General features: G+C 37.5%; 7 protein-coding genes across 7 annotated transcripts; 5 read left to right on the forward strand and 2 right to left on the reverse strand.

The window, feature by feature from the left end:
* Positions 1-2266: 2266 nt before the first annotated feature.
* LOC147860736 (uncharacterized) lies at positions 2267-10888 on the forward strand. The gene is made up of 9 exons (XM_087323568.1): positions 2267-2515; positions 6622-6865; positions 6945-7094; positions 7933-7990; positions 8106-8198; positions 8306-8338; positions 8470-8561; positions 8991-9050; positions 10448-10888. Exons 1-9 carry the CDS (start codon positions 2319-2321, stop codon positions 10589-10591), a joined length of 1071 nt encoding a protein of 356 aa, XP_087179694.1. The 5' UTR covers positions 2267-2318; the 3' UTR covers positions 10592-10888.
* Positions 10889-15138: 4250 nt separating this feature from the next.
* LOC147860737 (pentatricopeptide repeat-containing protein At4g35130, chloroplastic-like) lies at positions 15139-17676 on the forward strand. Its single transcript, XM_087323917.1, has one exon. The coding sequence runs from the start codon at positions 15572-15574 to the stop codon at positions 17396-17398; it is 1827 nt and encodes a 608-aa protein (XP_087180043.1). The 5' UTR covers positions 15139-15571; the 3' UTR covers positions 17399-17676.
* Positions 17677-26455: 8779 nt separating this feature from the next.
* On the forward strand, positions 26456-28677 carry LOC147860738 (uncharacterized). The gene is made up of 4 exons (XM_087323976.1): positions 26456-27162; positions 27595-27717; positions 28008-28227; positions 28320-28677. Coding segments are annotated over exons 1-4 (987 nt in total). The 5' UTR covers positions 26456-26520; the 3' UTR covers positions 28322-28677.
* Positions 28678-29471: 794 nt separating this feature from the next.
* On the reverse strand, positions 29472-36094 carry LOC147860739 (uncharacterized). Its single transcript, XM_087324015.1, has 10 exons — positions 35977-36094; positions 34470-34647; positions 33417-33537; positions 33261-33321; positions 33077-33177; positions 31811-31881; positions 31580-31678; positions 31290-31470; positions 30263-31198; positions 29472-29959 (listed from the first exon to the last, which is right to left on the reverse strand). Exons 2-10 carry the CDS (start codon positions 34566-34568, stop codon positions 29883-29885), a joined length of 1746 nt encoding a protein of 581 aa, XP_087180141.1. The 5' UTR covers positions 34569-34647; positions 35977-36094; the 3' UTR covers positions 29472-29882.
* A 9244-nt stretch (positions 36095-45338) lies between these two features.
* LOC147860740 (putative serine/threonine-protein kinase At1g01540) lies at positions 45339-50835 on the forward strand. The gene is made up of 7 exons (XM_087324032.1): positions 45339-46879; positions 47306-47410; positions 47641-47763; positions 48882-49052; positions 49146-49275; positions 49490-49699; positions 50144-50835. Exons 1-7 carry the CDS (start codon positions 46098-46100, stop codon positions 50381-50383), a joined length of 1761 nt encoding a protein of 586 aa, XP_087180158.1. The 5' UTR covers positions 45339-46097; the 3' UTR covers positions 50384-50835.
* Positions 50836-52520: 1685 nt separating this feature from the next.
* LOC147860741 (tRNA (guanine-N-7) methyltransferase) lies at positions 52521-56100 on the forward strand. Its single transcript, XM_087323201.1, has 8 exons — positions 52521-52852; positions 53001-53054; positions 54366-54441; positions 54531-54610; positions 54708-54757; positions 55356-55440; positions 55527-55625; positions 55731-56100. The coding sequence occupies exons 1-8, from the start codon at positions 52541-52543 to the stop codon at positions 55950-55952; spliced, it is 978 nt and encodes a 325-aa protein (XP_087179327.1). The 5' UTR covers positions 52521-52540; the 3' UTR covers positions 55953-56100.
* Positions 56101-63298: 7198 nt separating this feature from the next.
* E12A11 (PEBP (phosphatidylethanolamine-binding protein) family protein) lies at positions 63299-65761 on the reverse strand. The gene is made up of 4 exons (XM_087323151.1): positions 64909-65761; positions 64365-64426; positions 64227-64267; positions 63299-64024 (listed from the first exon to the last, which is right to left on the reverse strand). The coding sequence occupies exons 1-4, from the start codon at positions 65110-65112 to the stop codon at positions 63807-63809; spliced, it is 525 nt and encodes a 174-aa protein (XP_087179277.1). The 5' UTR covers positions 65113-65761; the 3' UTR covers positions 63299-63806.
* Between the last annotated feature and the right edge of the window lie 5446 nt (positions 65762-71207).

Genomic DNA, 71207 nt, shown 5'->3' on the forward strand with positions numbered 1-71207 from the left:
ATGATGATGTGGACTTGTGTGCACATGGGCACGTAGGAAAGGGGAGTACGTGGGGTTACAAATATGATGGGCAATGACATTGAAAGTATGAGGGGAGAGAGTTAAAGGCCCACCGTTAAGATCATGGGAGATATTCCCCATTAAAGGAAAGGGGATTTGACTCCTCTTTATGTAATGTGCCTCACCCCTTACTACTATAAAAGGGAGTGCGGGGTCACTTTTGGGGTTTTCTTTGGGGAGTTGCCATTTTGTTGTTTCGGGGTTGACCATTAGGGCTTCGGGTTTTAGGGTTTTACTATTCTTCTTCTTCTATCTAATTAGGGTTTCTTATAGTGGGTTGGTTCGGCCTACGCAACCATGGTTGTAATCGTTTTGTGGATTCTTAATATAGCTTCTTGATGTAACTTGTCTCTATTTTTCTCGTTCCTTGTTAATCTCCTATTCTTTCTCATTTCCTCTTGAGCTTGAAGGTCGTAAGGGTTTAGCTCCCATTTCTCCTCTACTCCCTAGTCCAAGACCCTCGCGGTCCCGCCTAAGATCCGACACGTACTCACGGATTTCCGCGACAACGTATGAGTATGACACAAATGGGAAGTATGGCTTGAACTATGTATAATACACACACATTCATTAAATCATACTCATACCCATACACATATACACTATTTCATATATTTATGCACATTCTCACAATCATATACATAATGAATTTTGTGTATGAATGCAAATCTTGTGTATAAATATTTTTGTATGGATGTGTGTGTTTATGAATGACTATCAACCATCCCCACATTCCTAATTTATCCGCGTATTATTTAATGAAGGTGTTGGGACATACATACAAAGGAGGACAATATAGCTGCAAACATGGCATTCGACCTACATATGCTCAAGTATGATCACCTTTGTAAATGCGTCAACCAATTACAACTAAGTGTACATCATTTTCCATGCCTGATACCAAGAACACATGTAGGTGCGATCACAGTTATTGTGTAGCACCCTGTCATTGTTGAACATGACATCTTGCTCGGCCTTGAATTGCACTGGTTTGCAAATTCTAGAAATAGGTGATTTGTTTATTGCATTATTCCCTTAACCTTGCCCATTTGTAGGATCTTGTTTGCAAATTCTAGGATCGTAACACTTGTAGGTGCGAAGGATCCTGACACTTTTGAACGTGACATCTTGCACAACCATGAATGACACTGATTTCTAAAATCTAGGTAGGTACATTGTTTATTGCGTTATTTGCTTAACCTTGTCCCTTAATATTAATTGCAAACAATATTTACATTTTTATAAATGCAATAGGGCTTGAGTTAATGAATCCATTAGGCCGACTTAAGAGAAAAAGGGTGGTGAAAGGTTTCTATTTCCCTACTTATAGTCATATTTTAGATAACTAGAAATTCTTTATTCTTTTGTTTTCTTTGGATAGGACATATTAGAGGTGTCCTAGAAGTAGTGATGAACAAGTTTTTGGGACAACCTCAAACCTACAAATTAGTGGTTCAACTTTTGCATGATAATATGTTTGTTCTCTCATAATCGAAGGTATTCTTGGTGTGATTGGTCTAGGAGGTGTGGTTGTGTTTAAAAAGAGGTTAGGTGACCTTTGAAGTCATACCTCTTAGCTTGAATGGAAACCATTAGAAGTAAGTGTACATGCTATAAAACATGAAACTTTACAATGACAGATATTTACCAATTAGAAATATGGAACTAGGGCATAAAAAATATATTTTTGCCAAGAGGCCAACCCTCGAGTTGAGTGGGGAGGACTCGGGAGTTCCAAGTGGGGGTTGAGGCATCCATGGTTCATGCACGATAGAATAGATCTTCAATGATATCGGCCAGGGGACGGAACGAGAAAGTGGTTTGGCAGGCCATTTGGTATTAGTGGGGTAAAAATCTTGATCTTGCAGGACTAGGACTTGGGCTGCTTGAACACTGTGTACAAGGACACGTTGAAGCCCGAGGTACTCTAGGGAGGGGTTGTGCTAGAGCCTAGAACTAATAGTTGGTTTTTTCGGCCCGTATAATTGAACGTGGCCTTGTTAGACACGATGGGAAAAAAGTGCAGCATTCGGAGCGGTGTGTGTTAGTACCCACGGCCACAACAACGATGAAGACTTGTTGAAGAGGGGTATTTGGGGAAATAATGGAAACCTCGGTAGAGAGGGGCATTTGGGGAATTAATGAAAACTCGTTAAATCCCACAAACGAGAAGAAGCTTTACAGAACTGCAGTCTGCACAGAGAGAGAGAGAGAGAGAGAGAGAGAGAGAGAGAGAGAGAGAGAGAGAGAGAAGGGATATGGCGAGCTCGAGGTTATTTCGATTCAACTCATCTTCACGCCTTCTGGCTGCTGTCCGATCTTCTTCTTCTTCTTCTTCGCCTTTCTCTGAGCTGAGATCTCACGCCATTCCTCCTCTATTAAACGGAAGCTCACATTGCAACTTCTCTGCTACAAGAGGCTTCAGAAGTGCTCGCCATGACGATTATAACAGAAGGTTTCTATCTGTTCCCCCCCCCCTATCACCTTCATTTGTCTATGTTTAGCTCATTTGATCTGAAAATTCTATACGTTTGATGATTTGCCATCTGTAAACCAAATTATGTAGAAAAAATCTTTCCAGATGTATTTAAGCTAGAAACATAGACAATTTTGTTTGCACTTTCATGGAACATCCAAGTTTGTGTGCACAGTTATGCAGCCAAATGTTTTGACAACTTATGATGAAGTGACACATTTTGCAAGAGTACGTAGGCAAAATACCTGGAAGATTATGTAATCATAATATTTTCGATTTCCTTTTTGCAAAAATTGCAATTGAACATGTATGAAGGATGCTGAAACTTGTAGATGTAAACACACTCACTTTGAGATGAATGAGTTACACAAAACGACCTTGTTTATAGCTAAAACTCATGTACGTCCTGACCATTGCAAGATACGGAAACTTGTAGACATTCTATGTTATGAAATGCATTACATAAGATGCAATATGTCATCAGTTGATTTTCCAAGCACATATTATGTAGTCAAAATCTTTGTCTCTTCAGAATTCAACTACTTTTTGACAACGATCCAAGCAAAACATGAAAGATGATGAAACACACCATTACACATCCAACACATGATATGTATGACATTTGTTGAAACTTGTAGATGCCCAAACAACCTTTGAGATGAAATGCATTATATGGTATTGTTGGCATCTGTCAACATGATGCGCATTCATGATGTAGCCAAATTCTTTCATTTTGCAGACCTAGTCTTCATTTTGAAAACAGCTGTGCTTAAAAACATGTGAAATGAAGAGCATCAGGAAGGAGCAATTGATCAGTTGTATAACATTGGTTTTGGAGTTTGCATCTTCTGTGGAAATCATGTTGAATATTGCCCTATTAGCTGTTCGTTGATGATTGAGGAGTATGATCTTTCAAGTTACTATAGTCATCTATTGAACTATGAACAAACAGCTTTGGGCGGTTACCTCTCTCTATTTAGCAGGAATTTAAGCTAATCCCTGTGTTGAAGATTTAAAGAGGAGTGAAACTACTTGATACACCATAGAAGTTTATCTTGTGATTCATCGAACTAATTTTATACTGGGTTGGCCTCCCCTGGATAGATAGGTGGGCCAAAAGAAGGATGCCTAAGGGAGACACTGTTTGCCAGTTTCAAATGTTGCATAAGCGAGAGCAAGTTGGTTATTCTGTGATTTAATATTTCGGTCAGTAAAATGTGGAGTTTGTGCATGTAGAAACTATCGATCCATCAATAATGAGGAGTCTTCCAATTTTTGTAAGCATTGGGGGGTTAAATTCACCAAATATTGGGTTCAAAGATGCTGAATGGGATATATCAAATTAGCATGCCTGGTAACTGACACATGGTTCCCATAATGAGCCCTTGTTACATAATGAATCTACTTACTAAGCTTCTTAAGAAATCAGAAAGGCCAATGTATTGCAATGTGTGACTCAATTGTATATTTTGATCACCACAGAATAAACTGAATCTGTCCTCTAGTATGCTGATGGGATACCTCCCCTTTTTAGATATATCTCACAATCGAGGAATATATTGCAACTCAGGACAAAAAGTAGTACTTTTTACTGAGGGTTCTCTTCAAGTGATTAGTCGGAATCAATTATTCCATCAATTTGGCTTGTGAAGACAAGTCTTATTTGAAAATCTCGATTTTATAAAGTTGAAACCTTGAATAAAAATCAGTGCTTTACACGCATGGAGGTCATGTAATATAGTCTAATTTGGTAGCATGACATCTGGGGTGGTGGAGGTCACAGGTTTGAATCCTGTTACTCTGATTCAGGAGAAAGAAGGCAAAAGGATACAAAGTAGTGTCAATTATATTTGTTGAAGTAATATATAAGTGTGATATCTCTTATGTACAGAGAAGATGAGAACCTTTGGCTATGTCCAAGCTATGAATGTTTGGATTTTGCATTTGAACCCCCTCTATTCCATGTTTCTAGTATTTCACTTCAAAATATCTGGTAGTAATTGAGTGCGAGGCCTGGCAATGTTTATTACTTAAACTTAGATAGGTTTAATTTAGGTCCAAGATACACAGTGGATATCCATATTGAAAACATTCCTTATAATCACACTGTGATGTTGGACAATGAAGTTTCGGCGGGTGTAAATGCGTGCGATTTTTAATCATGGTATTATATACCAGAGTGATAATTTAAATCAATTATTTATAAGATGTGTTTTTCCTGGCTAGAGGAAATTCTTATTTCAGGAAACACTGTTCCTATAGGAATGGCGGTTGAAGAGATGCTTGTTTATCTGAAGTTGGAAGAAAAGGAGGTTCATTTGACTAGAAGTGATTATAAAAATATCACGAAATAGGATATCTGGTTATTGGAGGAATATTGAAACTTCATTCATAATTTAGCTTTTCATAAAAAAAATCTAGGAAAGGTTCGATTGAATAAAAGCAAATAATAGTTGACAAAATACATTAACTAATAGATGACTTCATCTATCCAATCAACAAACTGGACCCATGGATTGTAATGATTCATTAGATATGAATAGAATAAATGAATTCACAGTTTACAGTTTTTTTCATACTTCAGGGGAAGTCACAATAGAGAAATTATTATATTAATTCAGAAGCAATGATTGGGGCAGTGGCTCATTTTGGTCATCAGACCCAGGATTAGAAACCCAGGATGTCATCCTACCTATTTACAGAGCAGAAGGGTGTTGATATCCTCAATCTGACTGAGACCACGCCTGTCTTGTGTCTGAAGTCTCTGCAATTCATCATTTTATGCTGCAGCAGAAGGTAAATAAATCTTGCTGGTTGGTACAAAATATGAGGTAGCTGATCCAGTAACATCAGCTGCAATATAATCTTGCTGTCACTACGTGAATGAAAAATAGTTTGGTTGTATAACAAATCGGTTCAGTATAGAAACATGTCTTCATAAGTTCCAACATCTGTAAGATGGAGACGATATAGGAGTATTCAATTGACTTCCCTTGAAAGAGGCAGCAATTTTGAAGAGATAATCACTTTGTCTCAAAATATATCTGGGTGGAATTCAGTATATGTCTAATTTATCTGATGTTGTGACAATAACTGATCAACATGAATAATCTATTGCCCTCTATGAATGAATCACTCTTAATATTCCCACAAATTGTGTTATCGATTTGGATCATATATGTCATGGATATTCAGAAATTTTCCATATTCAAAAAGTTTTGAGATGAAATGCAACATATACATTGTTTCATATGGAATTCATCACCAAAATCTTTGCATTTTCGGAATTTGATGCCCAAATGACTGTGATTGAAGTTAAAAATGCAGGAAAGATGCTGAATCTTGGAAGTTTTGAGAGATGAGAATTGGATGCATAATACACAATTTAAACTTAGTGTAGGACATTCATGTTGAGTTCTTTTTCTCCACATCTTCATTTAACTCAGTTAGCACATAAATTTACTCTCTACATACTGAATATACATGATGAAGTGTGCCATGGTTGATGTCAAAATCTTTGCATTTTGCAAGCTTTGTCCTTTTGGCAACAATTGGACTGAAAACCTATGCAAATTCTGTCACTAGTAGCTATTTAATGATATTTCAGGTAAATGTGCCATACATGATAAGACTGTAGTTTAAGGGAGGGATGTCTTTTGAATTCTTCTCCTCTAAATCTCTGTATGGCTTATTTAAAACAAAACCCAACTAGTATTAACATGAAACCCAAGATTGGGAAACCCTTCAATCTAGAGCCCTTGTTAAAACTTCAATAAGTAATTGATGAAGGGTATGTACAATCAAAATTGGCAAAAAGCAACTGTGCTTCAAAAATTCATGAACAACTGAAAAACCAATGGAAAAGTAGTTCACAAAACCTCATGGGCAGCTGGTGTTATTTAGTTGATCTGAGTCTGATATTTCTGATGGGTAGATTCATCATTTCAAGTTATTGATTTGTCAAAATTATGACATTCATTTGTATGATGGATGGACTTGTAAATTGTTCTCGAAATTACAAATTTGTTGCTTTCGAATATTTTTTCCCTCTATGTTTCATTAACTAGGGCTTTCCATTATTGAAGGTTTGTGCTGTCCACTCCAACAAATTGGGGTATTCGAATTGTTCCAGAGAAAACTGCATATGTTATTGAGCGTTTTGGAAAATACTCTAAGACATTGGATCCAGGTATTCATTTATTGATACCTTTAGTAGACCGGATTGCGTATGTGCACTCCTTGAAAGAGGAAGCAATCACAATACCTGATCAGAGTGCTATTACGAAGGATAATGTTAGCATTTCAATAGATGGTGTTCTCTATGTCAAGGTGATGTAGTCTGGTAGACTGTGCTCATTGTCTGTGAAGGATAGATTGTGGATCTGAACATTTTAACCCGTTATTGTAGATAGTGGATGCTCTCAAGGCATCTTATGGTGTTGAAAATCCATTGCATGCTGTTATACAACTTGCTCAGACTACAATGCGTAGTGAGTTGGGTAAAATTACATTGGACAAGACTTTTGAAGAAAGGGATACACTTAATGAGAAGATAGTGGTAAGTGTCCTTTGTAAATATTCAACATAAGTTTTTTAAATTGCAGGATTGTTTTTTTTATTTACTCGGAATGCTGTTTAGAATGATATACATTACTGAATAAATGCCATTATATGAATTAGATATTTCCTTCAATCTTTATATGGGAACTATGTATCTGAAACAGCAGAAAGTGAATGGATTAAGTAGGCATGTCAAGGATATTAGAGAGAGGGTTTTGGTTTTCCTTAATTGCACAACTCCTGTACCCAATCCATATACGAAAACCGGTTTCTCAACATGACAGTGTATGCATACCTTATAATGTCATGATGTTGCAAATTCATAATATGCTGAGAACTTCAGAGACAAACTTAATATGTGTATGAATATTATTGCCACAGCGTATGGATCTCAGATCTGGTACTTTTTAGGCTTCCTACTTGTACTCATATCTTCTGGACATTACTTGGTAATGGTCGTCTTTTACTATTATTCCATATCTACAATCTCTACCTATATAACCATCAACCCATAGATCCTCTTATCTTGACAATTCCTCACCGGCTAAGTGGCTGAAATATCTCTGCTTTAGGTGATGGTACCTTTCTCTGGGGTCCCAGTACAGGCATGGAGAAATTTGTAATTCCTTATTGCAAAGGTTGTTACTGGCAGCATATAAAGATTTGAGCCTGTAGGCCCTCTTCTTCTTACCAGTAATAATAGTCATTTCTTGCATGTCTGCAAGAAAACAATGTAAAAAGCATAGTCATTTTATTAGTGCAGATATTCACTTCATGTTAATGCCTCTTTAGAATAATAAGACGTACAACTGTAAACTGCTATCATCTTCTCCCAGGAAGCCATCAATTTGGCAGCACAGGCATGGGGTCTCCAATGTCTACGTTATGAGATAAGTAAGTTTGCTGTTAACCTCATCTCTTGAATAACTTTATTGTTTTCTTAGATAATCTGATGTGAGTAAAACATACTGAATGTTTTGTAAGGAAGTTTATTTACTCATTGTTCCAGAGGATATAACTCCACCTGCTGGTGTTCAGCAAGCTATGGAGATGCAAGCAGAAGCTGAGAGGAGAAAGCGAGCCCAAATCCTTGAATCTGAAGGTAAAATGCTATCTCTGTTCAGTTTTCTGTTTCAGAACTTGAAACATTTAACTTTTCCTATGTCTGTTTGCAAGCTTGAGATTACTAATCTCTAATCAAATGTGCAGGAGAAAGGCAATCTAATATTAATATTGCAGAAGGTAATTATTTTGTCTCAAGACAGGTTTAAGTTGGTAATATGTCCTGTTCTGAAATGTTTACGTGTGCATGCTGGTTTAAAATGAAGATTATCCAATTATTTTTTGAGTAACTTTCTTTTGCATATTCTTAGGAGAGGGTAGGTCCATTGTTATCAAAGCTGAGTCTGCTGCAAACGGATTACGTCAGATAGCAGATGCCATTAAAGAGACTGGAGGGCAGGAGGTGATCACTTTTTTATTTATATTCTAATGGTTAATGGCATCATTGTGTATATGCCCTGTTGATTTCTGGTATTGACATCACCTTTAGTACATATAATTGCATGTTAAAATCGATAAATCGATAGCTAGAAATCCCTTATGTCAACATGGGTTCATCTCCCCCCACCCTGGACAATTAATTTTTGCAAATTAATAAAATCTGATAACTGAGAAATTGTCTTTTGAAAAGAATGCATCTGCTTAACCATTCCATGTGGGATCATGAATGCCCATATGTGGCCCTGAGCATCAGTTTCCTGGCATATACAGTAGAATTATCTTTCATAAAATTTGGTGGATTCTATGCTTGTTGTGTTCCCGACAGATTAATGTGTGCCAAATTGTTTCTTGACAGATTTTGTGTGCTAAAGTTATTGTTTCTTTTGTACAGGCAGTGGCATTGAAGATAGCTGAGCAATATTTAGATGCATTCAGCAATATTGCAAAGGAGGTCTGTTCCTGAATTCATAATTTCGATATTTCTGCAGTACATATATGTATTCTCAGTAGCTAAGTCGTCCGTTTAAGAAATATAAATTGCACATAAGGTTAGGTAAATGAAAAAGAGAAATTGTGGTCCTGTTTTGGTTTATGTGGAACAGAACAGTCCAATTGTCCTAACCAAGACATATATACTTACGAGGTCCTAACAATCGGCAATGGTACGGTTCGGTTTGAGTGTCAAAACCGAACCGTTTAAAATTTTTGAAACTTGAACTGAACCGAACCATGAAACCGTTAAACTGAACCTTTTAAAATAAAATTCAAACAGTTAAACCATTAAAGCGTTAAAACTGTGGTTTCATGGTTCGGTTTTTGTTTTCAACTTAGGTCAAAATTCAAGTTTTAAAATTTAAAGATTTTTCTAAAATGTGAAAATAAGGCTTGAAAATGAAAAAATTGTTTAAAAATAATAATTTAATTTTTAAAAAAATTTAAAACCATTAAACCGTTTGAACCACAGTTTCTAACAGTTGAAACCGAACCAAACTGTTTCAAAAAACCTGAACTTGAACTGAACCGAACCAAAAAATTTAAACCGTAAAGCCGTGGTTTTGCAGTTTGGTTCAGTTCAAACCGAACTGTTGCCGACTGTTACAAGGTCCTGTGCAAATAGAATCTGTTAGATCCTCCTTGTTTGATATACAGTGTTTTCATCCTTCGCAAATTATGTTTTGTGGTTTAATAGATGAACATAGAGCATGTCTAGTATTGTCTGTTATGGTTCGTTCTTCATTAGAGTTCTCTTGAGAATTTGTATAACACTTTAGGAACTCCTGAAATAATGCCTAATGTTCTCATACGCGAGATATTCTAGAAGGACAAGTCCTTTTGTTTCTGGCACAATGAGGCAGCAGAAGTCACACATCATCTTTCTCTGCTCAATATTCATTCAACTGCCAGTTCCTATGCACGTCTTGTCCTCTAGAGAATGGATGTCTGGATATGAGCTTGTGTCTCGGCCAGTTACCCTAGGTAATGTTTCCCAATATTGAGTATTAATGCAGCTGCAATAGTACTCGAACATAGATCTATCTTGGGAAGTTAACCATTTTGTGGAGGTTTGCAATGTCGGTGAATACACACACACACACACACACACACACACACACACACACACACACATTTTATCATCCACATAAACTATGCACACATTTTATTGTCCATATAAACTATGGGGCCAAAAAGTGAATCATTTTTACATAGTGTATATGCGGAATTGAGTAGTGACTCTTGATGTTCTAGAATTTTATTAATGGATGTTGCAATTGAGAAAGTACATTTGTAATTGTGAGAGGAATGTGTGTTAGAGAGGTCGAGGTTGAGTGTGTGTGTTTGTGTATACAGGGAACAACCATGCTTCTCCCAACCAATGCGGGTGATCCTTCAAGTATGGTAACTCAAGCTCTGACAATCTTCAAGAATATTGTTAACCCCAATGCAACACAAAGTCCATCTGTGGAACAGAAAAGAGATGGTTCTAAAGACTGACACTTTCAATCGATGAATGTCTACATGATCTTTTGCCTCCCTTGTGATAACAACATGAATACTTTCTTATCTTCAGAAGAAATACACATCTGAACACACATTGTCGGTGATCATAAATATTCCCTTCAAGTCGGGAGTCGAGTATCAAATTTCTGCATTTTTTTGTAAAGAAAGAAGGCCCCGCGCATTAATTTTTTGGTGAGGGCAATTAGCAGTTTAATTACACCAAGCAGGATATGGAGGTGTAAGCCTTCATGTAAAAGTTTTTTGTGCTGTTTAAATACACTGTATAACATCCTCTACATTAATATTTTGTGGTTTAAAGATTAGTAGAATTTTTTTGTTTGTCAAAGCCCTTTCCTACCATTTTGAGATTTAACAGTGGATTTTGCATGCTATTCTTAGCTGCTGCACTTTCTCTACATTAATATTTTGTGGTTTAAAGATTAGTAGAATTTTTTTGTTTGTCAAAGCCCTTTCCTACCATTTTGAGATTGCATATTTAATCTCTTAACCTGTAGTTTACTTTGCGATGCCCTTGTTCATTAACTCATAGACCTAAAAGCTCTATGACTTGTTTTGTTTTCTGGTATTTCAAGACTATCTTTTCAAGATTTAATTTCCAATGACTTAAAGAAAATAAAATGCTCGCATATTCTAGCAACTATGATGAAGCATTGATTTTTGAGAATGATTCGATAATTCGTGAATGCAATAGAATCATTAGTTTGTAAGTCATAAATTTGTTTCATATGTTGCAATATATCTAATATGTAGATTAAAAAAAAAAAGAGGCAGGTACTAAATAAACATCTTGATGTCAAGAAAACATATATATGATTAGTGGTGAGATTAATTTGATGATGATGATGATGATGACGATCAATGATGTCCATTTATTAATGGATGTATATCTATATATTTAGCGGATTGATGGGTTAATTGAGTAATCAGTGGCTGATGATTGATTAGCACTCGAATATTGGAGTCATTGATGATTTTAAGGAAGTGGCTAGCTACTAAATGAGGTGGTCAAGGATGGAAAAACAATGATTAGTGATGGAAGTGGAGTGATCGACTCCATTCACTCATGTGTATATAAGATATGTAAGGTGTATATGTGAAAGAAATGTTAATTCTTGCCTTTGTTAGTATGCACTTGAGTATGGGATTATCTAAGTGAATTAGTGCACGTGGTGTATATGTATATACATAGGAATGTTTGTTAGAAGGGCAAATATGAGTATAGGTGTGTAAGGACAGGTGTACCCACACAACTCAAATGTTGATATGTAAATGTGTATTTTAGTGTGGACATAAGCGCAAGCTTAACTTTAAATGTAAGCATTACAGTATAATTGTACGTATAACGTAGGTATGCATATGTTTCTTACGTGTGTGCTCTTTATATGTGTTATGTTATAATGTGTGTATGTGTTTGAGTGTGTATGGGATATGTGCAAGTATAAGTGTATGATATTTTGCTTGAAGGGTAGATTTAGTGTGCATATGTGTAGTGTATTGGTAAGGAGGGATATTTGGGAAAAGTAAGTGAGAATTAAAGAAGAGGGGAAAAAACAAAAATACAAGGTCACGTGGGAAAAAAGGTACAAAGAAGTGAGAGAGAGAGAGAGAAATCAAGCTCGGGTGACGTCAAGTGACGTATTTGTTTGCATGGCAAGGACACTTGTTGTTGCAACAATGGTGACTAGCAGCAAGTGGCCAAGGAGCAGACAAGTGACGATGGTAGCATACAAACGAGGCAACTCGTCATAACCAGCAAAGTCAAAGGCTACCTTCGAAGGTAGCCTTCCTTTGACTAAAGGCTAGAGTCGAAGGTAACTTGGGCCCTAGGATCAAAGGCTCCTCCTTTAAACAAATTACAAATATACCCTTGGGGGTTCCCTCTTTGGACGTGGAGTTCGGTCGATGTAGTGGGTTTGAGTCTTGTCATCCAAAATTTACACGCTCCCTTGTAACTTTTTGCTTAGAGGTCAAATTTGAGATTGGAAATTCCATCAAAACCCTCAAGGCAAAATGTTTGTGTTGGCATGGTGAATTTTTCGATATGGAAATTTGAGTTTCGTCTTTAAATTTGTCAATTAAGCTCCAAAATCATGTAACTTTGAACCTGAGCTCGAAATTTTGAGATGAAAAGTCTAGAGGGTTCCTCATTGGATCTTGATTAATGTAAATACAAGATTCACAAGAAATAATTGAATATAGATACCAAAATCACAAATATACTAGTTCTTGAGTAGATAGATGTAAACAAGATTATCTCGACTCCGTTATATGGAGTGGCTTCAAATATAAATAGATAAAGACGATAGAAATATAAGCTTTTGGGTAGAGCTTTGAATGAAGAGCCTTGAGTTTCGGTGCAAGATCCCAATAAACGATGGCTTCATTGCCTCTTGATGTTGTCGGTCTTAAACACCCTCTTGATTAGCAACCTCGAGTCCATTTGAAATTATGGCAGCACATCTGCTTTGATCTAAAATTTGACCCCCTTATAATGAGTTTTCGTCTCCCTTTTTAGGGCTCTAGAGCTCCTCAAGTAAATAAAAATAATAACTGTCTTTTTTAACATGCACCTGATTGTTTTCACCTTACATTGACTCCTTTTGCTTGTAATCCAATCATGATTCATGACTCAAACCCTCGACCTTATTTATAATGTAAGCTCTTGGCAATTAAGCCAACTCTTTTTGCTATTTTTTAATTTCATCGCCTTTTATGTCCTTATTATACTTGCCCTATCCTCTAGTCCAACTCATTATTTCCGTGTGTGATCCCCATATCACGACAATGTTGTCAAGGACCCTTATCAAAATGGTGAAAAGCACAACATCATGTAAACTGTCTATGTCTATATTGTGGTGGGTTAGGAGACATAGCGATAAATTGTCTGATTGATAAATATTCAACTAGAAAAAGATTCACCGTGGGAACAATTTATAATTTAGCACCAACGCAACTCAAGGTTCTTTTATCTACTATATCAATGAAAACTTAGCAAGTGGATTCATTCGACATTCCGAATATCTTTGGGTTGCTTCATTTGGTTGTAGATTATCGAGGATTAAACAAAAACACAATTCGAAACATGTATGCCTTGCCATTAGATTGAACTCTTTTGGAGCGCTTCAATGGAGACTTCGATCACACCAAGGGAGACTCGTCCCACAATGATGGCCTACTATGCAAAGAACATTTTCATGAACTTCTCATGATATGGATTCATAAAGGTACACTCAAGTCTATGTGGCTCGATAGTGCTCACAAAATCCATGTGTCTTATGGAAATTTTGTCATAAACCCTAGAGCCCAACACAAGTTTGTCGAATTGAGCATGCACTATTGAAGGGGATTCTAATCAACCAATATCTAAGAAAGATGGATATGCCAAATATTGGCCAGATGGACGCCTTTTCAAAGCAAGCCTAATGAATAGTACCCAAATGGACACCTTCTCATAGCAAACCAAATAAGTATTGCCCAAATGGACATATTTTCGTAGCAAGCCAAAGTAGTGCCCAAATGGACACCTTTCCAAAGCAAGCCAAAGTAGTGCCCAAATGGACACCTTTCCAAAGCAAGCCAAATAAGTAGTGCCCAAATAGACAACTTTTCATAACAAGCATAATAAGTACGTTGTGCCCAAATGGACACCTTTTCATAGTAAGCCAAATAAGTAATGTCCAAATGGACACCTTTTCATAGCAAGCCAAATAAAGAGTGTCCAAATGGACACCTTTTCACATCAAGCATAATAAGTACATTGTGCCTAGCAATCAACAACAGTTTGGTTTGGTTTGGTTCAGTTTGAGAGTGTCAAACTCAAACTGTTTAAAAATTTTGAAACTTAAACTGAACCAAACCGAACTACTAAGTCGTTTAAACCGGACCGTTACAAAAAAATTCAAGCTCAAACCAAACGGTTTTAGAGACTTTCAAACCTTTAAACTGTTAAAATTGCGGTTTTCAAGTTATGTCAAAATTCAAAATTTCACATTTTAATTTTAAAAAATTTTAAAAATTTCAAATTTTAATTTCTCAAAATTTAAAGTTTTTTCTTAAAATATCAAAATTAGGCTTAAAATGCTCAAAATAATAGGGTTTAGGGTTTTCAATATTTCAAATTTTAATTTTTAAAACTTTAAAGATTTTTCTTAAAATATCAAAACTAGGCTTAAAATGCTCAAAAAAATATTTAAGAAAATTATTGAGTGTCAATCCTAGACCGCCGAACCATTTGAATTGTGGTTTCAAATTCGTTCTAAACCAATAAAGGCTCGAACCGAACAGATATACCCCTGAACCAAACCGTTTACAAAAACCTAATACCGAATCGAACCGTTTACAAAAACTTGATCCTAAACCGAACCGAACCGAACCGATTAAACCGTTAAGCCGTGGTTTCGCGGTTCGGTTTAGGTCAAACCGGACCATTGCGGATTGTTAATTGTTTTCATAGTAAGCCAAATAGATTAGTGCCCAAAACGAAGATCTAGTTCAGAAAAGAGTACCGAATCACATTTCCCTCCCTCTGTTTTCTAGGGTTTAGGGTTTAGGGTTTAGGGTTTGGCTTCCACAGTCATAAATTCCTTTGTCCACTCATGTTTTCATCAGAGAAAGGCTGAATTTCACACATGTTTCTGGCCCTCTGTTCCCGTGGCAAAGCGTGAGTGAGTGAGCTGTATCCATGCATTTTTGTTCACTCGGAATTTGGTTCCTTGTTGAAATCAGAAGCTGAATTCTTGCGAGAAGCCTAAGTAGCCGCTTTCGTCCATCGAATCAATCGATCAAGTGAAGGAGGGTGGGAGGCTGGGCAGCCATAGCTTGATCCATGTCTGTGCTTCCTTGCTTCGATCTTGCACCAAGAAGAAGGACCTTCTGGCAGGAAGAAGAGCCCACTCCTTCATCATCTCTTCATGTGTTGACCACAATTTGCTGCTCTGCAATCTCCTCCTTCACATGTATGGAATATGCCGGTCACTTCAAGAAGTACTCTCTGTCTTTTCTAATATGCTTGAGCATGACAACTTTTCATGGAATTTTGCCATCAAGGCTTATTCGTCACATGGGGAATGTGTCATGGCTCTCCAACTTGCGAAGACTATGGAAATTCAAGGATTTTTAATGGATAAGTATATATTTGCTAGCATTTTGAGTGCTGTTAAGCATCGATCGGATGTTGGAATTGGCTTGTTTTTGCATTCTTGTTTCTATAGAACAGAATGTTGTGAAGATAGTGCTGTTTGCACTGCTCTTATCACTATGTATGGTAACTGTGATCTGTTAGAACGTGCGAGGGATGTTTTTGACAGTATGAGAAACCATGATATCATCACTTGGACGGCTATGATTGCAGCGCTTTCGCAATGTGGTTATGGAAATTTTGTTTTTTGCGTTTTTAATTGTATGATGCATCGAGGTTTGATCCCAGATGTGGTTTCTTTCATTAGCATTCTAGATGCTTTTGCAGGGGGTAGCTCGTCACATCTTCAATGCAAAATTGTGCATTTTTATGTACTGAGTTGTGGTTTTGACATGAATGTGGTGATTGGAACTGCACTTGTGAATATGTATGGTAAATCAAGCTGTTTATTGAACGCACAAAGAGTGTTTCATGGCATGAATGAGCGGAATGTAGTGACATGGAATGCGATGATTGGATTGATTTCACGGAATGGAGGAAGTCAAGATGCTTTACAAATATTGGAGCAAATGGCACAAGAAGGCGTTTTGCCAAATAACGTCACATTTGTCAATGGGCTTGATGCTTGTAATTGTTCCTTAGCCATAGGTGCAGGTAAGAGGATCCATGCTTCTATAGAAAGAGAGAGGGCTTTTGGTGGAAGTATTGTTGTTGAAACTGCTCTGGTTAACATGTATGGACAATGCGGTGAGCTTGCTTGTGCTTGTGAAATTTTTGAGAAAATGCTTGATCATGATGAGATTGCACTTATCAGCATTCTGTCTGCCTGTGCTTCTTGTAAAGCTCTGGCTGAAGGAAAACACTTGCATAGCTATGCTATTTACGTTGGTTTTGAATGCCATGTTGTCTTAGTTACTGCACTCATAAACATGTATAGTAAATGTGGAAGCCTCAATGATGCCCAACGGGTGTTTGATAGGATGCCAGAGAGAAATCTAATCTCATGGAATGCAATCATTGCAGCATATTGTCAGAATGGAATGGGAAAACAATCACTTCTCCTTTATGAGCAAATGCATTTGGATAACACAAGGCCTGACGATGTGACTTTCCTTTCTATACTCTCTGCATGTAGCCATGCTGGGTTGCTAGAAGAGGGGTTACAAATCTTTAATTCTATGAAATGCGATTACCATATTACCCCAAATGTTGATCAATACAATTGTATGATTGATTTGTTTGGGAGGACAGGTAGGTTAAAAGAGGCAGAAGATTTGATATTAAATATGCCAATTGAACCTAGCGTGGCCTCGTGGACCACATTACTCGGTGCATGTAGGAAAGAGGTAGATGTGGATCGGGGGGAGAGAGCTGCATTTCGGCTTTTTGCTATTAGTCCAGAAGATATTGTGCCATACGTTATGTTAGCAAACCTATATGCTGTAGCAGGAAGAGGTGATGATGCTGAGCATGTCATGGCAATGATGAGGGAGAAGGGTTTGAAAATGCAATTAGGAAAGTCTTTAATACAGGTCAATGATAATAATACTAAGTTTTCTGTGAATGTTCAAACACGTATACAAATGGAGGAAACCTATGCACAGAAAAATAGTATTATCACGTTGCTTGAAGGTACAACATAACATACTCTTGAAGTATCATTTAGACTGCATGGCTCCAGGTGAAAATGTTGACCATTTGTTTTGGGACGTGTGACACCTCTTTTTGTCCAAAAAATATGCCAATATGGCCTGTATGTCATTCCATCCTGACATCGATATCGGTGATTTAGGATCAGGGAGTAACAATTAAAGATCCTGATGATTTTCATCATTTCAGATATGGGAATTGTCCTTGTAGATCTAACATGTAAATATCTCGAGAAGTTTGTGACATTCTAAAGTGACTTATTCTTGATTCTTGGTGTGGGTTATTAGAATATTTGTTTGTGGCAATAAATTGGAAATGTGAGCCTAAATGTAAATGTGTTTCTGAGAAACCCCAAATGGAGATGTTTCCAGACTACAATGTGGGTAGCTAATTTGTTAAATTCGTGTCAGCTATCATACATTTGTATTCACAGCCATTTGGAAGTTTGATTTCTTTAGAAAATCTCGAAAAGAAAAAGTTCAGTCAACAAATGTGGCTAAGTGTTTCTGATGGCCTATAGTGAGTGTTGAATTCCTTAACACTTATCCACATCTTGATTGAAAAAGTTCTTGAGAGATTCGATGATACTAAGTGTAAGGCATTCAACACTCAACTCGTAAGTCATTTTAAACTCAATTTTGAACAATGCCCCATACGTGAGAAAGAGCAAGAAGAAATGAAATAGATACCATATGTTTCTACATTTGGCACTTTAATGTAAGTTGCAGTATGCACGAGGCGTGCATTGCTCATGCAATTGGTGTAGTAAATTGTTTTCTCTTGAATCCTAGCAAAGATCATTGGGTGGAGTAGCTACTGAGATCAACGCCATCAGGAAGCAGTGAAATGAATTTTCCGATATTTGAGAAGCACTTCTAGAGTGTCTAAAATTTGGTGATAACTAAACTGCATTAGATGGATACAAAGATGCATACATGGTTGGTGACTTTGACTCTAGGAAATCCACATTACGGTATTTAATTATTTTGTAGGGGGAACATTCTCTTGGCAATCGAGACTTCAAAAATGCATGGCATTATCCACAACAAAGGCCAAGTACATTGTTGCCACAGAAGCTTGTAAATCAATGTTACAGTTGAATAAAAACCTACGTGAGTTGGGCTTAGTGTAGAAAGGTATAATCTACATTGTGATAGTCAAAGTGTCGTACATTTATGTAAGCACTCTTCTTTCCATTCCAAGTCTAAACATATTCATGCCCAATATTATTGGATCTAAGATGTCATTGAAGAAAAGCAAATGCACATTGAGAAGCTTCATATCGATGAGAATGGTTGTGATATGATGACAAAGTGTTTGCCAAGGGAGAAGCTAGAAGCTGGCAAAATAGAAATCAGGCTTGGTTGTGCCTCCCCACTTTGAGATGGAGGGGGAGAATTGTGGCAAAATAGAAATCAGGCTTGGTTTTTCTACTCAAATGGAACCCACAGGCCACAACTATAAAGATAATAAGTAAAAATATGGCTATTTGTGTAATTTCAGCACTACTTTTTACTTATTCTTTATATGCCACTACCGAGGGTAACACAAAAAGAAAATGTTGAAAATAAAAAAGCAAAGACCAGAAAACTAGAGTGTGCGACAAAAGAGATAGATAGATAGATAGATTATATTATTGTCTTCAAAGGTCAAATATGACCTATGAAACTAACAATATTATATTTCACATGATATGTGTGAAAGTGAGTAGTGGCTCTCGATGTTCAAGAACTTTGCCAATGAATGTTGCAATCGAGAATGCACATTGTGGTTGTGAGAGAAATTCGTGCAAGGATTGGGCTTGGTTGAAGATGTGTGGAAAGCATGGTCGAATATGATCAAAAGCAGAACATTGTATCAAAGTGTGATAATCAAACTCTCGAACTTGTTTAGGGCAAAGTGTGCATAGTCGACCACCCTCATCACTTGTGCCCCAACGCCCCATCTCATATCACAATGCATATGAGCTAAGCCGCATGGAAACAATGGTTCGAATAGAAGCCAATGGAATGGGCTCTATCATGTATTGATGTGTACAGTTTCCCTATTCCGCGAAGAATATGGTTTTGCAGTTAGGTGTGTGACAAAATTTTGCTTTTATGGATCTTTTTGCTTGCTTCCCATGTGATTCTAGGAAGTCGATGTGAGGGGCATTTTTGAACCTTAAGCATGTATTCAACAACCCTTTCCATGGCCAAGATCTCAATGGGAAGTGATCATGTCTCAAGGAGGAGGAGGATGTATGGTGTTTGCTTCTTAACTTGTAGAAACTTTGTAAGAAAATGTTTTTGGACATTTTCAAACTCTTTCCAAGTAGATTTAGGGATGCTACCACCCCATACTTCCACCCCATAGAGGAGCACCGGTGTCACCAAAGTGTCGAAAAGGTATTTCTTGAGGACCCAACATTTAATATCTCGACGATTGCATGTGTTCTCAAATGCATAATATGCACGCTTTCCCACCTCTAAGCAGTATGTAGCACATTCATTCCATCTATGATTTGAAGGAACTTCAAGGCCAAGATATTTGAAGCTTTCCACACATTTAAGTGGCTCATTATTGTACATAATGCATGGCTTATCTCTTTCTTGGCTCAAGATTCACAAACATAATCTTTGTTTTAGAGCTATTAACACTTAATTTCGTATGTATGCAATTTTTTTCCAATGCCTTCATAAGCTTTTGCACATCTCCTAAAGTATTTGCAAAAAGCACTCAATCATCCATATATAGTAAAAGCATAATGACAACATTCCCAATTGGCAACCATTTCTTCAACACCTTCCTTTACAAACTTGGCAACCATTTCATCCAATTCATCAATGCATAGACCAAATAGAGTTGGTGAGAGTGGGCATCCTTACTTCACACCAATAGTGCTATCGAAAAAATCTAAAATTTTATCGCTCATACGCACACAACATATAACCTTCTCATATATTCGGGAGATTGCAAGCATATATTCACTTGGCACCTTGAGTTCTTCCATTCACCTTTCTTAAATTCTATGAAGCAACAATATAAACCTTTACCTCCAAGGCAACTTTCCTCCATTAATACTCGAAGGGTGACAAGGTGATCAATGGTGCTATGGTGTTTTCAAAAGCCAACTTGTCCATAAGCTCTCTTACCATTTTTTTCAGCCCATGCACTTATCTTTGATTCCACTATACATCCAAATAGCTTTGCCATTAATGAGCCAACCATGATGGTTCGATAGTTGTTTACGTTATTTACATCTCCACCTTTATGTAAAGGTTTGATCCAATTTGTAGTCTAATCATATGGCATACCATGTTGCAATGCATGATTAAACATATCTCTTATCTATGCATGTGCTTCCTTTCCCGTCTATTTGAGCATTTCAGCCTTTATACATTGAAAATTGCTTGTCTTTCGAGAAGCCAATTTCTTAAGTCCTATGCTTATATTTTCGATTGTAAAGGAGACATATGTGAAAGAGAGTCATAACACATCATCTTTCCGGCAAGAGATAGCTCATATAGATTCTTACAATGCATAGACAAGTCAAGAAGAGTAAGTCATCATAACTCTCAACACGTTTCCCCTTTAGATTTCCCCAAAATTTAGCACATGCATGCGATTTCTCTTGTGTTTGGAGAAATTGTTGAGTAACTTCCCATATTCTTCTCTTTCTTTGAATAAACCTTTTGTACTCATGCAAATGCTTTTGATAATTTTCCTTATCCTTAACTACATCCAAAATCATAAGGCGCTTTTGAGCTTCATGACATTCTTTATCAAACCATTTTTTCTTTGAACCATATTTCTTGATGCATTTCCAAGATGTGTGCTTGGTCGAAAAACATTTGTTTGTACATGAGAGAATGACTTTCTTAAAAGCTTCCCATTTGCATTTTAGTGTGGCACCATATTGTATCTTTGTCATTTGTAACATATCCTCAACCATCTTGGAGTACGTGGGCACTTGCTTAAGGTTCATCCTCAAGTGGGTTTGTTTATTATCTTCAATGACCTTCTGACAATCAAACCTATGCATACATTTGAGGTCAATACATAAAACCCTATCATTGGATTCTGGTGTCCATTCACCAAGTGAGAACTTATGTATACGATCCAAAATACCTTCAGAAAGTAGAACATAGCCAATTGCACTATTTCCATTGTGTTTTCTACATGTAAAACCATTAGTGTTGGGCCACAAGGAGACACCATTTGCAATAAGCAATTCGGTATTATTGCACATTTGTAGGAGTAACTTCCCAAATTGGTCTGGATCTTTTTAATCGTTAGAAGAGTAGTTATACATTTGTATGCCCGAGTCTTGCATCCTTGAGATATGTGGCATGAAAGATTGTTGTGCATCAATTTTGAAACTTCTTGTAAGGGCATTTATGTCATGAAAGACAATAACTTCCTCTTTGGATTTAAAATAAGAAATATCATGTTCTAGATTGGCAAAACATAAATGATTTCTATATTCTTCTCTTGATTCATCACATGCATAATAGATGAGTTTGATACCATGACTTCGTTGTGCATACATTTTTCATCTCACTTACATCTCACCGCAACGCATCCATTTTTTCTTCTTTTAGTGCTTCCTTTAACTCAATCTTGTTGAGGCTCTCATCTATTTCAACGGAAGCTCTTCTACATTCTTGAATCTCTTCTTCAAGTTTTGCAACCATTTTCTTAAGGCCTTCATTCTCAATGACAACTATTTGGAGCTTAACATTCTTTTTCATTAGTATCCTAATCTCTTCACCTTGTTTGTTTATGGTTTCTTGAGACAATATTGATTTCAACTAACATCAAACCGCTACATCTGTCATCTATGAAAGACTCCTCTTCTCCATCGTTCTACTTCGATCTTGCACACTACCCACATATACAAGGGGCTTCCTACCTTCTTCTTAGTGCTACGTCAGAGTAGGTGTGAGTGTAAGTAGGACATCAAATGGTGATATCGAGGGTGGTTTGATTCTAATGTAATCTCAAGGAGACATGTTCCAAACATCCACTGATTCCAATTTCTTTTTGCTTTCATGTGTATGGTGATAACGTATTTTCACTTGGTACCAAATTCCAAGTTTCTTGTAAATTGATGGTTTAGTGATTCCACTGTGATGGTGATGAAATTTTGAATACTGACATTGTCATTCAATTTTTAAGACTAGTATGCCCTAAATGCAATAGGGAGTTTTTGTATTTGCTTTCACATATTTATAATCAACTGAAATTAAAGGAAAAAGAAAACAATTTCATTTCATTAGGTTATCCTTTCGATTGGAATTTGGACGCCACTTTTTCCCATCAATATGCTACTGTACCTTTTGACACTGACAAAGTATCTCTGATGCAACACATCAACTCTCAAGAATGCATTAAAATGCATCTCCAAGAGTTTCCATCCATTGAACCTCTTAATCACAATCAATATTGGCCAATCATATCCTCAATAGAGCCCATCAATATTCTTTCATATAATACCCATTGAAGCTTTTTTATAGCCCATGATAGTGTCAACCATATTTTTGGCAATGGATGTAGGTTGTTTTGTATCTTTGTTGTGAGATGCATAAAAAAATTAAATAACGGCCATGGGAGTAAGTGACTTGTCATTGACTCAGTAATATTATGTTGATGAAGTGCTTTACTATATCCTCAATTCATCAGGCCTATGACATAATTACCCTATATAATGACCTTTCAATTATCTCTAATCACTATTGTTTTTGAGAGGCTATTATTACAGAGAATGCAAAGCATACTTGACACAATGAGGAAAATATACTAATATGCTCTATTGTTTTTGAGGGGGTTAAAATACAACTAAACATGAACAAGCAGCCCATAAATGGTATCGTGGCATGTTTGACCCAACATTTTGTAGTCATCATGTGTTGCTAAAGTTTCCTCCATTCTTTGATATCATGTATATTTCAATTATCAAATTTAATCGTGTGATCAAATTCTAGTCACGATTTATTGTTAGATCTATCTCTCTAATTGTAAATTTTGGATAACTTATTCTTTTCCTAATTCAATATGTATATGGCAATGACAATGATCTAGTACATACTATTTTTTCTCGTATTTTCGCGCCAACTAAACTCAAAAGATAACAATTTGAGAATTGTTATCAGTGTATTGAACATAGATCTACTTTTTGTTCTTATGAATTGGAAGTTACGAGGGATCATATTGTGCCTAGAAGAATACAAAGAGATCATATTCCCTTTCAAATGTCTAATTACCATAGAGTCAATCCATTAAGGTGTTTTACAATATTGTACTAGATGAATACAAATAGACGATTACAATCAAACAAATTCCTAAGACAAGAAGATTCATCTTGGTAATAGGCCCAATGTTTGTTTATAAAACTCGGCCATATGATATTTTTAGATGTAGACAAATGTTTCTTAGCCTAAATTATTTTTCTCAAGTTTTGGTTCCCTATTTTAGGTAAGTGGAATTTTAATAAGCAGACAATGAAAAAGAAGAAAAAGAATCAACATAAGTTGCATTCCCTCAACACAAAATAGAGACCAATTTTCGTGTGTGTTTTTTCGTGGGGGGGGGGGGGGGGTCCATGACATAACTATGTATTAGATCCCATGAATATGCTATAGATATGTATGAATGCATGCATTAGATCCATGAATATGCCATGGATACATATACATGATATGTATCTATGTATCTATCTATAGATATGTATGTATGCATGCATTAGAGCCATGAATATGTCATGGATACATATGCATGATACAATGTATGTATGTATGTATGTATTAGATCCATGAATATGCCATGGATACACATGCACACATACATATATTCATGTATGTATGTATGTATGTATGAGATTCTTGAATATGCCATACATATTCTCTCTATCTTTTGCACACAACGAGGATTTGTAATGAATCTAGAAAAAGCTAAGGTCCTTATCTTTTATACATTGTCCCGAGATAGGAGTAAATGTCACCTAATCCTCTCTCATAAACCAGTCGAGGTAGTTGGATTATATGTATATCTAGGAGTCACTTTTAGTGCTCGCTCGGGTAAATTCTCAATGACCCAGGCAGCCAAAGATAGGCTAATGAGAGGGTATGCATCCCTCTTGCTCTTAGAGAGATAATGCCACCAGGTATACTTTCAAGAGCCACGAACTAAGGGATGGCTCTTCGACTCATTAGTGACCCCTTCCCTCATGTATGCATCAGTAGTTTGGGCTCCAAGTCTACCATCTTTAATGTGGACGCAATTAGAGAGACCTTTGGTGACACTGTTATCATGTCAACTCCGAAGCAAATCGACAGTACCACATGCCATTATTAGAGCAAAGTTCACTTTGCCCCCGATGTTAGTAGAAGCACTTTTCCAACTTGTAGTTTTTATTTATAGGATACATAGCCAACCACAAGAGAGGATATCTCGTCAAGCTTTTGAGGCATCCCGATCCCTATATGCATTCGGAGATACTAGCTCTTGGTATAACATTGTAGTGAGTTGGTTACTTGCAAATGGCATATACATTAATAACCTACCTCCCCTTAAATACAACCATGGGATTGATAAAACTTTAATCTCTCATGAGGACCGTAATAAAGTAATACGCCAAGAAATGTGGCAAATTTACACTCAATATAAATGGATCACCCCACGAGAGCCACTCCCATCTAAAATGTTGTACTATAGGAACACTTCATGCTCTTCTCTAAGTTAGGTTTTATTACACGACCAAAATATCTAGATACATTCTTATCAAATGCATTACGGGTTGCCATTGGACAACTTAGGATACCATCTCACCAACTTGAGATTGAGAATGGTCGTACTAATAGAGTCCCTAGAGAGGAAAGGCTATGTAGATTATGTCACATAGAGATGGAGGATGAGTATCATTTTACATGCAAGTGTCCAACTTACGCCGAGATAAGGACGAAATACCAAGACATACTAGGACCCTCTCCCACCCTCTTCAAACTATTAGATACCCCGGATATAAAGAGACTCGGTAGGTATGTCTTAGAGCTAAAACAATATAGTGAGAATAAGGTACAAAACGTTAACCATAACCATTCTAATATTCACTATCATGTAACTAATGAAACTTTTCAGGAACAAGGGGAGATGGTGAATGTGGGCACACCTACACCACTCGGCCTCTCCCTTTCTGAAGCAAAAAAACAAAGAACAACCAAACGCCCTCGGATGTCGGGCTTCAAAGCAACTCGGCGTGGAGTAGAAACAATTAAGAAGATACGGGAATGTGAGTTGCGCCCGCCTATAAGCTATGGTTGGGCTACCTTTTACATTGGGACCACGGGCCACATCCACATCGAAACCCTTCGATGTCCCGCTTCTTTTGAGAGACTTGGATGGAAATGAAACTAGGCCTAGTATAAAGCCATTTCCTTTCTAGAACATGTTTTTTACTAGAACTCTTTAGTGTAAGTTTTTATTTTTTTATTTTTTATTTACTTTCGATAAATGGGTAAACACCCCAATTTTGTTGTAAACCAATTGTTTCATGGACCAATTTTGGTCTTATAAGATGTTAATATTTCTTTCTTTCTCAGACACAAATGTATGTATGTAATAATGTATGTATGCATTAGATCCATTAATATGCCATGGATACACATACATATTCATGTATGTATGTATGTATGTATGTATGTATACATTAACACACACAAATGTATGTATGTATGTATGTATGTATGTATACATTAACACACACAAATGTATGTATGTATGTATGTATGTATGTATGTATGTATGTATACATTAACACACACAAATGTATGTATGTATGTATGTATGTATGTATGTATACATTAGACCCATGAATATGCCATGGATACATATATGTACATACATATTCATGTATGTACATATGTATGTATGTATACATTAGATCCATGAATATGCCATACATATTCTCTCTCTCTCTCTCTCTCTCTCTCTCTCTCTCTCTCTCTCTCTCTCTCTCTCAGAACAGAGTAACACAAAGGTAATTCTCACCTCTCTGTCACAAACACCCTGGTCTTGGTCCCTTTGTTGCCTTCTGTTTTTCTGGGGGGGGTTAAATCTTTTGAAGTGCAGTGTCACCATGGATCCTGGCTATGGTGAACAATTTGGAAGATCTGAAGACCACCACCATAACCATCCTCCTCCTCACTCCCACCTCGGCCATGGCTCTGAACTCGGATTTGAACATAACCACCCTCCTCCTCCTCCTCCTCCGAGGCCCCGCGAGTTTGAAGGAGAATATAGACATGAATTAAGCTTTGAAAGAGAACATAGACATGGAGAAGATGGAAGTGGAGGAAGAAGATATGAAGGAAAAGATGAAGAAGAGAGAGATGGGTTTAGGCCTTTCCATCATAGGCCTCCCCATGAATTCCAAGCTTCTGAGAAGATTCCGCCGAATGCGCAGCATGGCTATGAAGCCTCGGGGAATATTCCCCCCTATGCTCACGGGGAAGCCGAGTATGCGCATGGAGAATCCGAGAATGTTCCATCTTATGCACATGATGTATCGGAGAAGATTCCTTCTTATCGACCTGATAATACCAACGAATCCAAACTGAATGAGCCTTCTGATCAACTTTCCGAATCTGTTACACCATCAGATCCTCTTCCTCAAGGAAGACTGGTCAGAATCTTTTGCAAGGAAAATCCCGATTTTAGCCTTGCTGTGGAGCGGAACATTGTTGCAATGCGAGAATCTAACACGGAGGATGAAGCTCAAGTAGGAGTATACCGATTCGTTTACTTTATCACAACCCTAATGCATTAATGACTAGCGAAATCAATCAGCAAATATCCTAACCAATTAGCATAATCAATTGACTCATTTAATTAGCATAATCCATCAAAAATGAATTCAACTGCAAGGAGAAGCTATAAATGGTACACTCTGCACATTTAATTTGCTATAAGTTCAGTGTACAAGAGAAAAAGAAGCTTTGAATTCTAACATTATAGTTTATCTATGCTATTCAATTGACTCATTTAAATAGCATAATCAATAAAAAAAATTAAATCAACTGCAAGGAGAAGCTATATAAATGGTACTCTCTGCACATGTAATTAGCTCTAAGTGCAGTATACAAGAGAAAAAAAAGCTTTGGATTCCAACATTGCAGTTTATCTATGCTATTTTTCTCGTCTTTGTCTGCAGCAATGGATCAAAGATGCATCATATGGCCTACGTATAAAAGATAGACATGGTTATCCAGCATTCAGCTTGGTAAACAAAAAGACTAAGGCAGTTCTCAAGCATGCCAACGAGAAGGGACAACAGGTTTTTTTTTTATTTCCCATAAAATTTGGAAAAATATAACTATGATTGCTCATTCTTTATCTTTGAGTAGATGTTGAATGTATAAAATGATTTTGGAGAAGAACAGCAGAATACATACACCTTGAGTTGAATGTATATTACAGAACAATCCTTTTGTAACAGTAAAATGTGTTGAAAAGGGGGTATTCTGGTAAACATCCAAAAGTCAGGGGTATCCTGATAAATATCCAAAAGCATGGTTCCTGTATTTTGATACTTGTCTCGACCATTTACACATGATCTTTTTGTAGGTGCTTTTGATGGATTATCAGGCAGATATAAAAGATGAGAGTATTTTGTGGTCGGAGAGTCAAGATTTTGGAGATGGTTTTAAGACCATCCGATCAGCAAGCGACACTCTTCTAAATTTAACTGTTTTTGAAGGCCATAAAAAGATAAGAAATGGGTCTGCCCTAGTGCTTGATACTTGGCATAAAAAGGATCATCAATTATGGAAGCTCTCCCCCTTGTGTAAGTCATATAATGCATTGATAGTTACTGATGAATATTGAAACTTGATGTTGTCTTAAACTGATGGAGTGTTTTCCTTTTGTTTTCTTCAGAAATGTGTTGATGAGAATGGTATGGCTGGCACGTGCCTTCACAATAAGAGGATGTGGTTTTTGCATTTCAATTCTTTCCTTTTACTTGAATATGTATTCCTAATATATGATGTTGTTTGCCTAATGGTAGAGTTTGTGTTTTGTTTGAAAACTTGGGTGTTAAGACTATATATATATATATATATATATATATAGTTTCAATATGCAGTTAAACCCACATTAAGCTCAATGTGGGATGAGACAGATCAAGTAAATGCCCCAATTAATTTCAACGTGTATGTGAACCTACATATATAGGATGGCTTTTTGTGAAAAATACACCTTATAATTTTAAAGATGAGCATAACTTTTTGTACAACTATTAGTATTTTATGCAACCAATGTCTATACATCAAAATGGACTTCACTAAGTTGAATGTGATAAGTAGAGTTGTGTTCCCAAGGGCGCTCAAAAACCACTTTAAGAGAGTACCTCATATATTGTCCGAAGAGCATTATAATCGGCATTACGCCTACATTTGGAAGTAACTGTTTGAAAATTTTGGACATGTAGAAGTTTGTCAGTGTGAAGGTGGTTGTACGACAAATATGAATATGGCTTGCTTATCCTCAAACAGCATATATTTTTATCCTTTTAGCTGTGACGTGAACTTTGCAAATACTGGTTCACCCAAAGCATAATGGTTCTGAAGTATGTGCACTGTCTCATGAAAGAAAAATGGGGGAACTCATTGTTGGCACACACAAATGCAAGAAGGATCTTAAGGCGCATGCCAAGAGTATAGAGTTGGGCAGCTATTTCAATACAGCAAAAGTTGCCCAGACCTAGATAGGACAAGTAGAGAAGAACATTGTGATCTGCTTTAGGTGCCACCACAATAAGTCACCACCCAATTCAAGAAGTTAAAAAGAATAGATCGGAGGCAAACCAAAGTTTATTTATTTAACTTAAGATATGCAGTAACTCTCAGCACAAAATATCATAAGCAAGATGAGTGTAGGGAGAGGCAATATTTGCTGACGCTAAAAGTATGGAGTGACATTGTAATTCAACACATGAGCATAAAGATAAGACTATATTTTTCAAGTGCGTCAGCGATCTCTGCCTTCAGAAGTGAGACAAAGAGGCCAAAGCCACATGAGATAGGGGAGAGAAGAAATGAAATACTTATAATAATCTGGCGTACATAAAAAATTGTACCAGAACAGTCGTGCTTAACAAAGATGCACATCTAATGGGTACTCTTGAAAAGTATTATCCATTCTTACATTGGAGCTTTTATAATTACATATCTATATATCAGATTACGCTGACAGTTTTGTCTTCTTCACATGGTAGTAAAGCCTATAGACAAATTGGGGCTCGGTCTTGGTACATTTTGAAGTACAAATATACTCGTCAGTCTCGGTAGTAGTTGAACTTCGTGTTCCAATTTTTTTCCTTTTCATGAGGAAGGAAATGTGACTTCATTTTATAGCAAAGAACATCTGCACATTTGGAGGACATTAAAATGATCACCTTTTAGCTACAAATGTTCAATATAGATGTTTTTCGTGTTGACTTCAACCTCGACAATGCACTTGGACTTGTGGCATCGCTTGTTCGGGATCAGCATGTCCAATCAGTTCATCAAGACGCTCTGAACAAAATCAAAGAAACAGATTGCATTACAATATGTTCAGCATCCATTCTGAAAACTCCTCTGTTTTGCAAATATTTGTCATTGTATGCTTCAAAATACAGAATGTTTTCAAAATCTTGCAGATGCTTTTAATATTATTTATACACAGAAAATTCCAAAACTATGACTGAGTTTGAAAATCACTGGAAGATTCATGTGCTACAAGATTTATTATTCGGGTTATTTTTTAGACTTAGGGGGTATTCTACTAAGACACAGCAAGTTAGACCAAAACTAATTAGGGTATGCTTTCTATCGTACCTTTAAGGTGCAGAATAGCTTGTGTGATTTCCTTCAGAAACAATGTTGTCTGATTTCCCACTATTGATGATGTGAACTTTTTGGAAGGAAGAGCTTGCATTCTGGGTTTATGAGCATCTTTTCGCTGGAATTCTTCATAAACGCCACCTTTTTCATCATAATTTCTGCATGAGTCCACCTCAAGGTGCTTCAAGTTCCTTGATCCACTTTTTGATCTTTCTCTTGGCCTGAACCTAGGCTCAAAGTTTTCACAAAACCTATCTAACTCTTCTTTGTCTTGCACTCGATTAAAATTTGAATTTTTGTGTGGTTTTCTTTGCATAGCTTGCTTCCAACCAAACTCCTCAGAAGCACATCCATCATTCATATCTGAAGTCTGGTCGGCACCATACATCTCAAATGGCAACATGTTTTCTTTGCTATTTGAATCATTATCATCCCAAGCAGCGAATTCATCAGGAGAACATGATATTGATGATGATGATGATGGCAGGTGATGCCGATCATTTGTCAGGCATGTCGATGGCCTCTTCATGTGCTTTTTCTCTTTCCTATATTTGTCATGAATTGGAGTAGATCGTTGGACTATCAATGGAGATTTTTTATGCATTTTCTTCAGTTGAACATGATCTTGACGAATAATTGGGCTAGACTGAGGACGGATGGACATTTTTCTGAGAGAATCTTCCAATGTTCTTGATTTCTTCAAAGAGGCTTTGAGCTGTGTTCTTCTTTGCCTCAAGGATGATACCGTCCAAAAGGGAGGGTGATGTTGTGTAAAGGTAGTGAAATGTTGTTTGTCCTCAAGCACGCCCATAAGCTTATTGTCGACATTGTCTCTAAGGTCAATAAAACGTAAAATTGGCCATTCTTCCATCACATCAAGCAACATCTTCCCACTCATTCTTGTGATCTGATTGCCTCTCAAATTCAAAGCTGTTTTTTAGTACCACATACCATAAATAAGCATTGAGAACATCATCCCGTAGAGACTACAGAAACATAAAGTTAATCAAAAACTTTCTACCTTCAAGCGGGGTACCAATCCTCAAGATTGTGCAGATAGTCTGTATACTTGAGTCTGAGAGATAGTTCAAAGAAAGGTCGAGAGCAGTCAGACCTTTGGGTTTCATTGTCAATGCATTCACTCCTTTTGAACTCCTTAAACTCCCTTGCCAATCTGCTTGAGCTCTTCTGCTTACATGTGCCTTCAAGATCAAATCCATCATCAGCATGCTCTGAGAGCACCAATGTCTTGTTTAATGGAATGAACGGGATAACATTTAATTCTATCCAGAAAGAATAGAAGATTGGAACCTTGAGTATTGCACTTATGAGAGGAGAAATTGAATCAGTTAATCCGCATGCAGAAAGATTAAGAATCTCTAATTGCGCACATTCCTGCAAACTTTTACCCTGTCAATTAATGGAGCAACTCAGACTTCTGCTTTCAGTGACTTGCCTCCATGAACAACAAAAAAGAGCAAAGACAGTAGAAGCATTGCTAAGACCAGAAACAGATGTTAGCAATAAACTTTTATAACTAACCAGAATTTGGAGACCATGATCTCTAAGCTCACTATTGGCAAACGACAATCGCTTCAATGTTGTTGATTGGCCTAATTAGATGCAATAAAAGAATCAAATCCAACAAGCAAAAAGCGCTGTGCTGTAAAATATATTTATAGTAACTGAACCACATTGTACTGCATTATATGGACATGCAGAGATTTACTTGTACATGCCTAAAGGTAGAATGTGCCATGAATTGGCAAGATTGGGGCTAGATCCAATCATTTGTGCCATGTGGTATAAATAAATATTCTGTTTCAAATAATCGTCAACATGGTCATAGTTTTGCTGATGAAACCGTCAAGTGAATGGGAAAATATACACAAATGTGCTTCCTAGGGTAAAAATTAGATGTAAAAAGATGCTGGACAAACAGAAAAATAAGTGTTCTCTTGAAGACATTAGTCTCGCACTAGGTAACTCATGAGAGAAACAAACAGTAAAGCTTGATCAGGGAAGGGATAAACTCCCTCAAGTGGGAGTCTGGGTGTGTGAGTCTAAAATATAGATGAAAAACTGTGGACAATCACTTATGGTTGGAAGTCAGGTAAAGACAAGCAAATATTGCATACAACATTAAAACATGTAACCATGCAAATGAGCGTCATTATGCAATCAAGATGGAAGAACATGTTGTGGTAATCATCCACATATACACATATCTATCATAATGCACAGAATAGGTGCAGACATTTTTAAGTGCTATGACCCATGATAAAAATATAAAAGAGAAAATTACGAAATCCAAAAGAAATTCTTTTATGCATTGCCTTATAAATGAAGACCCATGGGACATGCAATCCACTGGTGCACACATACACCACGTAAAACACATATAGATATATTTTACAAGATCAAAATCTACTTAATATGCATACACTCATACTTCACATTAGTGGGAGGGAAATTTACTTAGTGTGGAAACTGATCTCATGCAGCAGAAAAATCAAATACAAGGCCTCTAGGATGAGTCTACCAAGAAAAATCTTTAAATTTCAAACGAAATTTTATGCAATTGGGAAAATCATTGCTAGCAAAGATGTATTATGAGAAAATAATGAATCAATGTGATTTGTATGACGAGTTCTGGTGTTGGATCAATCTTCAGGATTGCTTCTCATATTAAATAATCTCATTTCTATTAATAGCAGTAAGTTTTTTGCCTACGAAAATGTGCTGTAAGGAGAATACAAGAAAACTAGAAGAAAACCCACATTCAAACGAGTTCATAAATTTACATACTGATGGATTCTGCAATTATTTTCAGATCTCTCTCCCACAATGCAAACCCCAGCTCCAACTCTTGCAGCCATCCTCCACTTGCTAAACACCATGCTAAACTTCTGCAGAAAACAAATCCAAGAACCTTATAGCCTCAGCTAAATCCAACTCCACTTGCATCACAACATTGAAAATCAATGCTTACTTGGAAAATGAAAATAGTGTATCCGAATGCCTGTACCCAAGGAATCCCAGAGTTCTGTTTTCTGCAACATATTCAAGCCTAAGAAATCAGATGAACAAAGAATATGATGAAAATATAGCATATATTAGAAAACAGTTACATATAGGTGAATAGAACCTGCAATCCGCTTTTGTAATTCCACATAACTCTGGAACAAGTGTAAACTAGAAACACTGGTTTTTTTCAGTATTTTTGCAATTCCCAGAAGATCGAGAGCAATCAGTTCATTCACGTTTTTCTGCAAAACATAGATAGTAGTAGACTTGAATATATGAAAACAAGTAATGCCGAACTTCAAGTTTGTGATGTTAAAGTCAAATGTCTCAAAATCAGACTGCTAGATAATAGTAATAAATCTGAGTACCAGTAAAAACTACCAACCATATGCTTTCTATTTTCCTCTATTTATGTATAATTTACATGAGAATGGATCTTTCCTAAATGTCTATTCTACAATCATAAACATGCTGCTCTTTACACACGTACCCTCGCAGTTTAAATTCCGCCTAAGAAGCATTCATCAAGCGTTCATGAAGCCTCAAGCGTTACTACGAGACCATTACATTTAGACATAAATTCAGTGTTTATGCAAGGCAAACTAGTTCGCCACAGGTATTCTTAACTTCAACCAAGGCTTCCTTCATTATTATCTCTAGTATGCTCTCACACATTATATTTGTGCATAGTATTAAGGATGGCATGCTGAGACTTATGTCCAATAAAAAATAAAGAAATATATGGTCAGAAGATAGATGCATATGCAATCTCAATCCCACTGTTCAACCAGTATAAATGATATATAAGGCAAGAATACCTCCTTCCAAAAAAACATAGTAGTAGTGCATGCACAATGTTTTTGGGGATCCCCTTAATTTCCTACATTTGTACTGAGTCTTACATCAAAATAGTTTCATGCATATTCTTTAGAATACTGAAGGATTATTCTGAGGTATAGTACATATACGTTTGTCTGTAAAAATATCCATTATCCACTGTTTGTAACAACAATAATAGCTAATCAAAGGGGTTCTAAAAATTATAAAACCGTTGAGACTTAAAATTGCTTATTGGTGTGCAGGTCCTAATGGTTTAGAATGTTGACTGCACAGAGACTAAGAATAAAGGTTAAGGGTACATTTCATGTGAACACTCATAATGCAGTAAAGATACCTTGATTTCGTTCTTCTGAAAAGTTCTTCTTTTGTGACTTCTAGGTTTAGAGAGCTGCCTCAATCTAGGGCTGAGTGTGGGATGCCTTCCCTCAACCATAACTACTTTGCGAAATTTTTATGGAAAATTCATGGCCTCAAGAGATCAAGCTGATATGAACATCTGGGTTTAGTTCAACCTAAAATACAAGCAAATTCAAGACCGATCTATGTTCTCAAAAATTTATATGATAAGCATGTGAGAGAGAGAGAGAGAGAAAGAGAGATGCTATATCTCAAGAATTGGATGCAGACATATTATAACTTCAATGAGACTAAACTAAGAGTTTGAAGCTAGGAGTATTGAAAGGAAATAAAGGGAAAAAACAGCAAAATGGAGAGCACAACATAATTATTACAGTAAATGAGTATGGGATGTTCTGTATATTACCAAACGTTATTGCACACAGAGCAGAGATAGATAGATTTTTTATCATCCTTAGAGATCAAATAACAGAGAGAATTTGTGTGCGCGTGTGTAAAACGAGTATTGTGAAAAATGTAAAAAGAGTGTAACATGAGTTAATGAAGAATATGATCAAGGCTAGAGATTATAGGTGTATAATCATGAAAATATGTCTCCTCTTGTCTGTCTATCTGCAATAGAGTCTCTTATACTATGAGAAAGACTCCTCGATTACCTTTGGTGTTCAGAATCCACCATCATATAAAATGGCCCAAATGGATCGACTAAAAATAGGCATTATAAATTGGTCTAAACTGCTCACATGCTAGCATCCAGCATATGAATCAAGTGGAGTACAATAAATCCTTTCCAGTGGAGTCATATATATAGCTATATCTGAAAATTGTGAGCATGAACCAAGTGTTTACTTCTATAAATGCTCTCGAGTTGAGTCATATATTTCTCTGTGTATCTGCCCATTTGATGTATGTGTGGAAAATATGAACACCCATCAATGAAGGATGTAAAATTTCATCACAAAAAAATGTCTACCTGTATCAGATATGGTGACTGGAGCATTGATCTCAATAGATCAAGTTGTTCTCATCATAAATAGGTTTCAAAGAAGAAAAGTATATGTTCAACATAAGCTGTAACATAAACTGAAAATGCATTTTGTGTCTTCTTTTGTTTGTATGAAGCGCATATAAAGGGAAAAGAAAAACGCAAACCACTGATGGATTCTCTACATACAACTAAATACAAAGGAAAAAGAAAGATCTGCATTTTTTTGTAAACAACCACAACCAAAAGGAAAAGAAAAAAAAATTGCATTGCTACGAACACATGAGAAGAAAAGAGAAAATTATGGCTGTTTCTGTAAAGAATCACATGAAAAGGGAGAGTCCTTTTCTCCAATCCAAATGGAAGAGGGGGAGAAAAATGCCTATATTTCTTCAGCATACAATTAAATACATTCAAGGAGGAATTACAGAAAAAAGAAAAAGAAAACAGAGTGCATAAAGCTCAATCTTCAACAGGAGAATGTAAAGCAGATGCTAACCTGTAGTAAATGTGAGAGATGGCTGATGATTTTCCGGACCAATGGAAGTCTTCTTCTTCTTCTTCTTCTTCTTCAGTTATTGGAATGCTTAAGAGGAAGAATTAGGGCATGGGCATGGATTGATGGAGCTGAGGGGAACTGCTGCCCATAACTGTAACTGCTCCATGTGATGATGATATACATATGGATGGGCTTAACGAGACAACAACATTAATAATAGTAGTAGACCTACAGTTCCCATAATTTGCAAAACTGGGCCTCCACAAGTTTGAGAGCCACCTGAGTCGAGACCTGGTCTTGTCGGGGGGGTCAATGGCCATCTATGAGAGACAAGAGCATACCCCATTGCGAGAATCGAACTTTTGAGAGAGAGAGAGAGAGAGAGAGATCTTTCTAACATTCGATTGCGACCTATGATACCTCTTGCCCATTTACCCTCGGACAGAAATTTGCAATTCGAGGTTGTTGATTCCTATGAGATGGGAGCATATCCCATAGCAAGCATCAAAACTAGAGAGAGAGAGAGAGAGAGAGAGAGAGAGAGAGAGAAAGAGAAAGAAAGATATATTAACGTCTTCTTAAGGCCAAAATTGGCCCATGAGACAGTTGGTTTACAACAAAATTGGTATTTATCCAATCATCAGAACTAAAATAAAGTAAAAATAGAACTTAAACTAAAAGAGTTCTAGTAGTGTACAAAATGTGGTATACTCGATAAAAGGAAGTGACTTTGCACTAAGCCTAATTTCATTTCCACCCAAGCCTCTCGAAAAGAAGTGGGAGGTCAAAGGGTTTTGGTGTGGTTGTGACCCATGGTCTCAATGTATAGTGCCCCAGCCATGGCTTCTAGGCGGTGTAGCTCACGTTCCCTTATTTTCTTTATTGCTTCTACACCACGTCGGGTTGGTTTGAAACCCGACATCCGAGGGCATTTGGTTCTTCTTTGGTTTTTTGCTTCATCACGAAAAAGGCCAAGTGGTGCAGGTGTGTCGACATTGGGTGTCTCCCCCTGTTCTTGGAAAACTTCATTTCTTACATGTTGGTGAGCATTAGCAACATTATTGTCAACATTTTGTAACTTATTCTCTCTGTGTTGTTTTAGCTCTAGGATGTATCTGCCTAATTTCTTTATATCTAGAGTATCTAATAGTTTGCCAGGAAGGGTAGGAGAGGAACCAAGTATGTCTTGGTATTTTGCCCTTATCTCGGCATAGGTGGGACACTTGCATGTAAAGTGGTACTCATCCTCTATCTCTATGTGGCATAACCTACATATATGTTCCTCCCAAGGGACTCCATTAGTACGATCATTCTCAATCTCAAGTTGGTGAGATGATATTCTAAGTTGTCTAATGGCAACCCTTAGTGCATGTGGTAAGAATACATCTAGATATTTGGGTCGCATAATAAAACCTAACTTAGAGAATTGCATGAAGTGTTCCTTATAGTACAACAATTTAGATGGGAGTGGCTCTAGTGGGGTGATCCATTTATACCAAATGTAAATTTGCCATATTTCTTGGCGTATTACTTTATTGCGGTCCTCATGAGAGATTAAAGTGTTATCAATCGTGTGGTTGCACCTAAGGGGAGGGAGGTTATTAATGTCTAGACCGTTCGCAAGAAGTCAACTCACCATCATGCGATACCATGAGCTAGTATAGCTGGACTCATATAGTGATCGAGAGGCCTTAAAGGCTTGATGGGATATTCTATCATGTGGTTGGCTATGTATCCTGTGTATAAAGACTACAAGTTGAAAAAGTGCATCTACTAACATCGGGGGTAAAGTGAACTCAACCCTAATAATGCCATGTGGTACTGTTGATTTGCTTCGTAGTTGGCGTGATAACATTATCACCAATGGTCTCTCTAATTGCGTCCACATGAAAGATGGTAGTCCTGGAGCCCAAACCACCGATGCATACATGAGGGAGGGAGTCACTAATGAGTCAAAGAGCCACCCTTAAGTTTGTGGCTCTTGAAAGTATGCTTGATGGCATTGTCTCTCGAGGAGTGAGAGGGATGCATGTCCTCTTGTAAGTCTATCCTTCGATGCTTGTGTCATCGAAAATTTACGTGAGTAGGCATTGAAAGTGACTCCGAGATAGACATATGATCCAACTACCTCAATTGGGCTATGGGAGATAGTTAGGTGACACTTAGCTCTAACTTGGGCCGATGTGTGGAAGATAAGGACTTTAGTTTTCCCTAGATTCACTGCCAATCCTCGTTGTGCGCAAAAGTCATCTAAGGCATTAAGGTGCCTTCATAGAGGAAAACTATGTCCTATGCATAGAGCAAGATACGAACCTATGTATCCCCAAGGACTACTCTATTGCCTCCCTTACAAGAAATAAAATCCGTGATCTCATCAATGTAGATCCCAAAAAGAGTCGGAGATAGGGGCAACCTTGTTTTACACCAATAGTACTAGTGAAACAAATTGGATAAGCCACCTAGGCATCAAACACACCAGGACACTTGTTCATATAGTGCGTAGATGGCCCAAACCATGTCATCTAGTATCCTCAAGCTTTTAAGCCTATCAAACAACCACTCTCTAGGGACCATGTCAAAGGCTTTGCGGAAGTCCACAAAACAACAATATAATTTCTTCTTGCGAGCCTTAGTCTAGTCAATTAAGCATCTAAGTGTGAAGATATGATCAATAGTGGAGAAGGCTCGTCTAAAGCCAGCCTGTTCAGGTGCACGAAGATTTAGGGTCTCCATATAATCGCTAAGCTCTGCCTTCATTACTACACCATATAATTTAGCAAGGGTATGACCTATCATAATGGTCCTATAGGTATTTGGGTCCATGGGGTCCCTGCCTTTATGTATAGGGGTCACTGTGTTCATAGTCCATTGTGGTGGAAAACCCTCCGCAAGAGCACGATTGAATATTAGAGTTAGCAAGGGAGCTAGGCACTCTCTCGCATATATGATGTGTTCTGCTCGCAATCCTGTGTGGTCCATGGACTTCCTATGTTGTAATTTCTTTATGACCTTCGTGACCCTAGAGGTCATGAAAAGTGTCCCCACAATAGGTCGGGGTGTAGAAGGCATTGGAATGGGTGGTTGGTTTGGGATTCGGTAAAGTCTCTTTGTATATGTGTGCCAGGTTTCGGGATCTTCGATGGGTGTTTGTGGTCTTGGTTTCCATAATCTCTTCCATGCAATGGCGCAATCACTACTCATGAGCATATGGTAGAGTTCCCAATATTGGGATGCCTCCCATGCTCGTCTCTTATGACGTGTCATCGTGCGCATTTCTTTGCGAGCTTGTACTGAGGTAATACTACCACTGAGTTGCGATTTGTAAGTTGTCTATGTAAGTTCCTACAATCCTCATCATACCATCTATTTTGTGGCATAGATCCTAATCTACCTTGATTGGAGTGTTTCGTATATGGGAAATTGCTAACTGTTGCGGAGTGAAGGATATGTGTGAGTTTCGTACTAAGGCTCTCTAAGGATGTGTGTGTGTGTGTGCGAGAGAGAGAGAGAGAGAGAGAGAGAGAGAGAGATTGTTCAAAATGTTCAAATGATGAGATGGAGATATTGTTCCAATTTTTACGTTATTGGGGTCTACAACACAATTGGAATATGCGTAATGCTTTCATGTTTGATAATAGACATGGGGTGAAAGCCTATATAAAGAAGCTTAACAGTATTCTCATGTGAAATTTTTGGATGTTAGAGCATGTGGGGATCATTTCCTCAAATGCATATTCAAGTTTTTTAGTAGCATTACAGAACGTCCCTCTCCCTACATAGGGATATGATAGGTAGAGGAGACTAAGAAGTGTTGTAACTAAGTGGATTTTACATACAATTAATATAATTGTGTGCTTTTACCGAGAGAGAGAGAGAGAGAGAGAGAGAGAGAGAGAGAGAGACCTTTCTATCATTTGATTGCAATCTATGAGACCCCCCCCCTGCCCATTTGCCCTCGATTGGAAATTTATGACTCAGGGTTGTCCATCCCTATGAGATGGGAGCATAGCCCATAACGAACATCAAACTATAGACAGGTAGATAGAATCAATCAATCTTTTTTAGTGTCCATAGAGAGGCTCGATATTGACCCGTAGGACCTAAGTACAAAAGTTATCTTCATGTGTGTCTTCTTCGTAAGAAGGGACATTCATAGTTTGAAGCACCACGTCTCGGTGTGTGAATCAGGCAGACACATATGAGGTCAACCTTCTAAGTGTTCTCTTTTAGAGAGAGAGAGAGAGAAAGCATATCTACAAAAGTTGAAGGAAGTACTAATGTGGTAATTTTCTTTATTAAAGCAAGTGGAAATTCATTCCTCAATGGAGTGTTCGTCTTGCCTATTGGCAATTCAACATGTTCCACTACCCATGTAGTGTAGTTAGAACTTAGTGGGTGACCATACTCCATTGTCACACCCATTGTAAGTAATGTTTTTTACACACATTTATTAATATAATTGTGTGTTTTCACCCAAAAAAAGAGAGAGATAGAGAGAGAGAAGAGATATTTCTAACATTCGATTGTGATCTATGAGACCTCTTGCCTATTTGCCCTCGAACGAATATTATGCCTCAAGGTTGACCATCTTATGAGCTGGGAGCATAGCCAAAATTGAGCGTCAAACTAGAGAATATATATTTAGTTAATTATTTATTTATTTAACGTTCAATTGGGCTCTATGAGACCTACCCATTTTCCCTTGAATGAAAATTTAAACTTCTTGACAGTTGGTCGAACCACCATAAGTTTTGGACAGCCTGCTACTTCCTTTGCCCTGTCGACGTGGGGAAACCTTCTTTTTCAACGCCATAATATATGTATATATATCCATCATCATGTTGAGCACCCATTCATTTTATGTGCAGTTCCTCGACACAATGCCAACCAAACTCTATAGTAAAATTCCCACACGGGAATCAATGCTTAGCTCTCAAACCAAAGTTGATTTTTAACAGGAGAATTGTTTTGAGCCCATTTCTGTTAGCATGAATCCTTCATTGGGAAGTCACTTGCTACTTAGATTCAATTTGGTTTATCTTAATTAGCATTAGCTATTGATAAACATGAACTTGTAATACAATGGGAATTTAAAGGCATTAATAGATTCACAATTTTCATAGATTGCGGCACTAGGACTCCACAAGTTCAATGGTCATCTATGAGGTGAATAAGACATTAATAGACCCACAATTTTCATCGGCACTAGGTCTCCACAAGTTGAAGAGTGGCGATATCATTGATCCATTTGCTATAAAAAATGGAAATCCCCCTCAGTCAAAGGAAGTGATAAATATTTATTTAGCTTTAATGGTGCATGACGACACCTCGAGTTATTGGACGTTTCTTTTGGGAATATATTAATCTTTAGCGGCTTTATTTAACAAGCTATGGTTTTGATTATTGAACATAATCGACCACACAACGAAAACAAGCTTTTGAGACCCAATGATTTTCTCATATGCATAAAAAGTAAGTTGGTATAGCTCTGAGAGATAGGGTTTATATTCTCATTCTTATGTAATATGTAGTACTAGCTTGTAGATATGGTTAAATCATGGCATCGTGGTACAAAAAGTATTGTCTTTGACACAACCCATTTATTATTGTTTTGGTTATATGTGGTGAAAGTTTCATCTCACAAATTTTCGGTTTGTAATAACTACAAATTCGGCACTTGATGGGCTCTTTAATCAAATCAGGGATCATAGTACATGTTGAGTTTGCAAGGATTGATCGAAATTCTAAATAAAATAATGCATAGTTGGTAGAAAAATCCGATCACCTATGCACTTGTCGCCCTTGGGATATGGAAACATACATACTTATTACAATTCAATTTTTTGTTTAAATCATTCTTTATGTAGTGTGGCTATTGAAACTATCACACGCCACTGTCATAAGAGGTAAAGTACACCCTTTTATGATTTCGGTTATGAATACTATGGGGCATCATCACATCTCACCTATAACTATTCACACTCACTAGACTCACACAGGTTCGGAATGCTAAGGTTTGCAAGGTTTTTCTTAAAAAGTTTAGATGACTATGCTGGTAACAACCCTATTAACATCATTAGTGCCTCCTTGGGATTATCCTAACTATGATATATGTGAAGTGTTTTGTACTTACATGATGTTTGTCTATTTATTCTTATTCCATCTTCCTCCAACAATCAAGCTTGCACATGAAAAGTGATTAATATCTACTACCAAAAAAAGGTCACTTTGGAGAAACTTATATACTTTATGCACAATTATAATTTTCCCTTGGTTATGATGAGATTATTTCGTGATTAAAATCACTTTCTCTTGGTATGTATACATAGCACAATAATGATGAGGAAACAACAAATAGAAGATTACAAGGACGCCAAAAAGCTATAAGTATCAATTTTGATACATACATGTTATTTAGTGGTGTCTATATGTATATAAACAAGGCATGCGTGCTAAAGCACGATCATGTAAAAGCATTGCCTATATGTCTCATCTTAAAATATCTTTATGGTTAGAGCGGATAGAGTCATGCCTTAGAGGAGTAGGTCATGGGTCTAAGGTCTAAACCAACTTATCCAATTCAAGGTTCGTATAAGAAATAAAAACAAGTACATTGATTTAGAATGGTTGTATGGCATGCCTAAATGCAAACATGTATTATGGGCATGTGGATGCACATTCAAGTCCTCCTTCTATCTTTCTACCCTCGAAATATTTCTATCTTATGATAAAGACGCATAATGTTACCACTAGTAAATATCATGGAACACAAATTTATGTCAAGTAAATGCAATGCTAGGACAAGCTTATGTTGGCCGATGCATTCAAAAGTTCATGGTAAATATTTGTAATGAGGTGTGATATTTATGTTCATGGAATGAATAGATGATGGGATAGCTGAGCAAATTTGAGTACAACGGAATCAAGGTTAATAGCAATACATAAACGTGACAAAAAACTTTGGGACATACTAATTGTACTATCAAGCTTGTAAAAAATCTCCGACTTTGCTTAGAGTTGCTTTTTGTTACTCATGTTTTTAGTAATATAGTGTGTGATATGTTGTTCTTCAAGCATTGGGCGTCAAATGTCAACGCTAATACGTGTACTTATGTTGTGTAAGCAATTGGTTGAACACAATGATGGATGGATCGATTTCTTGACCAGCAACGATATAATGAATGGATGAAGGTTTTCTTGCTTGGAAGTTAGTAGTTGGGAGCATATCCATGATATAATGATTGCTTGTCCCAAGGCAACTAGTCAAATGAAGGTCAAGGACTGATGAAATTAGAAGCCATAATCTTGTGGTTATTTTGAATCTATTTCTTGGATGAAGGTTCGGTGCTTACTTCGTTTTGATACACTTATCAACCAAAGGTTGAGAATGGTTTATAGAAGGAGATTGTCATTCTTTGGAGGAAGGTTGGCAATTTCATTTAGGTAGGGGCCAACCAACAACCCTAGTGAGTAGCTACATGTCGTATTAACAATGGTGATCCTTGTAAGATAAAGGCATGAGATTGGCAATAGGAGATTTACACATTCTTTGTTTGTGAGGTTGGGAAAATAGAAGCCAACCTCGACAATTAATTGGTCAATAAGAGTTTATTCATTCATTGGAAAATCAAGGAAGTCGAGGTCTAGGAATGGATGATAGGAATCTATTCTCGTCCCCCAACTTCAAACTTCTCCAACGTTGTTTGTTGTGTGGAAGATAGTAAGTCGCATTCTGCATAATGCTCTAACATTGAGGATTCCTCAATCATGACATGATAAGGGCCCTAAGTATCTTGATGTGGTCTCATTCCGCTACCATCTTGTCCATCACCTATAACACCCTCCTCCTCCCTTACCCTAGCTACATCGTACATGACACACATTTTCTCTGTTTTCCACTTGTAACCAAACAGAGAGGATGGTTAAAATCTTGCATGGTAAGAAGGAACTATGATCCAACAACATGATATGACAAAAAGTCGGATCATGTTACAATAGCCGAACACATGGATGTGATGGGATCATGGTATCACAACATAACGAGGAGGTAACCGAGATCAAGCTGCATGAGACAATGCACGATACAACAAAAAGTCAGGATGAACCCGCGTGTTATGATATGCGAAACCGCATGGATGCGGAGGAATCATGGCATCGCAAAACATAACAAAGGGTGTCTAAAGGAATTTGATCGTGTCACGAGGGATGATGTCCAAGACGTGTTTTTATGTATGTATGGCTTGGCAGTAATGTCAGACCACCACAACATGTATGTGTTCACATGCGAAAGTGTGATCTTCATTGAAATCTAAGAGGTCACAAGCTCGACAAAGAGAGAGAGGCGAATGATCAATAGAGAGACATTGGTGGTGGTGGTGGGGGGGCGCTCTCAATGGATGAATCGATAGGTTGCAAAGAAGTGTGGATCTATTGATCGATCGATAGGCTGCAAAGTGACGATGGATGGATTGATAGGCTGCAAAGTGTGGATGGATGGATCGATAGGCTTCAAAGAAGTGTGGAATCGATATCGATCGATCGATCTATCAACGAAGGAGTGGCGAAGATCAATCGATCGATCGATCTATCAACGAAGGAGTGGTGAAGATCAATCGATCGATCGATCTATCAACGAAGGAGTGGCGAAGATCAATCGATCGATCGATCTATCAATGAAGGAGTGGCAAAGATCAATCGAGAGACATTTGTTTGGGGGGGGGGTGTGTCTGTCGATCAATGGATCGATCGATTGCCTGCAAGTGTGGATGGATGGATGGATGGATGGATGGAAGAGCAGATCACGCAGAATGCAGGCCATGGCCATGGCCATGGTGATGGTGGGCAGTCAGTCAATTACAAACAGAGATAGACACAGAAAAAACAGGGGAACCATAGGAAAAAAAAAAACAGAGGAGGCAAAAAGGAAAGGAAAAGAAAAGACAAAAAGAAAAGATTTCAATCTCTCGTGTCTCCAGCTCATTTCATTCCCCTGCTCTCTCTCTCTCTCTCTTCTCTTTCCTTCTTGTCAGTGCTCTCTTCTGTCTCTCTCTGTCTTCTCTGCCTTCATTCACAGCCAAACAGAAGAAGAAGAAGAAGAAGAAGAAGAAGAAGAAGAAAGAAAGAAAGAAAGAAAGAAGGAAGGAAGGAAAGAAAGAAAGCTTCTCCTCCCTCTTCCTATCTCTGTTTCTCAGGCATGGCGACCTTCACAGCTCGCTTTCCACGTTTGCTCATATAGTATATATATATATATATATCCTTCAACGCATACGCATTCTCACGACCCTCCATATCAGATACTCTGATTGCATTTCCTCCTCTCTGTGTGAAACCCTAACCGGTTCACCGATACCTAACCCTATCCGTATAACTGGGTTAGAGAGAGAGAGAGAGCGATAACCCTAACTGGGTCATTGAGTTAGCCCTAACTGGTTTGCAGGTGCATAACCCTGTACGTGGCTGGGTTATTGAGTTAGCCCTATCTGGTTCGCAGGTGCATAACCGGGTCATTGAGGCAACCCTAACTGGTTCAGATAGTGATAAAACTAACCAAGTAACCTTGCATTGTTCAGGGAGATAACCTTAACACTTAACTTTAACCGTAACCCTAACTGGTTCAAGCATATAAACAATTTAACTGAAGAGAAAAATAACCCTAACTGGGTCAAAAGAGATAACCCTAACTGGTTCAGTGAGAACCTTAGCTGTAATCGGGTTTACGGAGATATCCCAAACTATAATCTGTTCAAACAGATAAACCCAACTGGTCCAGAGAGATAGCCTAACTACTTCAGGGAGATAACCCTCATTACAACACTTATCCCAACTGGTTGGGGAAGAGATAACCCTAACCAACAGGCCCTGAATTTGATAAACCCAATTCTGGCTTTTTCTTGAGATAACGCCAACGCCAACTCGGACTTGATCAAGGAGGTAACATAAAACCCATCTGGTTCAGACAGTTAAAACTTAAGCCTGATTGAATCCAGATACACTAATCACAGCTTAGACAGGGCCATCATAAAGCAAAATTCACCATTTCACTTTGCGTTTTGTATTCGCAATGTGTGACATTGTATAGGGTTTTTACTATCAGTGACGTTCAGAAAAGTTTTAGAAAAAAAATGGAATTTGTGAGCAATGAGCTCTCCAAGAAGACAATTGTGTTCGGATTGAAGTTATGGGTTGTTGTCGGCATTGGGATTGGTGTACTTTTTGTTCTGATCTTGTTTTGCCTCTCTTTATGTCTAACATCTCGGAAGAAATCATTGAAGAAGAAGAAGAAGAAGAAGCATGGCCTTATTGTCTCAAAACCACCCAAAGATCTAATGCTGGATCGATCAAGGCAACCTCCCTCGCATCGTGTCTTGAATGAGCCCAACAATGTGTTAAGAAATGCTGTTGCAAACAACACAGGTAAAGATAAGGATACAGATAAAGATGTTCTTGTTACACAAGCCCAGCAACAAGAGAGAGAGAGCGACCTCAACAGAGTTAATAACAAGGAATCTGTGAATAGGAATATGCATGCAACAAGGCAAGAAGAAACAAGGATAGAGATGGGGAATAGGGTTCTTCGACTACCGCCCATGGAAAAAGGTGTGGTGGAAGGAGAGAGGAGAGGGGAACCTCTGAACAATATCAACAACAACAACAATATTGGTCATGAAAAGGGATGGAATGCTAGTGGAGATTCTCGTTTTATAGATTCTCCATTAGCGAATATATCAGTTCCTGAGGTGTCTCACCTTGGCTGGGGTCATTGGTATACTTTACGGGAGCTTGAGGCTGCAACTGATTCCTTCTCTGATTCTAATGTGCTTGGTGAAGGTGGATATGGTATTGTTTACTTGGGTCATTTGCCTGATGGAACTCGTATAGCTGTGAAAAACCTTCTAAATAACCGGTACATGTTTCTTCCACTGCATTTTAATGTATATTTCAATAATGTTCTATCTATTCTGATAATTTAGAATACTTGAGAGTATTCTGGTACATACCCAACAACTTTGGGGTATTCTGGTTGTTTTGCCCTAGATTCTATCATATGTCTGTGCAATCTGGCTCTGATTGTTTATATATATCATTGCTAGGAACATATCCTTCTAATTGTACATTTTACGTACTAAACATGAGAAATTAAATAAAGCATGTAGAATGCTAGAGTATTATGTCCCACCTAATTGATCCCCCCCTCCCCAAAACCAGCAATATACCCTGTTATTAGGCTAATTATATATTGGGGGAGTGCAATCCTTATTGTTTTTGAATATTTTAAATAACTGGACAAGGTGTTCAACTATTTTGACATCTGAAGGATTTTGAAACACAGAGGACAAGCAGAAAGAGAATTTAAGATTGAAGTGGAGGCCATTGGCCGAGTAAGGCATAAAAATCTTGTTCGTCTAATTGGCTACTGCATGGAGGGATCTCAAAGGTAACTTATCTTGTTTTGGGCCCACCTTTCAACATAATGCTAAAGCACGCTCCTTGTTTTGGTCTTTTATTTCAATATAACCACTTCTGAAAATAATGAAATGGAACTCATCGTTGAAATGCTATTATCTACTATCAACGTGTGCTATATCCATTAGAACTGGGTAGATCCTAACTTTAGCATCAATGATAAGATTGGTTTTGAGAATAATGTTACTTCATATTGTCCAGGATGCTTGTTTACGAATATGTTGACAATGGAAATTTGGAGCAGTGGTTACATGGACAGTTAGGAGATCATCCAGCAATGTCTTGGGATATACGAATGAAGATTATTCTTGGTACTGCAAAAGGGTACTTTTTAGAACCCCATGTCACCTAAATTTCTATCATTGTGTTTTCTTTTGTTGTTATCAATGTGTGCTTGTGTCTTAAGATGTTTCCACTGCTGACTATCTATTTTAGGACATCATATTGTGATTGAAATTTTACATCTCAATGTGTTGTGGCATCATATCCTTATATTCTATTATATGTAATCATAACTGCTGAAGTAAGGACATATGATGCTTGCTAAACAAGAAAGACACTGATCTCAATGAGATCCTTCTTACATGAACATTATTCAGTGGTGGTGTATCTTTCATGTGTCAACATGTCATTGGACCCACATTCATATAGGGATTTGCTCATGTCCAAAGTGTGACTTCTCTCTTTATCTTTGAGTGCAAACCTCAATAACAAGGCTGAATAGCACAATAGGGTTAGCTTGGCTTGTGGCAAGAAAGAGAACTTCCATGATATACTGTCATACAATGCTAATTGTTGTGAGAGGCTTGCATGAATCCACCCTCTATATATTTGATTGCCAACCTCAGTAACAGTGGAATGATGCGATAGATGTGATTTGCATCATGGAAAGTAGAATATGATTCAATCTTGTGAAGAAAATTTGTACTTTCATGATATGGTGTTATATAATGCTCTTGATGCACTTCAAGAGCAATCTAATTGGATTATCATTCTCCACAACAATAGCTTACCTTTGAAATGACTATATAGTGAAGTTGCACCGGTCAAGTACTTTTTTAGTACCATATCGAGTGCCCATATGATGTGATGTTGGGATTAATGGGTGGGAAGCACCCAGCAATATGCAATCAATCACAATCAACTGCCAACTATGTCATGCTACTCCATTTTAATTCTTGGTTTCGGATTCATTTACTATAGCTTTCCTGCTTTTCATTGTTTTTAGATTCCCTATTTCTGTTTTGCAGTATGTTAGCAGCTACATTCACATAGACTGCATTATTTGTTTGTCTATGTATTTTTTGATAGTGTTCATGTGAACTGATGCTGCGCATCTTTTTAACCTATGTATTGTACATCTTTTTAATATAATCAACATCTATTTTGGTGAAAACATCAGATTTCATGTGCTGACACGGGCATGGTTGGCTAAAATACAGGCTGGCTTATTTGCATGAGGGCCTGGAGCCCAAAGTTGTGCACCGGGATGTGAAATCTAGCAACATTTTAATAGATAGCCAGTGGAATCCAAAAGTTGCTGATTTCGGACTTGCAAAACTTTTAGGAACTGGGAATAGCCATGTTACAACAAGGGTGATGGGGACTTTTGGGTAAATATTCAAGAGATATTTCCAAGTTTGGTAACTCTCTCTTTTAAGGTAGTGGAGTTCTTTATTTTTTATATATTAATTTGCTCTTTGCAGGTATGTTGCTCCAGAATATGCCCTTACTGGCATGCTAACAGAGAAAAGTGATGTCTATAGCTATGGGGTTCTCCTCATGGAACTGGTCACCGGAAGAGTTCCTGTAGATTTTGGAAGGCCAGCTGGAGAGGTGAGAAGATTGTTTTGATTTTCATGGTCATATTTTCAAGCAGATAATCCAAAGTCTCTCGTGTGATTGTTAAGCTTTACATCAAAGCTGTTAATTACAGATTTGAAACCTTAGTCTTTCACTAATGTTTTCATGGCCTTAAATGCACCATTCAAAGTGTATTTGACTTCAATTTATTTGGTGTACATAAATTAGGACTTTCTTTCTTTTCTAGGTTAATCTGGTGGATTGGTTGAAAGCCATGGTTGGTAATCACCATTCGGAAGAAGTTATAGATCCAAAGATGGAAGTGAAACCGTCACCACGAGCACTGAAAAGAACATTGCTCGTAGCTCTACGCTGTGTAGATCCTGATGCACAAAAGCGTCCAAAAATGGGCCAAGTGGTTCACATGCTTGAGACTGACGACAATCCTTTCCGTGAGGTACACGATGTGGTGCAATTAGATTCTATGTGTTTTCTCGTTTTCTGATTGGGGAATTGATTGCCACATGTGGCAGCTAAGGGGAGTTGAACTCTCTGTGAGGTATGTGATGTGATCCGGCAACCGGGAGGCAGGATTTCAACCCCACCTGAATCACTAGGCCAATAACGGCCAAACTATTTGTTTATTTTTTGGCAGTACATATTTCCACATATGCTGCCAAAAATCATGTCATCTGCACATGCTCATCCACATGCTGCAGTGTAATAAGATTCTAGGGATAACTTTTTGGATGTTTCAAGAATACTTCTAATAAAAAAATGATCAAACCACAGGGCAAACTGCGCTGCCCCTATTTGTTTTGTATTCGTCGTAACTCTATGAACTTAATAATCTCTATTCAATGTGCTCATGACTTTTATTCAATCTTAATGTGTTAAAAAGGACCGGAAGAATGTTGCTAGGGAGGCATCTCGACAAAGGAATGTTCCTCATAACAATGCAATGGCACCCGAAAACCAAAGCATTCCAAAAGAGGACTCTTCACACATAGCAGCTCAATTAGAGGCAGATACGCAAAGGATGATCCAGAAGATCAACAAGTGGAAGGGGTCAGCTCAGGATGATGAAGAAGAGCTTGGTTCACCAAGCAATGGTGATTCCAGAGCAAGATGGAGGAGATGAAAATTGAAATATAACTATATATAATGGTTTGATATCTTTGAGAATGGAACATGCTGGCATCCTTCAGAAGGAAAAATTGACCTTCCTTCTGAGAAAGTGCTTCATACGCGAATTGATGTACTCTCTTCAATCAATTGTTGATTCAAAAGAGATGGCTGTGATTGGAAATTTGGGACTTAAATTCTTTTGTGTATTTTGGTAAATGATGATCCGATGATTCTGTTGGTAAAATGTATGACTCTTCGGTGTCGGGAGCACGGCTTTATCATGTTCGTCTTCAGCTGGTGGACATCTTGAGCAATCCTTCTTGGATTGTTCGAACCCATAAAAAGTGATAATCAAACAATGATGATACTTAGGAGTCTAAATTTGATCCATATGTATATTTTCCATTTCAGGAGAAAATTCAGCTGATTAAAAGTTTCATTCAATATCCCAAATATTTGGAATCATTTTTGGAAAGTGGACCAGAGACATGTTTCAATAATGTTGTGAGGTATCGGTCACCATTATTCCTTTACTTTGCTTTGAATTTTCTTAAATGGAAGTGAGTCCATATTCTTAGGAGGCTAAATTTTTAGTGGGTCTTAATGCTGTGGGTCGAAGCCAAGGCTTGCTGCACCTCACAACCAAAGGCTACTGAAAGATCCTTGCATTCAAGTATCATAACAGTGGAATGTGAGCAGTGTGTTATAGCCAGTATAATTTCAATGACTGCTTGTAAACAATTATAAAAATTGATCTATTCAGGAATGTTAGTTGATCTTGAAAATCATCAATTCCCATCTTGTTTAAACGTTGAAACACAGATTTGTTGTGTCTATGATCAGATACAAGAGTTTTTTACCTGTCCTAATGTTTCTAGTCTCATTAGCAGTAGAGGTTAACCTTGCTGAACACTGATGACAGTTTTGCCAACATTGCCATTAAATAGAAAATGCCATTGTTTTCACTTGAGGAAAAATGATGGTTCTAAACTCTTGTGATGAAGGAGATTTTTTGATGAATGCAATGACAAAATTGTGGTGCAAGACTTGAATGGGCAGACACCTTGATGTTGTGAGCACAAGCATTGTCTCTATAGTTATATATTTCAATTTTAGAGTCTCAATAAATTGCAAAAGTTTAAGGCTTGGCCAAAATGCATTGTTTGATTCACCATGTATGAAGTGCATACTTCTTGTGCTCAACATACTTGCTCACCAAAAGAAATGGATAGTAGAGAATATATCATATGTGGGTCACCATATACATGACATTTGCCACAGGAAGAATTGCATGTTTCTCACTCGGGCCTACATGTATTTGATACGAGAAGCCTTGTAAAAAGCTAGTAATTAGGCATGCAAGCCAAAGCTTCCCCCCCATTCTATGTACATAAGGGAAAAGTGGGCGAGCCGCGATTACACTAGGTATAACTAAAATGCAAGAAGAATTGCATGCTTATCACTTGGTGTTGATGCATATTTGATAAGATAAACCTTGTAAAATTCTAGTAATCACACACGCAAGTCAAATCCCCCCCCCCCCCCCCCCCCATTCTATGTATATAAAAGGAAAAGTTGGTGAGATGTGGCCGCACAAAGCTGTGCTAGAGCAAGTAGCTAGCTACAAGGCACATGGCTAGCTACAAGGCACATGGTATCTGGTGATTTGTACAAGAAGAAGAAGAAGAATAAGTTGTGCATGTGTGACCGGTTCGATCGGACCTGACATATCTAGCGACTATAGCATGTATATATGTATGTATGTATGTATGAATATGTGTATCATGTATGTATAGCTTCTTGTGACTACTAGACCACATAGTACATAAAATTCGTGTTCGTCTAGCATAACATTCGTTTTCCTACGTTGGAAAACGAATGCGAATGATATAAAAACATTCTTGTGTTTTAAAAAAGTTTTTTTCCCCATTTTTTAAAGTGTATTTTTTAGTTTTTTTTCCTTTTATTATGTTTATTTACCTCATAATAAATAGTTAAATCCAAAAGTATGGCATTTACCATTCTTTTCGGGTGTTTACCATACTCGAATGATGCAAGAATGCACGTATGGTTCGTATGGTTCATACTATGCATCGCACATATTTGTGGTCTTACTTTAACAGACAACAAAACCCCTGTTCCCAGCCCCTTAGCTCTTGCTCCATCATCCATGTCTGCAGAGATGAAGGCGATCATGGCGTGCTCTCTACCCACCCTTCATCTTTCTTCTTATGCAGGGAGGTGCTTCTTTTTGAAGCTCGGTGAAAGGCATTCCTACCCACTTCTTCCTTGCAGAGGAGCCGTCAGTGTAAATCATTCCTACCCTCTTCTTCCTTGCAGAGTGCCCATCCGGGCGAATGGTAGTTTTTCTGCCTCTCTGGTGTCACCGCACCATACCATTCCTCTCGTTACAGAAGGTCCTACTAGCCACTTGGTCGAGCAACAGTTCTCTGAGCTTAACCTAAAGCAACTCTCTGGTAAGGTAAACATGTTTTTCATCCATTCAAATAGAAGGATTTCTTTTTTCTCTCTTTGGGCTTCTTTATTAATATCAATAACAATGTTTTTGAACTGGTTTATGAAAATGTTATTGATCCTCTGTGTTTTTTTTGTTTTTTTTTTGTTTCAAGGTTGCAGGGGTGAGGACAAGACAGCATGTTAACCCCTTGAAGGGAAAGTTGATGGTCAGTGGAACTTACTCTACATCTTTTCTTATTCTCTTCTTTGATCATATTTTGTTAATATATCAAGATTGATCGGAGTGAAACTCTCTTATATGAACCTGAGGATGAGGAAAATAACTGAATTTTGATATTAAAATCTATTTATACCCGTGAGAAACTGATATAGTCTCAAGTGCAAGGAGTTGCTTAATGTATTGGAAATGGAAGAAAGCTTGGTGATCTCAAATTTGAACTTTTAATAATTTGATTTGTAATATGTTGCAAATGATAAAGTGGGAAAGTTCGTATGATCTCCAATATGAGGAAATTCAAAACCTCCTACCTTAGAAAACCAGTGACAAGACCACAAGTTGATTGCAAAGATTAATCCAATTTATATGAAGGCGAATGCACTGCCAAATCATAAACAAGGTGTCCTCAACTACTTAATGATTCAGTGCTCTCATAGTGCACCTGATGTATGGCTCAAGTTCCCCTTTGATTGTTAGATAAACAGGCAATGCAAAGTAGTGCTCTTTTTGCAGGGTTGGTTGAGAAGAATGGATAAATAATAAATGATGAAAAGGGGATGACACCAGATGATATAGAGGAAGATATAGCAGAAATAGAATATAAGGAGATGCAGAGAAATGGTCAAAAAGGAGAGAGGGAAGTGAAGAGGAAGTTGGTGACTCTGAAGTGAGAGTTGCCAGATTCAATAGCCTCTTTATGGAGCATGAAACGTTAGAGTTGCACTAGACACTTGGATCAGCACCTCGAGTGTCCAGCTTAATGTGAAAGGACAGTAATAAGAGATTGGAAGACCAACATGGGAGCACGCTCTTAATTGGATGGAGATCAAGGAGTCCTACTAACAGAACCCCAAGCCTTTATTTTTAACATCTAATGATCACCATTCTTGAAGTCTTTCCATCAGATGCATGTCTGTATGGTACATAAATGGCTCATTGAACCTTATGGGAAGGGTCATAGACACTGAAGGATATGTAATCGTTGTCTTTATGTATCCTTAGCCTATCATTAGGCTGTCACTATGCTAGATTCTGTAGGATGTCTGATGTGAGTGGCAAGATTTCCTTTTCTGGTTAGTAATGAACTGGCATTTTCATGCTCCTATAGTTTTCACTATTTCTAGGTCCCATGATCTTGATCTCTAAAAATATCAGAATCGAATAGGAATGATACAATCTATTGAAGATTTGCATCGTGTTTCAGGAAACGCATGTCAAAATCAGTACAGTAGGGAAGCATTCTCATCTATTGTTGTTGGATTCAATATGGTGCCCGTAAAAGGTTTATTTATTTGTACAGGTGCCAGTGCCCCCGCCTCAATGGGAAGATATATTTCCAGACCCATCACTTCCAATAATGGTCGATATTGGCTGTGGTATGTGTTTTGAGCCAAGAAAATCCCCACATCTTGTAATTGATCCATTCTGATAAGGAGTTCCTGGTATTTTATCTTTCCTCTTTTAGGGAGTGGTAGGTTTCTAATGATGTTGGCGAAAAGGAATGCAGAATCCTACAATTATTTGGGCCTTGAGATTCGTCACCAGGCAAGGTGTTGTGTTTTGAAAGCAAAAATATGGGTTGATGTTTGCTTAAACTGGAACCTCATAGTTTTAGCTGAAGATTGTTTTGTATTTGGAGCAGCTTGTAACTCGGGCAAAGCTTTGGGCAAATGAGCTTAAACTTGAAAACCTGTAAGTTATATTGTCTTTCTACCTTTAGGACAAGATTTCCCTCTGTTTTTCATATTTACTTTTTGTCATCTATCAATTCTTCAGTGTAGCTTTTGTGTTTATTTTTGTTCTGATGAATGTTTTTCTGGTTGTCTTCCTGGTCTAGGCTTTTATTGTAGTCCAATTCAAAGACCATATATTATCAGACCATATTCTTCTCCTGGGAACAATGGTTTATCCTTTAATCATTGAGGGAAACATATTCATTCAGTTTGATGATGATGAATACAGCATGTCAATCCTAAGCTATTGACATATAAAGAATGATCTGTGTTACAAATGGAAAAGGTGATTGTTATACGATGCACTTTTTTGTAGACTAGTGAAAACGATCTGTGGAAGATATCCTTTTCTCAATGCATTCGTCTGACATTGGTGTTGCAATTTTCTTTGAGCTAATGTTTTAGAGCTTTTGTCACCATTTGAACTAATGATGTTCCAAAATATTGTCAATCTTTATTTGGGAAGAAGATTTGAGATAATTTCCTCTTATCGGAAGGCATTACTGTTTATATGGAATGACATATAACTTATCCTACTAAAGACACAAATTTTGCAGGCATTACATGGTGGCCAATGCTACAGTATCATTTACTTCTATTCTTTCTACATATCCAGGCCCCCTCAAATATGTGACAATATTGGTAATGGTGCATTATTCTTTTTTGCAATGATTTGTTCCCATGCATATATTTTAAACCTGATAATTGATGGACCTTTATAACAACAGTGTCCAGATCCCCATTTTAAAGCAAGGCATCACAAACGGCGTGTTGTCCAAGAGCAACTTGTCAATGCCATCACTGAGACTCTAGTCTCAAACGGGCAGGTAGTAGAAACTTTTTGTATGCTGCAATTCCAATCCCATCGAAAAAGCCTTTTTATAGTATAATGACAACGACAATATATGCATGTTTATCATATATGTATGTAGATTTTTATTCAATCGGATGTTAAAGAGGTAGCAGAGGACATGAAGCATTTGTTTGATTCCAAAGTGGGTGTTTCATTAACTGATGGATTTCAAGCCAATAATATTATCCATGATGAAGAGGGTTGGCTTCTGGAGAATCCATTGGGACTTCGGTCCGAGCGAGAGATTCATGCTATTGCAACTGGTGGAAGAATATATAGATGTTTGTATACTAGGCTTTGATGATTATTCAAATTGAAGGCAGGTTTTATAGTACACCAGTCTTCTTTGAGAATTTGTTGTATAGGAAAACCTTAGAGCATCAGTTTTGATTCTATGTGGTGGCGCTAACTATTTCGATTCTATTCATTAGTAAGTTACTGTTATGTAACACTCTTTTTAAACATCTGACTTGATTGTACATTTAGTATCTACCAAATATTTGGAGAGATAATTGTTCTTGTGTTCTTTGTGAAAATGACGGAAGAGCTAAGTGGATCAAAGCAGGAGTTGTTGGAAATTTAATTTTTCAACAGAATTTCTAAGCTTATACATTTGCATGACATATAACTTTGCAATGCAAGCTAATGTGTATATAATTTTGCAATGCGAACTTATGCTGTTTAACATGATGAGCTTACTCTGCTATTAAGGTGTATAACTTACACCATTACTCAATGATCTAGCAACATTCCTTTTCGTGTCACATAGGAAATGGCTGGGTAAGACTTGAGATATTTAACATCTTAGAACCTATCGCATTATTGTAACTTATTATAGATAATTTAGACTATGAATGTATAATGGGAGACGTAACCACCTTGTGCATGATCGCCAAATGACATGTGAATGCCAAGTTGTGATCATTCATGGCAAGCATGCATGTGTCCAACAATGCTATATAAAAGGTGTTTTAGTCATTGATGAATCATTCCAGTTGAATGCCAATCTTTTGTATATTTGTGTAATCTTGTTCTTGTTTATATGATTACATTTGTCTCTTATTCTTGTATTCTCTCTTGTTTTCATTAATGAACTTAAGAATAAGCCAACAACAAGAGCCAAACACTTGAATAGTAAGGTTAGATCTCATTAGAGTTGACAAATTGGTCAAATATAATCAATAATGTTCAAGGTGAGATATATGAATGAGGCATGTGACAAAAAAATGAAAACAAGAATGTAGTTTTTACAAGATACATTGAGTATTGTCCAAGGAAAATCAATTCAAGGCATGCTATAGAAGATAGTTTTCATTTTGGTAAAGGGCTCTTAGTAGCTATAAAAGGAAGAAGAGAAATTAATGTTGGGTTGGTCAGTTTTGAATTGAAGGCTTAGATTTTGCTAGTGATTAGATTACCAAAGATCGAATAAGCATGAGAGGCTTATGACGACAATGGAGAAGACAAAGGAGTAGTCAAGTGGTTGTCCCCCGTTGATCAAGATTCACCAACCTAGGCTCCACCATGTGAACCTAGGTTTCCTACTACACCCACTAACACTTTTTCTGTTTTTCACATGCAATACCCATTTACTCCTTTCTTCCTTCCATCCTCCTAAAGTCCCATGCACACACACATATACATATATATACACATACACATGCTTGTGTCTATTTGCTACCAAATCATAAAGAGGGTTGGCGAGGGAATCATGGCCACAAACGGTATGGGGCACTTGGTTGAGGGTGTGTGCGATCTGCACCATCCAATCTGGATAAAAAAAGCAGACCAATAAAAAAGCACCCCTATTCTGACCACAACCTCTGTCACAAAGCGCTCAATTCTGTCACCAGTTAAAAGTAATAATGCAATAAAGTAACATAATAATGATTAAAGAGAATGACCTAGCAAAGCGCACCAACCATAACACTCTCAACTTTGATCGCCTTTGTCACAAGTTGCCCTTCTCTTTGTCTGCAAGCGTCTGACTATCTTGGTGCAAGCGCCCTACTCCAATTAGATGCTTGACCAACTCGGAGGCCGCCGCCGGACTCAAATCAGGCACTCGACTCAAATTCAAACATGAAAAACTTCAAAAACTTGGAAGTATAAAAAAAAGTTTGACATCAAAATGTTACACCAAAATTTCACTAAAAAGCCTCAATCTTCCAATTGCACAAAACTTAAAACTTCAAACTTCAAAATACAAAATATATCATCACAAAATGTCCAAAATCTAACATCATGTCATGTCCACAATCCAAGTAGAAAACCAAGGATGAAAATTGAATCCAATGTAACAAGTGATTATGGCTCATGTGGGGATGATGGCAAAATTCAACCACAATTTTATAGCAATCAACATTCGAGCCCCTTGAGGTCAAGATCGAGCCATTGTAATACAAACATTGAACATTCTCAATCTCACATATTGGCAACTGTCTCCTAGCTCGACTTGCACCTCTCTGTACCTTTCCGGTGTGGGATTTGGATGTGTTTGGGGAGCTGCCAATAAATTCTTGTGAGATGTCTATTGGCATTCCTCATTTTGCACCAATTTGTTGCTTCCGACTTATTGAAAATGTGTCTTCTTTCTTGGCAGTTTGTATTTGAGGCTTCCATGATTCCATGTCAGATGTTGTAGGATTTGTCTCCACGCCTGGTTCTGCCTCTATCTCCACTTCTGTTTCTATGATATCTTGCATTCACATTTGTGTCGTATGATCTATAAATGGTAACGATCCACATAGGGATGGCATATGTCTCTCAATGATCATCCGAATTCTGAGTAAATGATTACATTTACTTGCTAAGTCTTGGCAATCACAATATTAGCATTGGAGCGAGACATTATACCATAGATTGGAATAATTGGTCATGCTCAATATTCTAAACCAATATTGGGCCTCGTCCACAATATGCATTGTTTTGGTATCTGACACATATCTTTCTAGTCTTGACCTTCGATCCCTACAATTTGCACGGGGTGCAAATCTACCACTCTCACATATTTCTTGCCGTTGCATGTACCATTCTATGACGGTCCCAATGATAAAAGTGTTGGTTTCACTGTCCTCGATTAAGACATGCACTAAATTAGTAATAAATCGGTTTTGGCTTGTGTATGCAAACCATCTAAATTTCGGTTAGTGTATACAACCTGCTACATGTATTTACATAGATAATTCCACTAGCTCACTTGTTAGCCTACCGGTGACAAGATCGGAAATAAAGGCCTCTTTAAATAAAATAGATACCCATTTGAGGTTGAACATTACTCGGACAACGAGTGTATCTACCATTAAAGCCAAATGACAGGATGGTGACTTGCAATCAGATATAAATATTGACATTTGTAACAATAAAAGAGTGATTTGATTGTAAAGTTTTATAACAACAATATAAGGAAAGGAATAGGTGAGGCGATGCTAAGAAAGGCAGGGCAAGAGGTGCAAGTTTATCAAATTGTAATGAATTGGTAGGGATAAGGTACATAGTCTTGGAACATAGACAAGAAGGTAACCTAGATCAAACTTAGGGCAATACTATAAAAGACAACACAATAGTACAAGGAAAGGAAATGTATTCAATAATACTTTTATGTGAACTTAATATAGGAAGATAGTTACCAAGGGGAATATTTGTGAGTCGTGACAAACAATATTGGAATTACTCCTCAATATTGGATTCATAAAACCATTATAAAAACACAAACATTTGTGCTATAAAATCGTAACTCAACTTTATTTATGAATCACATTTTGTATGATGTATGTTCAATATCGTGTAACATGTCCCATCTAAGTAAATTTAGCTTTCCAAACATTTTGACATGACTTGATAAGATGTGATCTACTTTGATATGTTTTATCCCTTTATGTACACATGCTATACTTTTTTTCAATATATATCTTTATTTTCTCTTACACATACATGTATAGAGCACCCACATCACATCCATGTGACAAAGTGGAGAAGCTATGATTCATAAGCTAGTTGCCCCTAAGGTGATAATGTTTGCTGATTTGTGATTGTTTGGAAAAGGTGCCAAATTAATTGCTACATTTGAGTTACTTGTTCAATTTTAACAAACATGGTTCAATTAGCTAAGATAATAGGGTGGTCACCCAATAAGATTGCCTCATATGCCACATGCAAATTATGAACATGTAAAAAATATTCGCTAATAACTATGGCACATCATGACAAGAACAATTATTTTGCTACTAGTTTTAGAGAAAACAATTAGTGGGAGCCCTCATGATGAACATAATAGAATAATACGTGTTCCACAAGTGGGGAGGAGGAGAAACAGAAGTCCAAAAAGAATTTTCTATGACAAGTCGATTTTAGCTGGTGGCAAAGAGGAGAGCTCTAGTATTTGGTATGTTGCTTCTTTAGTTTAGCACTAATACTATTTGTACATTGTTGCTATATAACTATTGGTCATTCTAGATATCATTTTTTATTCTGAAGCTATGTTTTTGTTACATAGATGCAACATAGTATTGGTTTTTCAAGAGCATATTGCATAGAATCCTATCAAACCTATATATATTTTGAATAGCAGATTTCATGGCAAATCTTGTTTTTTCTTTCTAGTATTTGATATGTCATTCTTTGCATGTTTGCCTAGTACTTTACCAATGATTATGAATTGTGAAGGTAGTTAATGAGAAGGCACAATATTTGCATAGAAAGTTGATTGTTGGATACCTCATTGATGCAAATTGATGTTAAGATGCATAAAAAAAGAGAAGGGAGGAACCAAATAGATCTTTTGTGTATTTAAAAAAAGATCAATCATTCACTCTGGAAGTATCTCGTAGGTCTAGCTAGCGATAATCATCCAAATGAGCAACCTTAGAAGATTTTTGGTTCAAAAAACACACCTCTAGTCTCAAGGCAATATAGATGTAGATGTATTTTTAGTTCCCCTACAACTTTATGGGTGGGTGTTGAGCAAGAAGGAATCCTTTCATAAATTTCAAGATCAATTCTTTTGTGCTTAGTAGTTGATGGGATTCCAATACTCTTGTTTTTCTAAATTTTTGTATTGTCTAGGTAACTTTAGCTCTTAGTAGTGTTTAAGGGCTCTTGTTATCGGGGCTCTTTGGAATTTGCGATGCATGTGGTTCACCATACATATATACTTACCAATTGTGCTTCAATATCATTCCATTTTGAACACGACATAAATCACGCTTGTAGTAAAAAAAAAGTTTGCATCCTTTTAATGTCGGCCATCTAGAAGCTTGGTTTATCGTATCCATATTATCGGTTGGAAATAATCAGAGTGGCTCATTTTACAATCTCAGGATTTATCAATCGCACAAATACATAACTAGTATTTAGAAGTATCTTTGAGGATGCAAAATCCATAGATTGAAAAAGGTATTGAGGTTTGATATAAATAGGTTTAGATGGGGAAACTTTATGCACACCACTATATAACACGTACAATCTATACTATGTAAATCATCTTTTTTGTAAATTGTCCTTAAGCAAATCTTTTTTCTATTCAGCTATAAATTGAACTCACATGATAAAATTACATATCTCATAGTGATGCCCTATAGAAAGATGTGTTATTGGACCCTGCTGTTTCGGCAACGTTTGGTTCAAGGTATATTTTGTGTATATTTCATTCATTCTTGTAGTGACCTAAGGCCCAAAAATTTGAGTGACAACCCAAGCAATATGCTTAAATAACTACAATAATTAACCCAGTAAAGATAAGGTAGAATAAAGCATTGGAGGAAAAACTAACTTATAAGATTCGATGATCCAAAGTCATGACACAAGAAATGTAACAACAATAATAAATGGAATAATACTTCCCAATCAACAATGTTAAGGCGAGTAACTTAAAAGGCGAGGAGAATAAAGCACCCAATATTTATTGTGTGAAAGAGAAAAAAACCAAAAACAAATGGCACAAGTTAAGTTAAAATTGAACTCAAGGAGAAACATAATAATTATGAGAACTATGCTAGAAAATAAAGGGAAAGATAGATAGCAACTACATGCATTGAATAAAATAGCAGCCACATGCATGTCAAGGTCACAAACGATCATCGGTATTCATGGTCTGGTGACGAATCAGGCAATATGGTATACAATATCTAGAACAATATGAGCACATAACTATGGACGATGCCTATGATGTACTCAAGGGCACCTCATACTTAGAGATTCTCGTGTGTTAAGGTAAAGTTTCTAAAATGCCCCTCGAATGACTTGTAATATGGAAGCTATCATTTGGCACATTTCAAGAATATGTTTTTTACAAGCCAACTTACAAAGGGCACTAGTTATTTCACAAGAAGGTCACACGATGTCGTGCGTGTTTTGCAAGCACGCGTGCTTTGCAATTTTGCGGTGTCTACTTAGAAACTCTTTATTTTGCAAGATTTTTTAAGAATAAAATACAAGATTTTCTCATACAATATGTGTATGCGTGTTAAAATAGTATTGTTATGTGTTTGCAAATAATGTGTACTAATTACCAATAACCCTCCCCCCTCCAAGTTCCATCAAATCAAGTGCACGTTTTGAATCAATCTTACATTACATGGGAAGCCTCATATTCAATTTTATGTTCCTCTTAATCTCATTGGCTTAAAATTTGGGTCCTTTGTTATACATCGATATTAGTTGATACTTCCGACACATTTAGGTTCATGTGGGATTTCCATGAATTCTACTATCAAAATAAGGTTGTAGAGAGGGATGCACAATCTACATATTCATTATTGAAACCTTGGGTCCAAATCACAATATGCATGCTGATATTGTATGATCCACACCATCCACGTTGTGATTCAAAAGTACCCAAATCGTAAAACATGGTCCAATCAATAAAGATGAGGGAGAATAAAGCATTGCAATGAGAAATGAAGATTCAATGATCCAAAGTTTTCGTACAAGAGATATCACATGCAACAAAAGGAACAATAATCATAATAGTAATCATTTTTGCATCGACAATCTCAAGTCTCAAATAGTGCTTGATAACTAACTTCAGAAATAAAAAACTTTGGCATCGTAAGTGTAACAGTAAGCCCCCCCTTTGATTTCCTCATATCAAAAGTAGATAGTTATATTATATATCAAGGCACATAGTCGATATTTATGGTAGAATTGGGTTCGTGTAGGAGTGCCCTAAATTCCAAAAGTCCAATCATGGTTTTACTAAGAAACCTACAATTCTTTATACATTTATGGCTGATACTTCGAGGCTAGATCGCAACATACATATCAATGTTGTGTGAAACACACTATCCATGTTGTGATATCAATAAGACACAACCATAACACATGGCTTGCTTATAGAAGATAAGGGAGAATAAAGCATCACAAGGAAAGATGAAGATTCAATGATTCGAAAATTTTGTGCAAGAGATATCACGTGCATCAAAAGAACAATAATCATTTTCTAAAAACGGTCTTTGGCCTTGGATATTGCTCGATAACTAACTTAAAGGAACAACCATAAAGTGTCCGATATTTAATGCGTGACAAGAAAAACAATCAAAATATGTGACACAAGTTAGGTTAGAAATGTAACTGCAATAAATGGAGAAGAAATCGGGTCATTATCACTTATCCTAGGAAGCATTAAAGACATATTTGTTGCACAGGAGCTTGTAACCAAGTAAAAGTTTGCATCACATTGATATTGAATCGAAAATCACTATCAAACACTATCACATATATGTATTGATACATATTTGTTCGGTTTATGTAGTGTATATAACATTGTTGCCTTGTGTTATTTCATAGTAACATAAAGTTTGTGTACCTAGGTGATAAGACTTAATGTGGAACATGTTCTTCATGATATGTGATACCATGTAATCTGCATTAGTAATGATGCTATAAACCTCATGGAAGTGACGTCCAAATGGCACGACCAAAATGAAAAAGTAATGTGAGATTATCGATATGGAGATTGGAAGGAAGATTTCGGAACATAGATTTTATGACGAGCTAAGTACTTGGAAAGTAGGATTTAGGCCCAAGTGGCCACTAAGCCCTCTCTCCCCCCCCCACCCTATTTAGAGAGTTCAATATTCCCACTTTTGGAGGCATTGGTCTATACACATTGGGAAAGAGAGTTAGAGAGCACGATAGACATGTGGTCAAGAGTTAACTAACGCCTGCGGCCACCGGCTTGCTTCTGGGCATTGAAATAGACGGCAGCGACGGGGAGGCCGAGGTCGCAGATGTTGGCAAAGTGGCGGACACTGAAGTTGTGGCGATGGATGGGTGGCATGACCATGAGGGGGCACTGCTGCTTGAACAGTGTGAACACGTAGCGATGGATGCCGATGATGGGCTTGGGTGCCTCGTACTCCACGATCTCGCACCCTAGGGACACATTGCACAACAAAACCCAAAGTGTGTGTGAAACCCCCCCCAATTGTAAAAATGCACCTTTAGTCACACACATATAGGCCTTTACTTTGTCAATATATATGTACAATGTTTATCTATACACATATATGATCAAATTATGACAGAACTAGAGGCCTAGTTTTGTAAATTCTCACTGATTTATGTTTCTACATACCATGGCTGGCATCACCATCAGCTGGAATATCAGTCACAATCCTGCCATTAGAAAAATAGAAATTAGCATTTGATTCGCTTAAAAAGAAAGACAAACAGATCAATAATTAAATAGGCTGGATTAATATACTAAATGTACCAGTGAACCCATTCTCTGGATGTTGGCTCGCTGGGGCTTGGGGCATCCGGGTCCACCATTATCTTTGCACACACAAACATATGATTAGTAGGGTCATTAATGGCCGAGCCATTAATGGGTTATTAGTGTTAGATCATTAATGGGTCATTAGAAGAGTCATCAATGTGTCATTAGAAGGTCCATTAATGGGTCATTAGTAGAGTCATGAATATATGATTAGTGGAGACATTAGTAGAGTCATCAATGTGCAACTAATAGTGTCATTAATGGGTCATTAGTAGAGTCATGAATGTGTCATTAGGAATTGCACCCCCCAAACGTCACACTTAATGAGCAATTTTGAGAGGATGAGCAAATTAATGCTTCATACTAAGGCTCAGTACCGCAGTTCTAAAGTACAAAATTGGGTAGAATTACAAAATTTCATTCCTTGGAATAATTTACACTAAACCCTAGAGAGTGGCATTTCCACATAAAACTATGGCCCTCCCCAAAAAGGAAAAGCACAATGAAACAAACACATGTGCATTTTTGCCTTTGGTACCAGAGTGTAGAGGCCATCGGAGCCATGGGTGGCGCGGATTCGGACGTGAGGCGGGTCGACGAGCTCGGTGGTTCGGATTTCGCAGCCATTGTTGACTTGGCGGGCGGGGTAGGTGACGGACATTTCCACGCAAGGTGTGAACACGTCGATCACATCGCCCACGACGCGGCCCACGACGAGGGGCTCAATGTTAGACCGCACCATTCTATAATATAAGTAAATGCTAAGCTAGCTTGGCGCTTCCCGATATGAAAAGGCCGAGCTTTGTCGATTGGATTGATGTGTATATGTCTCCAATGGATTGATATATATGTATACAATTCGATGCGATTAAGCCGAAGGAAAGATGGGAAAGGGGGAAGGTTAGGGTTTGTATTTCTTTAATTTATGTACTGAATTAGTTAGCTCATTTGGGTTTGGCATATATCTAAGTAGGGGAATTGGGGCAGTTGGATTGATGAGTGTAGATTGGGAGAGTGTGGGGAGAAGGAGCTTGCTTATAAGGTGGGCTAAGGGTGGCAGAGAATCCGAATAACTATCATTACAATTAAGTTCAGGTGCTTCTTTTCTCATCTTTTTTTTGGGATTAGGGGGCTGTTATTGAGCTTAGTAGGCTAATCATAGAAAAAGAAGAGAAAAAGGGGGGTTATTAATCAGCCTATAGGCGATGGAAAATATTCTGCAGAGTTGGGTTGAGCTGGGAGTGATGAGAGAAGACACAGAGAGAGAGAGAGAGAGAGAGAGAGAGAGAGAGAGAGAGAGAGGGGTTATGTCCCTGAGGGTAGACCCGAATTAAGTGAAACCGAGCGGACGGTGGAGATGAGCCGGGCAGCGTAGATCCGACGGCCAGATCTCACCGGCTAGATTAACTAGGCTTGGTGGAAGGGCACGGATCCGGGAATTATTAGAAAATTCAGTGGACGGTCCCGATGAGGCCACGTCACATCCTCTTTCCCTCAGATCGGACGGCCTGCGAATTATTTTTGACGCGGTTTCCTTTTTCACTTTTACCCTCCCCCCCCCCCTTTTTTCGCCTTTTTTTATTTTTATTTTATTTTAGACGATTTTCTCCAAATTTCTTTATTGTTATAACTTATGTCCATAGTATGAACCATACGCGCATTCGCATTCCGAGAATGTTTCAATCATTCGAGTATGTTAAACACTCTCGACGTATAGTAAATACCATACTTTTTGTATTCATTATTTTATTATAAGGGAAAAAGTGTAAAAAAAAAAACATAAGGTTTTTTATAACATATGCATTCATTTGCATTCGTATGAAAAAGGAATGTTTGCCAATGCATTCGAGTATATTATGTACTGAGGATTAGATCCGAATTAAGTGAAATCGAGTGGACAGTGGAGATGAGCTAGGAAACCTAGATCTGACGACCAAAACTCACCGGCTAGGTAATATATGCTTTGATCGATGGGGCAAGGATTTGGGAATTATTGAAAACTCGGTGAACGGTTTGGATGAGCCCACGTCACATCATCTTTCCCTTAGATCGGACGGCCTACGAATTATTTTTGACGCGCTTTTCTTTTTCGCCTTTTTGTCTTTCTTCTCCGCCTTTTATATTTTACGTCACTACTACTAGTATTTTCTCTAAATTTCTTTAAGATATTGGTCTGATGTGTAATGTTCCGCGTCCACGTGGCATTTTTGTCACGTGGCGGAATCTAATCGTGCGCTTTTTGCTTTCAAGGCCTTCTTACTTTTGTCTAGTTTGTCAGATTTGGAGTTACATCTCTCTCTCTCTCTCTCTCACACACACACACACACACACACACACACTCACACACAAAACAAGAACAAAAAAAATGAAGAGAGAGACACCCTTCCATCCCATGCCCCCTCCCATACTTCATGATTCCATGCCCTCCCCCCGCCCCATCTCCTGACACCACCAACCTTTTCAATCTTCGTCTTCTTTTCTCTCTCTCTCTCTCTCTCTCTCTCTCTCTCTCTCTCTCTCTCTCTCTCTCTCTTTCGTGCCCCTCTCCACTCGTTTCTCGAAAGCATGTTACACGCACGAATAGACTCACATTTGTTATATAATTCTGGACCGTTTAGCACCCACCGAAAACGTTAAAAATAGGCATGTAATTTTTTTTTTTGCGGATCCCAGCATTAGCATTCCTGGATCCTCAAGTGGTTCACTACAAGGCACCGTGTCGATGCTTTGATCGACCTTGCGAGAGCCTTTCAAGCATCTTATGCGAATCAATGCCTAATAATACACATTACGTTAACCCTTGAATAGTCCTGTTAACCAATAGGGAATCAAACTTGAGAAACATGTGATATTCACACGTGTGGAGAAAGACATCCAAGTTGCAGGTGCCTCGCTTCGGTTCTAGTCCTCCTATAGATGTGTAAGTTGTTACTACAATTATTACGGGTATTTATGATGGGTGCAATATCAAACTCATTGCTTACGTCCTAAACATGAATGACAAGCTTTATCACTACACCATCATGTCCGTTCGAATTACATGGATAACCAATTATTTGTGGGGACATCGAAAGTCTCAAACCTGAATGATAAACTTTACCACCAACATCATCATGTTCGTTTGCATTGCATATCGCAATGTGAATCAATAACCAATAATTTGTGGGGTCATAGAAAGCCTGTTATATGATGTATGACAACATTGCTTTCGTATTTTTTGCCTTCACATAGAAGGTCTTGTTCATATAGTATATTTTCTCGTACCAACAAAAGTTGTAAGCCATCTTGATGGTGTTTATTGTATGTTCCACAACGAACAATATTTGCACGATTTCCAAAGGCGATGTCCTAAAAAGACGCATTTGATCATTTTTGGTATTTTCCGTTGTCTTGTTTTAGAGTTTTCTAAATATCATTTAACTTGTGTACCTTTTGTTGAGTTTTAGCTCTTGCATTTCTCTTTTTTATTTTAACTATTGAAGCATCTTCTTTGCCACTTTCATGATGAACGTTTGGAACCGAAAAAAATATTATTTTATAGTTTCAATATTAACAACAAGGAACTTCAAAATTAAGAAGACACACGAAGTCTTAAATTAACAATCGGCAATAGTTTGGTTTGGTTTGAGAGTGTTAAAATCAAACCGGTTTAAAACCAAATCATTTAAAAAATTTGAATCTTGAACCAAACCATTTAAACTGAAATCGTTACAAAAATCCTAACCATTAAACCGTAAAAACTGTGGTTTCGTGGTTTAGTTTCGGTTTTCAAGTTAGGTCAAAATTCAAATTATCAATTTTAAAATTTTAAAAGTTTTCATTATGTCAGATTTAAAATTTTGAAAATTTTAAAGATTTTTCCTAAAATGTGAGAATTCGACTTAAAATGAAAAAGTTGTTCAATTTTATTTTATTTTTCATTGGCAACCCTAAACCATCAAACCGTTTAAACTGAACCATTCACCCCCAAACCGGACCGGACCGAACCAAAACTAAACTATTAAAACAACTTGAGCCTGAACTGAACCGTTTAAACCGCTAAGTTGTAGTTTTGTGGTTCGTTTCGGTTCAAACTGAACCGTTGCGGATTGTTAACTTAAATATTAACCACAAGAAGCTTCAAGATTAATAGGAATGGAGATTTTTACCAACACGAACCATATGTATACAGTATAGATCTATGGATTGATAGGAAACATAATGTTATATATTAGATTTTTTTGAATGCCCCATTCTAAATGTTACATTATTTATATTCCATAACAACAATTATTCATAGAATATGATTTCATGTCAGTACATCAAGCACAGATACCATACTGGTGAAGCATGTTTGAATTTTCAAAGAAGATAGGTTGAAGCACTAACTACTAGTAAACAAAAACTAGAGCACAACTAACTATATAGATTTTGCACAAAGTGTTTTGTTGCCTTTTGTGCGAAGTGTACAAATGCCATTAAGGCCTTTCAGCCGAGTTAACAAAAAATAGAATTGTTACACCTACCCAGTTGGTGCTTTTTTACAAACTTAAACAATTAACTTTAGAATTAAGTTTGCCAAATTAATGTGTATCAACCAAACTATAGATCATGCAAGTAGAACATTTAAGAAAGTTAAATAGAAAGGACAAATTGAGAGTGAAGTAGCCATATTGAACCATATTGGTTATCCTTAATCATTATAGTGTGTCATTATGCTAATACGTGTCTCAAGGAAGCATTCGATGCTGAAACCTAAAAATAGGCAAATTGTTAGAATTGGGAAGCCACCTCCATTTCCATTAGAATGGTTTACTTTTGATGTACATGCCCGGAGAACCAAAACTTTGGCTTTGTCTAGTTGAACAAGATGAACACAACAAGACTTGCAAAAGAGAATTACATAATTAATATATTGTAAAACGTAATACAAAAACCTGTAAAGAATCGAGAGATATTCTATGTAGTGGAAGGTGTGTGTATGTAGGAAAGAGAGAGAGAGATAGAACACAGAGTTATACAATAAACCATAAAACTGTATGAATAAAAGAATAAGATAAGATAACCAACCATTACAACGAGAAGGGGAAGGTGCTTACGTACTCACCTTCTCTCAAGAGGTGGAGACTTAACTATTTACTAAATATGTGTCATAGGACATAACTTCTATGACACATTAGTTATGATACAAAGGAGGTGGAGTGTTCACACACATGGGTGTTCTTAATGTGTGTTCCCACACTAGGGATGTTGAGTTTGATTCTCAACATGCCCCTTCAAACGCAACTTCCGGTCGCTAGATAGTTGGTTCGGACTGGTCTTCGGGTTGGCTTTGAGTCGACTTTGGCTTCGACTTCGGCCGACTCACTCCTGTGTTTGCGTTGTGTCGGGTGATTTCTTACTCCCCCTCAAGCTTGGATGATCGGTGGTCGAGAGACCCAGGTTCGTCGTGAATTGTCGCAGCTTGTCGACGCCCAAGGCTTTTGTGAAGATGTTGGCCGTCTGCAGGATCGTGCTGATGTGTTGCAGGTTGACATCTCCGGTCAGGACATGCTCTCGAATAAAGTGATAATGCACCGCAACGTGCTTATTTTGAGCATGAAATAGTGGGTTGTGGGCCAAGTGGATGTTGCTCATGTTCTCGTAGTAGAGGAGAATCAGATCCTTGGTGGGAACGCCCAAATCCTTCAAGATTCTTTTCAGCCAAACGACTTCACATGCGGCAACTACCGCGCCATTGTATTCGACCTCTGTACTCGATAGTGCGACTGTCGGCTGTTTCTTACTGCTCCATTATATCGCTCCACTGCCAAGAGAGAAGACAAATCCTGAGGTTGATCGTCTGTCAGCTTTGTAACCGGCCCAATTGGCATCAATGTACCCTTTGAGTCGAATCGGTGTGGCCGATTTATAGAGAATGCTGAAATCCATTGTCGCACTTATGTAGCGTAACACTTGCTTAACATAGTCCCAGTGAATGCTCCGCGGTGTTTGCATAAATTGGCTAAAGAGGTTGACTGTGTATCTGAGGTCGGGCCGAGTAATGGTGAGGTAAATAAGGCTTCCGACAAGTTGCCGATAATATGTCAGCTCACACTCTTCTGTGCCGGAATCAACATCTAGCTTTAGATTTCGATCGAGAGGGGTAGGGACGGGCTTACACTCTATCATTTGAAACATGTAAAGAAGATTGAGGAGATAATGACGTTGGGAGATCATGATACAGTCATGAGTCCGAATTACTTCTATCCCTAGAAAGTAATGTAGCTCTTGTTAGGAAACAGGTCCCTCCGGATGGGAAATGAGAAGACCCGGTGAGAACCGGATGAGGAGTACCCGGAAACGGAAGACCTGGTGAGAACCGGATGAGGAGTACCCGGCAACGGAAGACCCGGTGAGAACCGGATGAGGAGTACCCGGCAACGGAAGACCCGGTGAGAATCGGATGAGGAGTACCCGGAAACGGAAGACCCGGTGAGAACTGGATGATGAGTGCCCGACAAGCGCCGGATGATGCAGGCCCGGTGAGGAGTGCTCACCGGATGAAGGGACATATTCGTAAATATGTTTATGAGAGTCCATCAGGGCTATATTTGTAAATAGCCGAAAAGTCATTTTAGTCTAAATATGACTTAGGGCAAACTTAGTGTATATGTTGTCATTCTTGTTGGTGCAAGATTAGAGCGCAACAGTGTACACAGAGAGAGAGAGAGAGAGAGAGAGAGAGAGAGAGAGAGAGAGAGAGAGAGAGAGAGAGAGAGAGAGAGAGAGAGAGAGAGAGAGAGAAAGAAACGAAGAGTTCGTATCTCTGTTGTAACCGCCGCTTGTGGCGAAGACAGTGAACAAGAGGTCGTTGCC

The sequence above is a fragment of the Azolla caroliniana genome, unplaced genomic scaffold, assembly GCF_043228905.1.
Source record: "Azolla caroliniana isolate FFs.n. ecotype wild unplaced genomic scaffold, voAzoCaro1.0.p SCAF_8, whole genome shotgun sequence".
NCBI lineage: Eukaryota > Viridiplantae > Streptophyta > Polypodiopsida > Salviniales > Salviniaceae > Azolla > Azolla caroliniana.

Excerpts from the sequence above, each read along its gene's own strand:
- LOC147860736 (XM_087323568.1), top strand. The coding sequence starts at position 2,319 with ATGGCGAGCTCGAGGTTATTTCGATTCAACTCATCTTCACGCCTTCTG. Across the intron at positions 2,516-6,621 it reads CATGACGATTATAACAGAAG|GTTTGTGCTGTCCACTCCAA; the intron begins GTTTCTATCTGT and ends CCATTATTGAAG. Across the intron at positions 8,199-8,305 it reads CCAAATCCTTGAATCTGAAG|GAGAAAGGCAATCTAATATT; the intron begins GTAAAATGCTAT and ends TCAAATGTGCAG.
- LOC147860737 (XM_087323917.1), top strand. The coding sequence starts at position 15,572 with ATGTATGGAATATGCCGGTCACTTCAAGAAGTACTCTCTGTCTTTTCT.
- LOC147860738 (XM_087323976.1), top strand. The coding sequence starts at position 26,521 with ATGGATCCTGGCTATGGTGAACAATTTGGAAGATCTGAAGACCACCAC. Across the intron at positions 27,163-27,594 it reads ACACGGAGGATGAAGCTCAA|CAATGGATCAAAGATGCATC; the intron begins GTAGGAGTATAC and ends CTTTGTCTGCAG. Across the intron at positions 27,718-28,007 it reads CCAACGAGAAGGGACAACAG|GTGCTTTTGATGGATTATCA; the intron begins GTTTTTTTTTTA and ends ATCTTTTTGTAG.
- LOC147860739 (XM_087324015.1), bottom strand. The coding sequence starts at position 34,568 with ATGGTTGAGGGAAGGCATCCCACACTCAGCCCTAGATTGAGGCAGCTC. Across the intron at positions 31,882-33,076 it reads AATAATTGCAGAATCCATCA|GCCAATCAACAACATTGAAG; the intron begins GTATGTAAATTT and ends GCATCTAATTAG. Across the intron at positions 31,199-31,289 it reads GATTGGTACCCCGCTTGAAG|CTTTGAATTTGAGAGGCAAT; the intron begins GTAGAAAGTTTT and ends ACTAAAAAACAG.
- LOC147860740 (XM_087324032.1), top strand. The coding sequence starts at position 46,098 with ATGGAATTTGTGAGCAATGAGCTCTCCAAGAAGACAATTGTGTTCGGA. Across the intron at positions 46,880-47,305 it reads AAAAACCTTCTAAATAACCG|AGGACAAGCAGAAAGAGAAT; the intron begins GTACATGTTTCT and ends TTTGAAACACAG. Across the intron at positions 47,411-47,640 it reads TGCATGGAGGGATCTCAAAG|GATGCTTGTTTACGAATATG; the intron begins GTAACTTATCTT and ends CATATTGTCCAG.
- LOC147860741 (XM_087323201.1), top strand. The coding sequence starts at position 52,541 with ATGTCTGCAGAGATGAAGGCGATCATGGCGTGCTCTCTACCCACCCTT. Across the intron at positions 52,853-53,000 it reads TAAAGCAACTCTCTGGTAAG|GTTGCAGGGGTGAGGACAAG; the intron begins GTAAACATGTTT and ends TTTTGTTTCAAG. Across the intron at positions 55,441-55,526 it reads TCAAATATGTGACAATATTG|TGTCCAGATCCCCATTTTAA; the intron begins GTAATGGTGCAT and ends TTATAACAACAG.
- E12A11 (XM_087323151.1), bottom strand. The coding sequence starts at position 65,112 with ATGGTGCGGTCTAACATTGAGCCCCTCGTCGTGGGCCGCGTCGTGGGC. Across the intron at positions 64,427-64,908 it reads CCGATGGCCTCTACACTCTG|ATAATGGTGGACCCGGATGC; the intron begins GTACCAAAGGCA and ends GTGTGTGCAAAG. Across the intron at positions 64,268-64,364 it reads TCCAGAGAATGGGTTCACTG|GATTGTGACTGATATTCCAG; the intron begins GTACATTTAGTA and ends TTCTAATGGCAG.